The sequence below is a fragment of the Rutidosis leptorrhynchoides genome, chromosome 9, assembly GCF_046630445.1.
Source record: "Rutidosis leptorrhynchoides isolate AG116_Rl617_1_P2 chromosome 9, CSIRO_AGI_Rlap_v1, whole genome shotgun sequence".
In the NCBI taxonomy this organism is placed as follows: Eukaryota; Viridiplantae; Streptophyta; class Magnoliopsida; order Asterales; family Asteraceae; genus Rutidosis; species Rutidosis leptorrhynchoides.
In genome coordinates this window covers 322266092-322331300 of record NC_092341.1, presented here as the reverse complement: position 1 = coordinate 322331300, position 65209 = coordinate 322266092, and the positions used below count along the sequence as shown (strand labels likewise).

At 33.8% G+C, this 65209-nt stretch overlaps 5 protein-coding genes and 1 pseudogene across 7 annotated transcripts; 4 read left to right on the top strand and 2 right to left on the bottom strand.

Annotated features, from left to right (window-relative positions):
• The first annotated feature begins 10195 nt into the window (after positions 1 to 10195).
• On the top strand, positions 10196 to 38753 carry LOC139865811 (conserved oligomeric Golgi complex subunit 3-like). 3 transcript variants are annotated; one of them, XM_071853907.1, is made up of 26 exons: positions 10196 to 10299; positions 10431 to 10529; positions 12105 to 12188; positions 12288 to 12395; positions 13477 to 13521; positions 13616 to 13690; positions 13759 to 13854; positions 14287 to 14364; positions 32698 to 32783; positions 33304 to 33370; positions 33485 to 33547; positions 33653 to 33754; positions 33970 to 34074; positions 34189 to 34281; positions 34386 to 34474; positions 34561 to 34780; positions 35366 to 35452; positions 35887 to 36003; positions 36096 to 36128; positions 36255 to 36341; positions 36423 to 36485; positions 36744 to 36860; positions 37023 to 37115; positions 37549 to 37674; positions 37837 to 37937; positions 38320 to 38753. In XM_071853907.1, the coding sequence occupies exons 2-26, from the start codon at positions 10446 to 10448 to the stop codon at positions 38447 to 38449; spliced, it is 2349 nt and encodes a 782-aa protein (XP_071710008.1). In that variant the 5' UTR covers positions 10196 to 10299; positions 10431 to 10445; the 3' UTR covers positions 38450 to 38753. The 3 variants fall into 3 exon arrangements, 2 of the variants coding, with proteins under 2 accessions (XP_071710008.1, XP_071710009.1); XR_011765114.1 differs by lacking the exons at positions 37837 to 37937; positions 38320 to 38753 and having other exon boundaries at positions 36744 to 36859; positions 37021 to 37115; XM_071853908.1 differs by lacking the exons at positions 10196 to 10299; positions 10431 to 10529; positions 12105 to 12188 and having other exon boundaries at positions 12313 to 12395; positions 13496 to 13521.
• A 1468-nt stretch (positions 38754 to 40221) lies between these two features.
• Positions 40222 to 43005, bottom strand: LOC139867091 (3-hydroxy-3-methylglutaryl coenzyme A reductase 1-like). The gene is made up of 4 exons (XM_071855418.1): positions 41953 to 43005; positions 41170 to 41351; positions 40671 to 41017; positions 40222 to 40572 (listed from the first exon to the last, which is right to left on the bottom strand). The coding sequence occupies exons 1-4, from the start codon at positions 42945 to 42947 to the stop codon at positions 40324 to 40326; spliced, it is 1773 nt and encodes a 590-aa protein (XP_071711519.1). The 5' UTR covers positions 42948 to 43005; the 3' UTR covers positions 40222 to 40323.
• A 1649-nt stretch (positions 43006 to 44654) lies between these two features.
• LOC139869030 (probable RNA-binding protein ARP1) lies at positions 44655 to 46769 on the top strand. The gene is made up of 2 exons (XM_071857361.1): positions 44655 to 45331; positions 46629 to 46769. Exons 1-2 carry the CDS (start codon positions 45113 to 45115, stop codon positions 46767 to 46769), a joined length of 360 nt encoding a protein of 119 aa, XP_071713462.1. The 5' UTR covers positions 44655 to 45112.
• A 3357-nt stretch (positions 46770 to 50126) lies between these two features.
• On the top strand, positions 50127 to 50519 carry LOC139869029 (uncharacterized; annotated as a pseudogene).
• Positions 50520 to 57534: 7015 nt separating this feature from the next.
• On the top strand, positions 57535 to 62254 carry LOC139866013 (SWI/SNF complex subunit SWI3B). The gene is made up of 6 exons (XM_071854140.1): positions 57535 to 57826; positions 59120 to 59583; positions 60042 to 60407; positions 60993 to 61131; positions 61595 to 61722; positions 61804 to 62254. The coding sequence occupies exons 1-6, from the start codon at positions 57586 to 57588 to the stop codon at positions 62014 to 62016; spliced, it is 1551 nt and encodes a 516-aa protein (XP_071710241.1). The 5' UTR covers positions 57535 to 57585; the 3' UTR covers positions 62017 to 62254.
• Positions 62255 to 62283: 29 nt separating this feature from the next.
• Positions 62284 to 64659, bottom strand: LOC139866014 (psbP domain-containing protein 3, chloroplastic). The gene is made up of 11 exons (XM_071854141.1): positions 64529 to 64659; positions 64339 to 64405; positions 64030 to 64142; positions 63856 to 63921; positions 63677 to 63757; positions 63509 to 63591; positions 63339 to 63414; positions 62942 to 63060; positions 62806 to 62850; positions 62444 to 62527; positions 62284 to 62359 (listed from the first exon to the last, which is right to left on the bottom strand). Exons 1-10 carry the CDS (start codon positions 64596 to 64598, stop codon positions 62501 to 62503), a joined length of 747 nt encoding a protein of 248 aa, XP_071710242.1. The 5' UTR covers positions 64599 to 64659; the 3' UTR covers positions 62284 to 62359; positions 62444 to 62500.
• Between the last annotated feature and the right edge of the window lie 550 nt (positions 64660 to 65209).

Here is a 65209-nt window from a genome sequence, read left to right as displayed (position 1 = left end):
ATATGGACGGACGTTCAAAGTTTAGTAAATGGAGTAATATTTTTCTTTATGTATAAATACAAAGACACACACCAGTACAAATTTATATATTTTTAGAGGAGTATAAGGGTGCTCCCAATGTATCCGTCCAACCCATCGCCCAGCTGCTAGTCCACGAGGACACCAATGGCAGCACTTAGTCCAGGTGCTAGTCCAGGTGCTAGTCCAGGCCTTCGTTCTCATACTCGTCCATTTCAATCATATTGCTGGACGGATGGATTAAAAAATAGACTTGTACATTGTGTTTTAAAAATTGTACAATACAATAATTAATTAATTTAGTGAGTTTAATTTATTTGAGGAAGGAGTGTCATGGTTGGGAGTGTTTAGTCCCGGGGTTAGTCCTGCGAAGGAAGTGGGAAGAAAGTGATGATGTGGCGCTGATGTGGCGCTGAGGACTTGCCTGGAGACATGTCTCCATTGGGAGCTCTCTAATTATGTTCACCGATCAGTGAGTTCCTCCCAAAAAGTCTAGGTTCAAAGCTCATTGTAATCATATTTTGGAGTGATAAGATAAAAGAGTCGAAAATAGTCACAAGATACTCGTATAAATTGCGTACATCTAACTATCTGAGTAGAAAAATAATCTCCATTTACCCATTTATATACATATGTGACCCATGAACTTACTCTTTCAACTTTACATTTATAAGATCACCGAGATACTGCCCTCTTTAGTTATTAAGAATAATAACCATGTTGTAAATTTAGTAGTTAAATATGGATGGTAATTAGTCAAATATGGATAGTAAAATTTATACTATATATATGTGCATAATGTAAGTTACAAAACACACATATACATTAAATACATCACACCTCTCTTCAACCTCTTTCTCTCCTATATCTTCTACAACACATCTCTCTTTTATTGGTTCTTTCAATTTGAATATATTGAACCAGGCCACTAAAGGTAGTTATAAGCCTACTGAAATATAACACGTTATCAGCACGAAGTGCTCCGTATAATCAAGGTTTATCTAAGCAAGCACACGTCACTAATCAAGTTAAGAAATTATCTAACTTTTATTAACTTCACTAACATTTATATTTATGTTATTTAAGTTATATATGGTCGGTTATACCGCCTGAATTATATTTCTGTAATCTAACTTTTATTAACTTCACTAGCATTTATATTTATGTTATTTAAGTTATATATGGTCGGTTATACCGCCTGAATTATATTTCTGTAATCTAACTTTCATTAACTTCACTAACATTTATATTTATGTTATTTAAGTTATATATGGTCGGTTATACCGCCTGAATTATATTTTCTGTAATCTAACTCTTATTAACTTCACTAACATTTATATTTATGTTAATAAGACCTCATGATTGTACGCAACACGTCATTTGACAAAACGGTACTTTATGTACGCAACACGTCATTTGACAACACGGTACCATGGGTCGAGATTAATTTCGATCAATACGAATACGATGGGGTCTTTATATGTTATCTAACATTTATGATTACTTATGCAATTAATCATTATTTATTTCATGCATACTAATGTTTATTCTTAAAATTAAATCTTAAAAGTTAAAATAAGAAAAAATAGTTTGTATTTTTATTAAAAGTAAATCTTAAAAGTTAAAATAAGAAAAATAGTATGTATTTTTATTAAAAGTAAATCTTAAAAGTTAAAATAAGAAAAAGTAGTTTGTATTTTTATTAAAAGTAAATCTTAAAAGTTAAAATAAGAAAAGGTAGTTTGTATTTTTATTAAAAGTAAATCTTAAAAGTTAAAATAAGAAAAAGTAGTTTGTATTTTTATTAAAATAAGAAAAGTAGTTTGTATTTTTATTAAAAGTAAATCTTAAAAGTTAAAATAAGAAAATGTAGTTTGTATTTTTATTAAAAGTAAATCTTAAAAGTTAAAATAAGAAAAAAAAATCTTGTCCTTTATATTACTCATACGCGTTTTGATATAGTGACTTTATTCGTTAACGTCAACTAACGACGTTACAACGGTCATATATACATAACGGTTGTTAACGTCAACTGACGACGTTACAACAACTATATTTTTCAAATATAAAATAAACATCTCCGTTTTCACATTTTCACAAATCAATCTTCATTTTTCAGATTACTACTCTCAAAAAGTTTTTGTAAAAATTATTCACACAAGGATGATTTTTCCTATTGTATTGGTCATATTAACTATCATCATTGTTGCTAATATACCACCGGGTGAACCTATATTCTATCCTGCCCTTGTGGTTTTATTATTTGTAATCATACCATTATTCTGTTGTTTGCTACTTATGAATTTAAAATGATTCTAATTTCATTTTATTATTTGTCTATGAATAGAAGTTGATTATGATTATGATTTATGTTATTCATCTTTTTGATAATAGAAAATGTCGAATTTGAAAAGGCTTAAATTTGCTCATTTAGAACAAGTGGGAACAACTACTTAACATGGGTTATGAATGTAGAAAAACATCTCGAATCAAACGGTATTTTAGAAACCCTGAATGAAAATAACAATTATTCCGAACAAGAGAAAGCAATAGTAAGTATTTTTCTTAGCAAACATATTGACGAGTTCTTAGAATCTACATATTATATGATCAAAAATCCAAGTGTATTATGGAAAATACTCAAAGATAGATACGATATTAATTATCAAAAAAAATAAAATAATAATAATAATAACGGTGATCCATGAAAGAATAAAATTAAAGATATTAGTAGACGCTCTTATAAGAATTCCGGAGATTCTTATTAATGATCTGGTAACGTGGATCATCAGTCTAGTATTTCTTGAATACATGAATATCTTGTTTAGCTCTACAAATAAGTCCCAAAAGAAAAGAAAACGAGAGTGAATCTGTTGACAAATCTTGATTAAATTAACCCCGAGCTACCTTGAGACTTGAATGGTTTGAATTTTCTAAGATGCCTAGTTTTTTTTTATGTATCACTCATAAATAAATGGTTTTAGACCATAACGCATATGTTTTATTAAGTGTTATCTTTTATGTACTTCAGATTATAACTTGTTTGCAGGTAATATAATTTGATTATCTTGCTGAAATATAACTCATTATTTGCTTATCTTATTTGAAGTTTTAGTATGAATCCTGCAGAAATACAACATCAATTAAATGGTAAAGACCTATGTATTGCAGATAGTAGTAACATACACACTATGATCAAATCTAAGAAATGTTTCATTGATTTAAATCAAATGAAGGAATTATAAATACTATATCAGCTCTTGCAAACTTGATATAAGAAACGAAAAAGGCAAAATTTCATATTACCAAATGGTACGAATTTTTTTGGTAAACAATGTCTTGTTTTCTCCCAAATCAAAGAGAAATTTGTTAAGTTTCTCTGATATATATCATAATGGATATGATTATCAGTCAATGATAATCGAAAATGAGAAATATCTATGTAGCACCGAAAAGCGCATAGGATTAAAAGCGCATATGATAAAAAGCGCATATGATGAAAAGCGCAGCGCATATGATTAAAAGCGCATATGATAAAAAGCGCCTATGATGAAAAGCGCATCGCATATAATTAAAAGCGCATATAATGAAAAGTGCATATGACGAAAAGCGCAGCACATATGATTAAAAGCGCATATGGTGAAAATGATATATGATGAAAAGCACATATGGTGATTAATGAAAATCACATATGGTGATTAATGAAAAGCACATATAGTGATTAATGAAAAGCACATATAGTGATTAACGAAAAACACATATGGTGATTAATGAAAATCACATATGGCGATTAATGAAAAGCACATTGAGAAATAATCACCAATGTTTCTTGAAAGAATTCAAGGGTATATATATGGACCAATTCATCCATCATGTGGACCATTTTTCTAATAGACGCATCTAACGCATGGTCTCATGTTTGTGTGTTATCAAGCCATAATATGGCATTTGCAAAGTTTCTTGCACAAATTATTAAATTAAGAACACATTATTCTGATTACACCATTAAAAGGATGAGACTTGATAATGCTGGTGAGTTAACATCTCAAGCTTTTAATGATTATTATATGTCTACAAGGATTGTTGTTGAACATCCAGTTGCTCATGTGCATACACAAAATTGATTTAGCTGAATCAATAGATAAACGCTTACAGCTAATAACTAGACAATTAGAAATGAGTACAAAACTCTCAATATTTATATGGGGACATGTAAATTTACATGATGTGACATTAATTCGCATTAAATCAAGTGCAAGTTATAAATATTCTCCATTACCAACTTAATTTTGGTGGAGACCAAATATTTTCCATCTTAGAACATTTGGTTGTGCAGTGTATTTTTAATTGAACAACCACAACAAATGGTTCCTCAAAGAAGGATTGAAATATATGTTAGATATGAAACATCTTCAATCATAAGATATATTGAACCCATGACGGGTGATGTTTTTACAGCAAATTTTGTCGATTGTCACTTTAATGAAACATTGTTCCCTATATTAGGGGGAGAAATGAAATATAAATAAAATGATGTTTCATGGTGTGAACATCAATTAAAGAATATTGATCATCGCACAAAAGAATGCGAAAAGAAAGTTCAAATATAATGCATATGCAAGAACTTGCAAATTAATTACTTTATGCATTTAAAGATACAAAAAATAAGTGACTAAATCATATATACCAGCAGTAAATGCTTCAGCTAGAATTGAAATTACAAAAGCTGGCAATAATGTCACTCACGAGTCTTTGCTACGGCAGAAACGTGGGAGACCAATTGGTTCCAAAGATAAAAATCCTCGAAAAAGAAAATCAGCTGATAATGAGGTAAAAGAAAGTGTTCAACAAGAACCACAAATCAATACTCCTTCTGCAGAGGATATTGATAAATGTAAATACATAAATTGCAATAAATTATGCAATATTATGAAACTGAAATGAAATGAAAAATCTTGATGAGATATTTTCATATAATGTTACAATGACATCATGAATAAAGATGATGATCTGAAACCAAAATCTGTCATTGAATATCAAAATAGACGTGATTGAACTCAACGGAAAGGAGCAATACGAGCTGAATTAGAATCGCTCAATAAAAGAAAAGTTTTTGGATCAATCGTTATCACTTTTAAAGATGTGAAACAATGGGATACAAATGAATTTTTATCCGAAAAGAAATGTGTAAATGAAGTTACAAGGCAAAACTAGACTTGTAACTCAAGATTTCTAACAAAGACCAAAAATGAATTAGGAGAAAAACTTATCCTCCGATAATGAATATAATTACTTATTAGATACTTAATCAACCTGGTAGTTATTTAAATGCATCTCATGGATGTTGTTACTACTTATCTGTATGGATCACTTAATAGTGATATATATATATATGAATATACCTGAAGGGTTAAGGTATCATAAGCATCTAATGCAAAACCCAAGGGAATATATTCCATTAAATCACAAAGATTTCTAAATGGGTTTATACAATCGGGACGTATGTGGTATAATCGATTAAATTACTACTTGATAAGAAAAGGGTATACATATAAACTTATTTGCACGTGTGTTTTATAAAAACAATGTTCGGATATGTGATCATAGCTGTTTATATCAATTATCTTAAATAAAGAAATCTATGAAGTCATTCAACTTCTAAAGAAAGATTTTAAAATAAAAAAAAATCAAGTATTACGTTGATTTACATATTGAGCATATAACTAATGACTTACTTATACATCAAACAACTTATACCGAAAAAATTTTAAAATATTTTAATATGGACAAGACAAAAATCATTAAGTACTCATATGGTTGTTAGATCTTAATATTGATACTAATCCATTTCATCCTCTAGAAGATCATGAAGATCTTCTTGGTTCAGAAGTTCCATATTTTAGTGCAATTGGGGCTCTTATGTATCTTACAAATTATACAAGATCTGACATTTCTTTTGTAGTTAATTTGTTGACAAGGTTCAGCTCAGCCCCTACCAAAAGACATTGAAATGGGATCAAACAAATAGTTTGATACCTTCGGGGAACTACTGATTTATAATTATTTTATTCTAACAACTCGAAACAAGATTTGTTTGGTTATACAGATGCAGATTATTTATCTGATCTACATAAAGCTAAATCTCAAACTGGATATGTATTCCTAAATGGAGGCACCGCAATATCATGACGTTCTCAAAACAAACACTTGTTGCAACATCATCAAATCATGCCGAAGTGATTGCATTACATGAAGCTACTCGGGAATGATTTTAGTTAAGATCAATGATACAAATCATTATTGATTCTTGTGGACTAGAACGCTATAAAAACCCAACAACTATCTATGAAGATAATACAGCTTACATAGTACAAATGAAAGAAGAGTATAAAAAATGACAGAACAAAACATAAATGCTGACGAGGCGCTAAAGCTATAAACGGTCTTAACGGTCATAAGTTTGATGGAAAAGAATGGTATATTGGTAAGGCTCAGAAAAAGACTGAAAGGGAATAGGAATTGAAACAACAGTTTGAGCAAACCATGAAGGAGACTGTAGACAAATCACAAGGGTCAAACTTGTACATAAAAGATTTAGATGATACAGTTTCAGATGAAAACCTCAGATTCTTCTCATATACTCAAGATCTCGTAAAAGACAACCAGATTAAAATGAGATACGTTCAATCAACAACTCTGCTGATCTTTATACCAAAGCACTGTCAATCGCTGTTTTCAAAACATACGTTCACAATATTGGCATGAGGCAAGTTCAAAAGATGTGACGACTCAGCGTTGTCTACTTGAGGGGGAGTCAACTTTATGCTGCACTCTTTTTCCCTTAGCTAAAGTTTTATCCCACTGGGTTTTCTTTAACAAGGTTTTTAACGAGGCAGTATTAATTGCACTTTAAAAAAATTACCATCCAAGGGGGAGTGTTGTAAATTTAGTAGTTAAATATGGATGGTAATTAGTCAAATATGGATAGTAAAATTTATACTATATATATGTGCATAATGTAAGTTACAAAACACACATATACATTAAATACATCACACCTCTCTTCAACCTCTTTCTCTCCTATATCTTCTACAACACATCTCTCTTTTATTGGTTCTTTCAATTTGAATATATTGAACCAGGCCACTAAAGGTAGTTATAAGCCTACTGAAATATAACAAACCAAACTATATTATGAATAATATATTTACTACCATTGAGCCTTTGACTCAACGGTACACGTGACCCCAAATTTCATTGGGCCCTACCGAGTGGAAGCAAGTTTGGAAGATACAAAGCGCAAGTTTGAGTCCTTAGAGGCTCAAAGTATTTAATACTCTGTTTTGAAGGGGGTTAGCTCGTTCCTAATGACGATCATTACGGCTATGATTTTTATGGTGAAGTGATTCAATATTTGTTTATGGGTTCTTAAAAGGTCTACAATGGCGGTCCCTCATGCGCGGTTAAAGCTCCGTCGAAAAGAGGAATCTTTCAAAACTTGGCGATTGTTCGGAGGGCACCTCGATCGGTGACGATACTTCTAACATTCTTTCTTTCAAGATTGAAAATTGATCCAACAAAGATATACGACGGAGATCATTGATGGTAAAATGGAAAAAGTGGATCCTTAGTTTAGTTTCCTTATTGCGTTTTGTAGCGGTTTGTTCGTTTCATTTCGATAGTGTTCTAGTTTTATTCCTTATGGTTTAGTTTTGTGCTTGTAAGCATATATGTGGCTCGGTATAGATAGTTTGTAGGTTTGTCACTTTCTAGGTACAAGCCCCATTCGTCCGGTTATGTTTTGTTCTTGTATTTTGTTTCTATGGTTGAAGATGATTTCTTTTCGAAAACGTTAATTTTCGTATTTATAAAAGTTCATGTTATTTATGTCAAAAAAGCTCGTTCGTGACACTCAGTATTGATTCGTGTATATGGTATAGTCAAGCACGATACTATCGGTATGTAGTCGTTGGTTGCATAGCAACACCGGATTAGCGTGTCCCTGCATAATGTATTTAAATTTACTAAGAATAACACGAGTTCATATATAATTTCATATAAACGAATAATATTTTCTTAAGCTATCGGTAAAGATGAGTATTAGTCGGATATATGGAATTTGATCGAGTTTGTGTAATTCTGTAAAATTCTTATATATATTTTAAAAAAGATTAGGTTGGCTATTAAATATGTAGCTACCAAGCAAAAGAAAGTTGGTGCATTCTTAATTGGGTGGCAGGATAATGAGAGACTATCACTGTTCAACATAATCGTCCAAGTCAATGTTGACTGCTCACGGTGTATGTCGATCGCTTCATCATCACTCTTTTATATATATATATATATATATATATATATATATATATATATATATATATATATATATATATATATATATATATATATATATATATATATTAATCACCATAATAAACTTTTATTCTTTTTTTCCCGATAAACATAAACTTAAGTAAAATGAGAACTTTCATTGAACAACGAAAGAAAATTAAACGAATACAAACTCGGAAACGAGCCACCAAATTAAAAACATAACGCACACGACCCAATCAAAGAAAAATTCTAACGACCGCTACAAAGAAACACACACAAAAAAAACCATTTGAAAGAAAGACCTAAACTAAAGTAAACATACATAACAAGCTAAGCGGCCAAAGTCAAGTCCACGAAAGCTAAAACCAAAGCTAAACACTCAAAAGAAGACAAACAATTAAACGAGAATAACAAGCAACAAAACAAGAGCCAACAAAGACCCTTATTTCTTCTGCGAAGATGAATCTACGACTTCGTACTTGTTCATAAAAGCACCAAAATAGTGCGATTAGTTATCCTCAAATATTTATTTTCTTTAAAAGTAATTAGAATTAGAATAAAGTTTTAATGATGGGACTAGAGATTTTGATCTATATATAGTACTTATAACTTTAAATAGAGTAATGTAATATGCAAGCAACTTTTTTTGTTTAATATTATTCAATGTTTTGCTTTTTTAAAACATTGTAATGATGCTTTGAAGACTTTCCCTAATATATTTATATGATTATATCTATATGATTAGGTATAGGTATGTAGAACTATATTTGAAAATAATCATATTTATAACTATTATTAAAAAGAATATTAATATTAATAAAATCTAATGATAATTAGAAAAGTACATCTTGAAAACTAAGTAATAAAATCTGAAGAAAAAATTACATGTGTGAAAAGAAAAGAATAGAAAATAAGATCAAAAGATGAAGTGAGTGAAAAAGAGTGAGAAAAAATCACCGCCTATATAGAGATGAATTTACGAAATGAATATAACACTCATTATGAATGGTAATCTGGAACTATAAAACGACACTTCAACATTTTCTAATTCAAACTACAAATGACAATCAAACCTTGCCTTATTACGGAGTAGTATATAGGGTACTTTCAAGTTAGTATTTCTCTATTATAATTTGTAGGGTATTAATGCTGATAATAATATGTTATTTCTAATCTAGTTATATCTAAATAAATATACATATTTGAATTTGATTTTTTTTAACGACGATATTAACATCGAATGCTCTCATTTGTCACTCATACACGCATTAGGAGGAATCTTCATTCGCAATGATGTTGGCAGTACCATCGAAGGTTGGAAAAACCCCTCAGAGACCTTCCCAAATCGCATTGATGTTAGCGGTACCATTAAAGTTTGGAAACTCTCTACTTGTCGAATCCGGGTTGACAGTACCCAAATTGAATCTCACTCCATACCATTCATCTCAAGCTTCGGTGGTATTTGAATATTAATTATATATAGATATTTCTATTATTTTGCTTGCTTATAGGAATATGAATAGTATGTCGGTATGACATTACGAAAGTGCATTGAATCAGATCATTGTAAACTTTTCATCGTATTTTTAGTGTGTTTAAATTATGAATGTTGAAGTACAAATTTAGTAAATATGTCTTTTTTTTAATCAGAGAATTAATCACATTCGCGATCTTTTGTCACACATGTATCCACTTTCTAGAGAAATTAACCACCGGGCGATCATTTGCAACTATATTTTTTTTTTTTTAAAACTACCTCTAATTAAGATGTACTTTTGTAGTGAACTACAAGGACCGCTTACAAAATACGCGTTAGTTGAAGGACTTTTCGTTACCATTTGTTTAAATTCAATTGAGAGAAATCTCAACACACTGAACTCCTCCAGCAAACGCGAAACTCGATCTTACACAAATCTCAATTCGATTACGATCGATTTGTGCGAAAATTAGGTTAGATATCTAAGATCTCATCTATATCTTAATCATTAGTTTAGAAATTTCAATCACAATTGCTTAATTTCATACGGAGTACATTTCAACTGTTTTTTTTTCTAATTGTTGCTGTTGATAATGATGATCAGTTAATTAATTTGGAAATGAATACTTCTACAACTAGAACAAGTGTTCCGAATTCAGAAGCTGTATCTAGAGGTTATAATTTCGCATCTACGTGGGAACAGGTGTCGATCTTATCAATTTGTTATTTGTAGTTTACTTTTTATTAATTTTTTATTATGATAGATTGATAATATGTTATTTTCCTTATTTTTGTTGAAATTGTTGTATGAATGTTGTGTTAATTTGAAGCTTAGAATTAAGAAGTTGAATATTTGGTTTGAGAAGATGTGAAGGTTAGTGAGATTTGTGATTGTGAGGGGTGAATCTGAGGAAAAATAAATTGCACCATCAATGTTACTACATTGTGTAGTATTTTAAGTGATGTGAGCGTGCAAAATTTAATAATGTAAAACATCATTGATATTTACGTATAAGTAACAGCTGCCAAATGCTAACTTGTAAGTGTCATATTACATAATGATATGATATTGAGAAATTAAGGGAGCTGAGATAAGAAGAATATCAGTCATGCAATTAGAGTTTAAGGGTCTGAACGAATAATGAGGCTGAATAGGAGACATGTATAGAGAATCTAGCTAATGAAAAACATGTGAGTACCACGTGTCTATTGAAGAACATGATATATTAGTGATGGCATGGGGGCAGGAAAGTTAGGGAACTTTGAGAGAGGTTTTTGTTGCAGGCTATATACAGATATATGAAATAACGGAATTTTATTATTGCTATGGGTTCATGCATATGCAAGTAAACTGACTTACCTAGTAATTCAACAAGGATGCACATAATTATAGCGTAAAGAAGGGATATAGTTGCTTATCTATATAACTGTGTAATTTATGTGTTGCTTTGGATAAGGAAGTCAGATCTGTCTCAAATTCTATTTTTTTTAATTTTGCACATGCTTCACATAAGTAAAGTGTTACAATGAGGTGAGTGCTTAGGCATAGGGATGTTCATTGGTTTGGTTGTTTTTTTGTTTTAAGATATAAATAGACGCTAACCATAGACCGAACCGAACCATTATAAAAATGTGAAAAAACCAAACCGAATACCTTAAACCTATACATTGGTTATTGGTTTAACCGTGACACCCGAATTATAATACAATATCGGAGTTCTTTTTATCTACTTATAGACTGAATTATAAGTTACACATCACAATATCATTACAAATTAGATAAAAGAGTATTGAATGCGCCAACAATCTCCATGAAACAAAAACAAATCCAAACCAAGTTTTAGTAGCTCATAATTAATACCAATCCATAAAAGCATAATACTAGTATCCAATCAAAATGCTCATGCAATTATCCCTAAAAACAGAGGAAGGAGGAGAGGCAAATGGTAAAACAATTTAGAAAGAGAAATGAAGAGTTTTTTTTGGAAATCGTAAAATTTTGATATATGCATCTAACATAACATCATTATATGCAAAAGGATAATAGTATGTGCTATACTCAGATTGTTCAGTTTAACCGAATCAACAAAGTTCAAACCAATCACCGAACTGCAAACCATTCATCATATCCGGTTTCGGTTAAAATCTCAAACCATTTTAAGAATCGATTTGGTTTTAAATAGTTTTAGGCTGCGTTCGGTTCTGTTATAGAAGTAAATAGTTTGAAACCAAATATTGCTTACGCGTATTCATGCAATCCATGTTTGTTATTGTACAGAATGCTCCACTGACTGAGCAGCAGCAAGCAGCGATAGTAGCACTCTCTCATGCAGTTGTCGAGCGACCATTTCCTTCCAAATTGGTGAGCTTGCATCTACATAACATTAACATTTACCTTTATATATAAGTCACTTTTATAGTGTAATTGTCAAATAATGTAATCAATTATATGGTTTTACAGTCGCAGGACAATATATCCAGAGAGAATAATGGTTTATCTATTGCTACGAAGCTTGGAACTGTGGAAGAATCCGGGGAAATTGATGGTGTATTGGTCAATACAAACCAGGTATGAAACAGGTCTTCCTCGGGTTGTTTTTCTTTAATTATTAACTGTTCTTAAAATCTGCATACTGTTAGACAAATAAGTTATATTTAGAGCAATGCTACACATACACAATTTTTACAAAATAGAACTCACATAATGATGTGGCATTTGATGTTGACCAATCATGTCAAAATTTCTTTTCTCTTTCCCACTCCTCACTTCGTTTTTTTTGTACAACTCATTGAGGATTAAGTGTGTTATGTAGATACTCATGCTATAGTATACACTTATGATCATGTAGATACTTGGAAATAACATTTTCCAGAATTAATAATTATTATGGATAAATGAGTTGGTGCAGTAGACCTTATACCCATGAACTCTTAGATTGGCAGCAGATATAATGCTTACCTTATATTTGGTATTTTTCAGAAATATCCATATTTTGTAGGAAAATCCATGTTTGTCCCTAATCCTTTCCTGCTTTGAAAACACATTCTAGTGTTATAGGTCCCCTTTGTTTTAAAAAAATGTTAATGCTGTTTTTTCCGTCTCTTGGTTGTGGGTGCTTGCTATATCGTTTAAAAGGACCTTGCGTGTGATACAAGAGTGGCGTGTGGATCCAAGTTAGATTGATGAACATGGTCTTCAGGCTTGTATTCTTTTATTTTCTTAGCCTAGTATTGTTGACTCTTTAAAACATAATAACCTCTCAAATGATTAAAGTAACCGGTGGTAGCTGAAACGACTTACTTTGGTGGTCTCAAAGATATGCACTTCTTGAAGTTAAGAATGGTCACATTAGGACAAACTCCCAGCTTTTTTAAGACCTAAGTCTATCTGAGTTACAATGATGTTCAATTTCCAAGTTCCCTTTTTTCCCTTTTGTTGTGCTTTACGTTGGCCCACATATCAAACAATCAAAACTTAGCTGGATATTACAAGTAAATATGTTGGAAGAGTAGTGTGAGTATTCATTGCTAGTGTTCATAATTTTTATTCTGAAGTATAGCAAGTTAGCAGATGCTATATATATGTAAACTGAATTTTAGGGTACTTTATTGAAGACTTAATAAATGGCTCATTATTGACCTTGATACAGTTTTACAAATGGTTTACAGATCTCGAAGCAGCAATGAAATCAGAGGTTAGTAGCATTATCTATTTGCCTTGTTGTTTTCTTGTTTATCTCTAGCAATCACTTGATGTCCCATGTAGTCTGATATGTGTTAATTTTGTAGACAGAAGAAAAGTATCAGCAATATGTTAACACCTTAACTGAGAAGATACAAACATGTGATGGTATTCTTCAGCAGGTATATTTCTATCATTATACATGTAAGATAACATGGCTGAATGTGAACTTAAACTCCACACTTTTCAGGTCGATGAAACCCTTGATTTGTTCAACGAATTACAAATGCAACATCAAGTAGTTGCAACGAAGACCAAGACCCTTCATGATGCATGTGACCGAATGGTGGGTCCTGTTTCATCTTTCTTTAATGCAAAGTTGTACAAATTATGTTGTTGATATCAACTTTCCCCCCTTTGGTTCAAGGCTAAATTTGTATAGATATGGGATATCTTAATCTAGTAAGTAATATATCACTCACTTCTGTTATGATGAGAACCCTTCAAATACATCTTAAACTTCCATGTCTGTGCACATGGTTTGTTGTTTGATGTGCAATTTGTTTTTTTCTTCCTTTTTGGCTACATTCGTAAATTGAGGGTGTAGAACAAACAACCTTTCACCGCAGGATCATTTCCTCCTATATATTTAGTGAGATTGTCTTAGTTAATACAGATCTGGGGTCTAAATATCTAGTTTTATAATTAATGATACTGCTGACTGCTGATATATATATATTTTATCATGTTTGGGTAATTGGTTTGTTCAATATTGCAGGTGATAGAGAAGCAAAGGTTAATCGAGTTTGCAGATTCCCTTCGCAGCAAACTTAATTATTTTGACGAATTAGAAAATGTAAGTCAGAGTTCTATGAAGATCTGTTTGCTTCTTGTTTTGGTATTTTCTAAAATTGTTTTATATATGATCTTGTACATAGGAGTGGCTAGCACCTAGAAGATGCTATTTGTGATAGTTAGTTATGAGATTAAGTTTACGAGGATTTATGAAGTGAATAGGATACCTAATACCAATCACTTGAACACAAGTACATTACTGGCAAACTGGACATAAATAGCATCTGGGCGGAGAATGTAGTGTTTGCTAATAAATCCTGTAGGTTGAATCGTTTATTCTTTATAGGTTTAACATTACTGAAATTTTATTTATTAGCTTATGTCAACTAGTTCCTAAAGGCTTTGTTGAGGTGAGTCATTGATGTTTTAGCAGAGTAGTATATAAAATAGCTTATATTTTTGCAGGAAAATACTATTAAATACGATACAATTTTACACAAGATATTTATTTATTTAGAGAACGGATATACTTAAACCTTGCTACAACATTTATAGGCAGTGTACCTAATCGTACAGTAGTGTAGTTTTTAGTAAGTCCGGTTCGTTCCACAGGGAATCTTTTTAAACAAAGCTTAACGCTATATTAGTTTACTTTTATAAAAATACAAATATATATATATAAGTAATATTATTATTATAAAGGGGGGTTTTTACCGTTTAATGACCGGTTTGTCGATTTTAAAACTTTAGTCGCAGTTAAAACCAAATGTAAAATATTAAAAATAAATACAAGACTTAAATTAAAGCATAAAGTAAATAACGATAATGAAATTGCAATAAATAAAAGCGCGATAAAATAAAATTGCGATAATTAAAAAGTACGATAATTAAAAGTGCGATTAAATAACAATAAATAAAAGTGCGATAATTAGAAGTGCAATTAAATATAAAATAAAGGAAATTAAATATGAAATAAAAGAATTATGCTTATTTAAACTTCCGTAATCATGATGTTTGACGTGTTGATTTTAGTTTTATGCCCATGGGTTAATTGTCCTTTGTCCTGGATTATTTAATATGTCCATACGGATTTGTCCATAATAGTCCATCAGTCATAAATATAAAGAGCGAAAGCCTTCGTCAAATTATTCTTATTCCCGAAGTCAAATATTCCAACTAATTGGGGATTCGAATTGTGACAAGGTTTTAATACTTTGTTTAATGAATACACCAGGTTATCGACTGCGTGTAAACCAAGGTTTTACTACTTTGTTAACAATTACACCAATTACCCTTGAATGTAATTCACCCCTGTTTCAACAAGTTTATTAACTATTAATCCAGTTCCGTATCCGGTAAAATGAATAATTATTGGTATTTATAGATATCCCGCCCACCGTACCCAGTCAAGCGTATGTGGTTATATATAAATACGTCAAATTATAAGTTTGTATATTAAATTAACAAGGTATTGTTTAGTTAATATAAAACCCATTAATAGCCCATAGTCTAATTTCCACAAGTGTCGTTCTTTTGTCCAAACCCCAATTATGGTACAAAGCCCAATTACCCAATTTTAGTAATTAGCCCAACATCATGATTACTTCGTCTTAAATAAGCATAATAATAACTTAGCTACGAGACATTAAATTAAAAAGGTTGAACATAACTTACAATGATTAAAAATAGCGTAGCGTTACACGGACAGAATTTCGACTTACACCCTTACAACATTCGCTAACATACCCTTATTATTAGAATTATAATTAAAATTAAAATATAAATTATAAATATATATATATATTTTACGTATGAATGAGAGAAGAAGAAAAAGATGATGAAAAATGCTCAGAATTCGGTTGGCTTTATAGGCAGTTTCTCATTTTGGGGGTCCGCGACTCGCGGCCAATTTTGCCTTCAAACTCCGCAAGTCGCGGAGTTTGAAATTACAGCTCAGAGGAGTTTGGCTCTTTGTTTACCGACGGTTTTAAATAAATATAATATATTAAATAATTATAAGAATTATTTAAATATTATATTATATTTATGTGCATAGTTAACTTGTAATTTTTAGTCCGTTGCGTCGAGCGTTGAGAGTTGACTCTGGTCCCGGTTCCGGATTTTCGAACGTCCTTGCGTACAATTTAATATCTTGTACTTTGCGTTTTGAATCTTGTACTCTTGTAATTTCGAGACGTTTCTTATCAATAATTGGAACCTCTTTGATTGTCTTTTGTACTTTTGAGCTTTTTGGTCGTTTGCGTCTTCAATTCGTCGAATCTGTCTTTTGTCTTCACCTTTTATTATTTAAACGAATATCACTTGTAAATAGAACAATTGCAACTAAAAGCTTGTCTTTCTTGAGGAATAATGCTATGAAATATATGTTCGTTTTTAGCATTATCAAATATTCCCACACTTGAGCGTTGCTTGTCCTCAAGCAATATCGTCTTGAAATACTAGAATCACTTCTTTATTCTTCACACTTTGTACATCAGTGATTTCTATACGGTGGTATAAACAATGGTAGTAACGATATGGTTTACAGTCCCACATGACTATAAAAATTTAGATCCATTAAGGAAATTGGATCTTTATGAAAACATTTGATCTTTTGAAAATTAAATCTAGTTTTTACCCTAGATAAGTTTTCCGGAATAACCCTTTACCGGTGTTTGCAAAATACTTTTGTGGGTTTGGTGGGTTTCAGATTTGAAAATTTTAGCTCAAAACTTATGGTTTTGTGTCACCCACTTGCTAACCTTGTATTTGGAAAGCAACACGTCCAGTTCACTTGTCCCGTATATTACCTTTCGGTAAACTACCGTCCGGTTGTAAAGGAAAGCGTTGAACAAGCAACTGTTAAGGCAATGTCCCCTGACATGCTTTTAATTATGGTCTATAACGTGTCGGACGCAATTACTATCCTTGGTAGGAGCAATAGTAAAGCTCACCCTTATAATTTTTCGGTATGGCACAAGGTCCTGTCTTTGACCACTATGCAACCACCGTTCTTACGGTTGACACCCGATTTGGTTCAGGTGACCTAATGAATTCCAGGTGAATTCCTAGGATTTTACGTTCAATGGTAATGAACGCATTGAAAATAGGGTTTTCAGAAAACAAATCGGTTTGTAATTTTTGATCAAAATATTTTCTCGTTCAAGCTCGAGTTTAGATATCATTGAATTCCATGAGTTTGTAATTCTCAATCTTTAAGGTCAATCTCAAGGATTGAGTAATATCAGTCTTAAAAGCTGATTTTTAATCTTTTAAGGAGATTATCCTTTCTGGGGATCTGATTCATTAGTCTTATCAAGCTAATTTGCATGGTGCCCCCCCATTTTACAAGATAAATCCTTCTCATGGTTAGGATAAATCTGACCACTTGGCGACCCTGTTTAATGCTGAGGTACGTGGATTTCCTGCTGATTTTAGTGATGACTTTTCTAGATTTTTCGTCAACCTACAGCTGGTTTGGACGACAACTTCATGACCTAAATCAAGAAGCGCGTTTCTTTTTCGGAAGACTTTACTTCCTTTTAATGATGGAATTGATTCATCGTGTAGATCCATCTTTTCTTTTCTTTCATCGGGTAAAACAGTTTAGTTTAGTCCAAAGCAAAAGTATTTTCAGTTATTTGTTATAGAAATATGTGATATATGTTTTGAATAACTTGGAGAATTTTCCCACACTTGGCTTTTATTTTCATTTTTATCGTCCTCTATTCCATTTTAAATGAATTTTAACATTTTGGTTTGTTTCTCAATTTATGTCCTTTCCGAGGTTACAATAATTTCGGTGTTAAAACCTAGTTTTATCGTTCATAAATATGTATAAACATGATTTTGAGTTCATTTAATTGAAAATTTTGAAAATTTTTACTAGAATTGGGTAGTCAGTATATAAGACTAGGGCTGTTCTTTATTATCAGAGAGCACTAGATTCTAATACAACTACTGCTTTACTAGTATTTTTAATGGTAACCAAGTGTTTAAGATAAAAATTTTAAAATCCGAAAGAATTTAACCCCTTCCCACACTTAAGATCTTGCAATGCCCTCATTTGCAAGAAATCAGTAACAATTTAAATTATTGAGGGTGATTTGTGTGAAAATGATTAAATTTTTACCAAAGTTTCCAAATATATTGGCGTTTGTTTGCTGAATGATAAATGGTGCACATCATTTGTTCATTCCGTCTTGTTGTTATTTCACATATATTTTGCATCTTGTCGTCAAAATTAGTTGCTTTTGCTGAACTTAATGCCAGTCTTTGAAAATGCGTTGTTTTACCCTGTTGTGTACATAAGATAAACTACAAACATATATACATATTTTTGAAGTTTGGTATATTACCCCACATTCAAAAATTATTAAAATCTAAGAATAAAAGTTAGACAATTATAAAAACTATTACAATATTAACAAAAGTATTAAACGTATCAATCATTACAAATTACAAAAAAAAAAAAAAAATATAATAAGTAAACTAGGGATGATATTGATACCAATAGGGGTTCCAGGCATAACCATAGGTGCTATAGAATGCTTCGGCAGGGTTATACGTAGGATACGGTGGCTGCATCTCTATAGACCAGGGAGGGAAGATGGGTTTCGGTGTAGGAATATAGTTTCTACCTATATGTTGGCAATGAGCTATGATTTGGTTCTGATGAACTTGCCAATCTTCAAATGCTCTCTGTCTAGCATTTTCGTACTCCTGAGAAGCTATAAACCTTTGCATTTCTTGCATCTCATTCCCCCCTCCTACATTACCTTGCTGTTGGTTTCTCTCGACCTGTGGATGTCTACCATGGTATGGTACTGCGGCGTTATTTCGCCTCTTCAAAACTTTCGCACCATGGTATACATTTAAACCTATAGTATCGCGGGGTTCTGGTTCTTCCACTAATAATCCCCCCCGACTTATATCCACACCGAGATATTCAGCAATCAAAGTAATAAAAATACCACCTCCTATTATGCTATGCGGTCTCATCCCCCGAACCATAGCTGATAAATAATAACCCACACAATACGGTATACTTACAGCGCTTTGTGGGTCTCGAATACACATATGGTAAAACAAATCCTGTTCATTTACTTTTTCCTTGTTCTTACCCCTTTGTGTAATCGAATTAGCTAAAAACCTATGAATTACTCTTAATTCGGCTCTATCTATATCCAAATAAGAGTAATTTCCCCCTTTGAAACGGTGATGGCTTGTCATTTGACTCCACACACCGTGTGTATCAAAATTTTCTTCTATCTTTCTACCGTTTAGTATCAACCCTCTACAATCAGCAGATGCTAACTCCTCAGGCGTATATATACGTAAAGCCTGAGCCATGTCTAGTAAAGACATGTGGCGCATCGAACCGCCTAACAAAAATCTAATAAAAGAACGATCGGTTAAACTAGCTACCCGATCATTCAACTCTATACTACATAACAATTCTTCACACCATACTTTATATACAGGTCTATGCATGGTGAATAAACGTACCCAGTCATTAAAAGTAGAATTACCATACCTCTGTACAAGTAATTCCCTAATTGGCCCGGCCAATTCTACAGCTTCTAAGGGTCCCCATTCTATGACCCTCGGTACCTCAACAACCTTAGAATGAAGAGTATGCAAACCCCTTCGGTATTTTGGATAATCTATCCAAAGTCTGTCAAATCTCAGGTTCGGGTGCAACTCTTCCAAGTGCATATCAGAAAATGTCATGACTGGATGAGGTATATCCTGCTTGTAGTAGTTATCCACCTCCTGTTGTTCCGCATTCTCAGCAGGAGCATTGCGAGCTTGGGATGAAGATTCACCCCTTTCAGTCTGCAAAACACATCAAACACAATTTTTGTGCATCCAAATATGCATTAGTGTCATCAAAATCATCAATCAAAATAATTACAATGACATGATCAATTTATATCAAACTTAAGCTTATTTTCATATTTTCATCAAATCTACACTTTTTCAAATAAGCATATACGAAAATGTTCGCCAAGTTCATAAGCATTCAATTCAAATAACATGTCAAAATAATTATTACTAGCAATTAAACAAGTTTCAAATGGCATTTATCTCTCAAAAATCAAGTTCATGAATTTTTAGACTTGAAAAAGTCCACTTTAATTCTCAAAATCATGTTTAGGCTCAAAGTTTGGATCATTTAACTACCTAAACATGTTACACTACTTAATTTAGCAACAATTCATGACAAAAATCGGCCATAACCTGTTTATATCAAAAAGCCCCAAATTTGCTCAAGAACACAAACCCTAGATTACTCAAAATTTGAAGTTTAAGACTTCTAATCATGTTAAACAGCATCAATCTAGGTTATACAAACATAATACATAAACAATTTAAGCTTAATTACACTAAAAAGCATCAAAATCAAATTGGGAAAAAAATTGTTCAAGAACACTAATTTCGGATTAAATGGTGTTTAGGTGTAGAAATTTACCGTTTTTCTTGAGTAATTCCTAGATAGCATCCTTCTCAACATGATTTTAGTAAAAAATTTGGTGATTAACGGTTAAAAATTGTGAATTTGGGGTGTATTTTTCGGGTTTTTGTGGAGTATGTTCGCAGTTTTTTTTTCCGTGGGTTTTGTGTGGACTGAGCTGTTTCAGCTCTTATTTTTTTCTGTAATCCGATCCTCCCGCGACTCGCGGCATTTAAGCCTTCAAACTCCGCGAGTCGCGGAGTTTGGTATATATTTTTTTTTTTTTTTTTTTTTTTTTTATATAATCTTTAACTTATAAAACAATTAAGTAAATAATTTTTAAAATTTTGTTTTCCTTATTATTGAGGACGAGGTCGTTTCGGATCGATGTCCTAATCCGTCCTTCGACAAAATTTTAAAATTTGTCTTTTTGTAGCGATTGTTTTAAAAGCTAAGATTTTTGGGTTTTTTAATGTTTTTGGCATACTTTAATTCAATAAGATTAAAAATAATGATAATAAAAGTTCTCGTCCCTCCCTCGGGTAAAGCAATTTCGGTTCAAAGACCTAGTCTTCAACTTACGACGAATTTTAAAAATCATATTTTTAACTTAATGAGATAAAGTAAATTTTTGTTTTTAAATTCACACAACTTAAATATAAAATTCAAAATTAATATTAAAAATTCACACCAAACTTAAAATTTGAAATGCATAAAATTAAAATTTCATATTTTAAAAATTAAAAATTCACACCAAACTTAATTTAAAAATTCATATTATAAATTCACACCAAACTTATATTAATTTTTCAAATATTTACAATTTTAAATATATTGTTTTTACAAAGTTTACAATATTAATTTAAGATTTAAATATTAATTTTAAAAACATGGTAAAAATAAAATTAAAAATCTTTTTGGCTTTTTATCCCACTTTAATCAATCAAATATTATCAAAAATATGCGCCTCTCTTTTCGGTAAAGTAATTTCGGTTCCAAGACCTAATTTAACTCATGACGAATTTTTGAAATATTTTGGGTTGATTGATTAAAGATATTTATACCTTAAGAATAAACGTTAAATTTCGCAGTGATGTAATAAATTTTTGAATGATATCAATAATTTCGGTCGCCAAACCTAATTTTATTTAATACCAATTTAATACTTTATAGCGAACAAATTAGCGTTTATCATCAAAAGGTTTAAAAATAAAAATAAATAAAAACTGTACAAACATACCTGTGAAATAGATTTCTTAGTTATATGATCTATCCCATTCATAAGATAGTCGGTTTAATTGGTTTTCCATAGCTACATAGGCGTAACCTCGAGCATTCAGTGTCTTTTCTTCTAAACATATGAACGGTCCGTCTCTGCATAAAGTAACAAATTCGGTATTTGAATAGGTTTGATTATTTGAACATTTACCTCCATGTGACCATTTTCCGCATTTGTGACATCTTTCTAGGTGTCGTGCTCTTCTTTTTGCTGCGGATTTTGATTTTCCTTTACCAAATTGTAACTTATTATCTTCGCATCTGGATTCTTTTCTAACTCCGTCCATTCTTTCTCTGATTACTGATACTAATTCACTCGGGAGTATGTCATTATTACGTTTAGTGATCAAAGCGTGTAGCATTAGACCATGGTTTAGTTCACAGGCAGTCTTCATTTCGTAAAAACCTAAAAAAATAAAAATTCAGAATGGGGGGAGAAGACTAGTTCTTTAGGGTCTGCTAGGGAAAGACCATTCGGGTTCCATTTTCGAGAACTACACGAAAACAGACACTCTGACTCTAACAGAAATACATATTATCCTTTAAAGACTTGATTCTCCCCACACTTAGTTAGCTGTGGTGTCGAAATTGTGATTAACATTATTTTCAATTGAATCATCAACAACTTGTATATCTTTGACTTTTACTTCAATCCATTTGTTGATTTTCTCCGTAACTTTCACAAATTCAACTAACATTGCCTTTTCTTTTGACGATAAATTGGATATTAATCGGTTATATAACTTAAAGTTTCCTTTAATCTTAGCATCGTGAATCCGTTTATAAAGTTTCTTCGTTGAACTGTTAAAAATGGATTCATCTAATTTCGTATCATCAACGGCATTCTTTGTGATTGGATCATCATTAAGTGTTTCTTCATCTTCCCCACACTTATGCATTTTTATTGGTCTAACAGTTTTGGTTTGTGGAGATCTAAACTTTCGGTTCACAAAGGTGATCGATGTATCACCATCCCTAAGTGTTATTCTACCTTCTCTTACATCAATGAATGCCTTGGTGGTTGCTAAAAATGGGCGACCTAGAATTAGAGGAATATCAAGGTTTTCCTCCATATTAATCACTATGAAGTTTGCAACAAAGGTCAAACTTCCCACTTTAACAAGTAAATTATCTGCTATTCCAACCGGGTGTTTAATGGTTTGGTCAAATGATTGAACACCTATTTTGGTTGGTTTTAATTTACCCATGCCTAATCTTTTGTATAAGGAAAGAGGCATAATATTTGCACTTGCTCCTAAATCTGCGAGTCCATTATATACAGCACCATCATTAAGTAAGCAAGAAATGATAAATTCACCCGGGTCTCCTGCTTTAGTAAGTCGAGTTGGTTTGTAAACCTTTTTCGGGTGTTCTTTCCTTGGTTCTTTCATTTCTAGTTGAATTTCTTGTTCACATTTTTCTTCGTTTCTTGGAATAGGAGGTTTGTATAGGAATTCTTCTTCATCACTCAAATTTGAATCCTCCCTATATTCCAGTTTTGATTTTTCATATGTTGTTGATAACATATTTATGTTTTCATTTTGAAGGTTTTCTTGGGTGGTGAAATTATGATTAACTTCATTGTCAACTTCCATCGGACCATGTATGTAATGTTTAACTCTGTGACCATTAACTTTAAATTCAATCCCATTTGAATTTATTAATTCTATTGTTCCGTATGGGAAAACTCTTTTGACTATGAATGGTCCAGACCATCTTGATTTCAATTTTCCAGGAAATAGCTTGAATCGTGAATTGAAAAGAAGAACTCTGTCTCCTTCCTTAAATTCTTTTGAACTTCTGATTCTTTTATCATGCCATTTCTTCGTTTTTTCTTTATAGATTAACGAATTTTCGTATGCTTCATGTCTTAATTCTTCTAATTCGTTTAGTTGACTTAATCGTAGACGTCCGGCTTCATGTAAATTAAGATTACATGTCTTTAAAGCCCAAAATGCTTTGTGTTCAATTTCTACTGGAAGATGACATGCTTTTCCATAAACAAGTCTAAAAGGTGTGGTTCCAATTGGAGTTTTGTAGGCTGTTCTAAAAGCCCAGAGTGCATCCTCCAATTTAATGGACCATTCCTTCGGATTTGATCCTACGGTTTCTCTAGAATACGTTTTAAAGCTCGGTTGGTATTTTCAACTTGTCCACTTGTTTGTGGATGATATGCGGTGGAGATTTTATGAGTTACTCCATATCTTTTAAGAACTTTCTCAAGTTGATTATTACAGAAATGAGTACCCCGATCACTTATTAAAGCTTTCGGTGTTCCAAACCTTGCAAAAAGACGTTTTAAAAAGTTGACTACAACTCGTGCATCGTTAGTTGGGAGAGCTTGTGCTTCCGCCCATTTAGATACATAATCAATGGCTACGAGTATATATAGATTATTATGAGATTTTGGAAATGGACCCATAAAGTCAATACCCCAAATGTCAAATACTTCACATACTTGGATGACATTTTGTGGCATTTCATCACGTTGACTTATTTTTCCGGCCCTTTGACAAGCATCACAGGATTTGCAAAGAAGGTGTGCGTCTTTGTAAATTGTAGGCCAATAGAATCCAGCATCATAAACTTTTCTTGCTGTTAGTTGAGGCCCACAATGCCCTCCTGTTGGTCCTGTGTGACAATGGTTTAAAATTTTACTAGCTTCATCTCCAAATACACATCGGCGTATTATTCCATCTGGACAACTTTTAAACAGATGTGGATCTTCCCAAAAATAGTGTTTTATATCACTGAAGAATTTCTTTCGTCTTTGGTACGATAATCCTTTTTCAAGGAATCCACATACTAAATAGTTTGCATAGTCTGCAAACCATGGAATTTCTTTATAATCTATCTTCAATAGATATTCATCAGGAAAGTTGTCTTGTATGGCCGATTCATTTAGAACTTCTAATTCGGGATTTTCAAGACGAGAAAGATGATCAGCGGCGAGATTTTCTGCTCCTCTTTTATCTCGGATTTCAATATCAAATTCTTGTAAGAGTAAGATCCAACGGATTAATCTTGGTTTAGCATCTTGTTTTGAAAATAAGTATCTAAGAGCAGAATGGTCGGTATAAACCACCGTTTTTGCTAGAACGAGATATGATCGAAATTTGTCAAAAGCAAAGACAATAGCAAGGAGTTCTTTTTCAGTAGTTGTATAGTTCGTTTGTGCTCCTTGTAACGTCTTACTAGCATAATATATAGGTTGAAATCGTTTTTCAATCCTTTGTCCTAAAACGGCTCCCATTGCAAAATCACTTGCATCGCACATTAGTTCAAATGGTAGATTCCAATTTGGTGTGATCATGATCGGCGCATTAGTGAGTTTTTCTTTAAGAATATTAAAAGATTTGATACACTCATCTGAAAAGATGAATGGAGCATCCTTTTCTAGGAGTTTATTCATAGGAGTGGCAATTTTTGAAAAATCTTTTATGAAACGTCGGTAAAAATCGGCATGCCCTAGAAAACTCCTAACTCCTCTAACATTGGTGGGATGTGGAAGTTTAGCAATTACATCTACTTTAGCTCTATCCACTTCAATTCCTTCTTTTGAAATTTTATGTCCAAGAACGATGCCTTCTTTAACCATGAAATGGCATTTCTCCCAATTAAGTACTAGATTTGATTGTTCGCATCTAAGAAGCATTCGTTCCAGATTAACTAGACATGATTCAAATGTATCACCGAAGACTGAAAAGTCATCCATGAATACTTCCATGCATTCTTCTATCATGTCATGAAAAATCGCCATCATACACCTTTGAAAGGTTGCAGGGGCGTTACAAAGTCCAAATGGCATGCGTTTGTAAGCAAAAGTACCATAAGGGCACGTGAATGTGGTTTTCTCTTGATCTTCGGGTGCTATTGGAATTTGAAAATATCCGGAAAATTCATCTAGAAAACAATAGTAACTATTTCCGGCTAATCTTTCCAACATTTGATCAATGAAAGGTAAGGGAAAGTGATCTTTTCTGGTGGCGTCATTTAATTTTCTATAATCAATACATACACGCCATCCTGTTACAGTCCTAGTAGGAATAAGCTCATTTTTTCTCATTTGTAATGACAGTCATGCCACCCTTCTTAGGCACGCATTGAACTGGGCTTACCCATGGACTATCAGAGATTGGATAAATTAGACCTGCATCTAGCAGTTTAATAATCTCTTTCTTAACTACATCTTGCATATTTGGATTTAGTCTTCGTTGGCGTTGCACATACGTTTTATGACCTTCTTCCATAAGGATTTTATGTGTGCAATACAAAGGACTTATTCCTTTAATATCATGAATCTTCCATGCAATGGCTGGTTTATGAGCTTTCAACACAGAAATGAGTTGTGATTTCTCATTTTTAGTAAGAGAAGACGATATTATTACAGGTAATTCAGATTCACCATGTAAATAAGCGTATTCCAAATGGTTTGGAAGTGGCTTTAACTCTAATTTCGGAGGTTCTTCTATCGATGATTTGTATCGATATCTGTCTTCTTCTTTTAGCATTTGAATTTCTTCTGTTGTTGGTTCATATCCATTAGCTATTAGTGTAGCTAACATTTCAGCTTCATCAATTGGTTCATTACCTTCTCCTAAAGAACATTCTCCTGTTCCTTGTAATTCTGGAAATTCTTCTAACAATTCTGCATGTGCATCTATAGTTTGAATATAATAACATGTATCATCTGCAGATTGTGGTTGTTGCATTGCTCTATCAACTGAAAAGGTAACACTCTCATCCTCTATACTTAGGGTCAATTTCTTACCGAACACGTCTATCATTGCTTTAGCCGTGTTTAAGAATGGTCTTCCTAATATGAGAGGAACTTGAGAATCTTCTTCCATGTCCAAAACAACAAAATCTACTGGAAATACTAAAGTACCAACTTTAACTAGCATGTTCTCCATTATCCCTCTAGGATATTTTATTGATCTATCGGCTAGTTGTATGCTTATTCTGGTTGGTTTCAATTCTCCAAGGTCTAGTTTAGCGTATAGTGAATACGGCATTAAATTTATACTAGCACCTAAGTCTGCCAATGCTTCTATTGAACTAAGACTACCCAGAAAACATGGAATTGTGAAACTTCCTGGATCGGATAGTTTTTCTGGTATCTTATTCAACAGCACTGCTGAACAATTAGCATTCATAGTAACAGCCGAGAGTTCTTCCATTTTCTTTCTATTTGAGATTAGATCTTTCAAGAATTTAGCATATCTAGGCATTCCTGAAATCACATCAATGAAAGGAAGATTTACATTTATTTGTTTAAACATATCCAAGAATTTGGATTGCTCGGCTTCAAGTTTCTCTTTCTTCATTTTACTCGGGTAAGGAAGTGGTGGTTGGTATGGTTTAACATAAGGTTTATCCTTAACTGTGTTATCTTCATTAACCTTTTCAACTACCGGTTTTTTTTCCTTATCTTGATCAGGTTGTGGTTCTTGTGGAGTAGGAATAGCTTCATCAGAAGTTACAGGTATTTCCGGTGGTTTAAGCGTTGTACCACTTCTTGTGGTAATAGCTTTAGCTGTTTCATTCCGGGGGTTAGCATTTGTATCACTAGGTAGACTTCCCGGTTTTCTTTCACCTATTAACCTTGCTAGGTTACTTACTTCTTGTTCCAGATTTTGAATAGAAGCTTGTTGATTTCTAAATGCTTGAGCATTTTGTTCATTGGTTTGTTTTTGAGATGTGAAAAACTGCGTTTGAGTTTCAACTAGCTTCGTCATCATATCTTCTAAATTCGGCTTTTTATCATCGGTTTGTTGTGGTGGTTTGTTTTGAAAATTAGGTCTTTGCTGATTGTAAGTATTATTGGATACTTGTTGATTGCTAGGACCTTGTTGGTTGTTGTATGGAATATTTCGGTTATAATTCTGGTTTTGATTGTAAATTGGTCTTGGCGGTTGATAATTATTCTGATAATTATTTCCAGGCCTTTGGTTTATGTATGAAATATTCTCTCTTTGTTCCATTGTTAATTCAATATTGAGACAATCTTTTGTCAAATGTGGTCCTCCACACTGCTCACAACTAATTCGTATTGAGTGAATATCTTTAGTCATCTTTTCCATCCGTCTCTCCACAGCATCTATCTTTGCAGAAATGGAATCTAAGTCATGGCTAGAATCGGCTCTAGCTGCTTTAGATGACCTAACGATATCTTTTTCTTGGTGCCACTCATGTGAGTGGGAAGCAGTGTTATCAATAATTTTGTAAGCATCAGTTTCGGTTTTCTTCATAATAGAACCACCAGCTGCTATATCTATGTCTTTCCTTGTAGTGATGTCGCATCCTTGGTAGAATATTTGTACTATTTGACAGGTATCTAAACCATGTTGCGGACATCCTCTTAATAACTTTCCATATCTAGTCCACGCCTCATATAGAGTTTCATTTGGTTTCTGTGTGAACGTAACAATTTCTGCTTGAAGTCTTACGGCTTTAGATGCAGGAAAGAATTGTTTAAGAAATTTGTCAACTAAAACGTCCCATGTATCAATCGCCCCTTCAGGTAACGATTCCAACCAATCTTTGGCTTCTCCCTTTAAAGTCCAGGGAAATAACATGAGATATATCTGTTCATCCTCCACTTCTCGAATTTTAAATAGTGTGCAGATCCTATTAAAGGTACGTAGATGTTCATTTGGATCTTCCTTCGGCGTACCACTAAATTGGCATTGATTAGTCACCATGTGTAGAATTTGTCCTTTGATTTCATAATCTGGCGCATTAATGTCTGGATGAGTAATTGCGTGACCTTGGCCAGTGCGTTTAGCTCTCATTCGGTCTTCCATACTTAAAGGTTCCAGATTCTCCATAATTGAATTTGTTGAATCGGAATCACTAGAGGATTCTGATTTAATGGTTCGTTCCTCAACAATCTCTGTTTGAATGATTGGTGGTTCCGGAGGAAAGTTTAGGGGTTCAGGATCTACAAACCGTTCCTGAATATTCTCCGGATTCTCAATTGTGAGGTCGGGTTCAAAAAATGGATTATCGGAAATTTGAACTGAAGTACTGGGTTGACTGGATGACGATTCTAAAGAAAAATCAACGGCGGTAATATTTGCTAAATGTCTTGATCTAGTTACAGGTGGTGAACGTACAAAAGGTGGTGAACGTCTTGCTCGGTGCATTCACTGAATATCCTATTAGTTTTTTTTTTAAAAGGAAAGAAAAATTATAATAAGTTATCCAATCAATAGACTTTTCTGATTTTGCCCACGTTTCGAATAGCCAAAAGATGCAGCAGAGGGGCAGGATTCGTTTGGTCTCAATATAATTGAGGACTGTTTGGCTCCAATAACCCGGTCCACGTACAAATCCAACTATTACTACGAACCAGAAAATTTTTATGTCTATCAATTTAACCACTTAAAATAAATTTTCGTAATTTTAAGAAATTTAGATAAGAAGTAGAATAAAAATCTATGTCCTAAAAACTAGAATAGCGAGAAATAAGAAAGAAAAAGAGTTCGTCGGAAAAAGATTGAAAAAGAAAAATGGTTGAAAAATAAAAGGTGACGGAAAAATAAAAGAAACTTATAAAACTTAAAAATACTTGACTAACCTAACCTTATTACTACAACTAACTTAAAATTATAATCGCAAATTGAGATTACTAATTGGAATGATAATTGATACATAGGTAAAAGTCGTCTAAAAATATTAAAGCTTACAGGGAAAACTAAATCCCAAATGGAAATAACTTAAAAAGAAACTAAAACTTAAAAAGGCGTCGCAAAATTCTAAAGTACCTAAATCTTAGTCTAAAGAAAAAGCACTTGAGGAATTCTACGGCAAAGACTAAAAATCTAGGAGTAAAAATAACTATGGCAAAATCTAAGTTTAAAACTAAATATGAGCTAAAAATACAAATATTACGCTAAAACAATTAAAAAGGGACAAAATATAAAAATATACAAAAAGTTGTAAAAATTACAATTTTTATAAAAATATTATTTTTATATTATTTATTTTATAAAACTATTAATTTTATAATTTAATTAAACTAATTTACTAAATAAAACAAATTAAATAAAAAGTAAAACTTAAAATAAAACTAATTATAATAATAATAATAATTAGGGTTAAATAATAATAATAATAATTAATTACCCGTAATTAATGCAGAATTAGGGTTCTGTCGCGTGTCAGGTACCCTCCGCGAGTTGCGGTATTCAAGGCATCAAACCCCGCGAGTCGCGGGGTTCCAGTTTTCAACTGACAGGTTATTTAAATTCGACGCGTTTTTCTTTATTTAATTTTTTTTTTCTGTTTTTAATTTTTCTGTTTATATATTTAAAAAAATATATGTGTATAATAAAAACTTATATTTTAAAAACTTAAATAAAATAGAACTACTTTATAATTTTAATAAATAAAATGCTTAAAACTAGATTTATATATATATTTTTTTTATGTTTTTAAATAAAAACAAAATACTTAAATAAAACTTATGTTTTTATAAAATAAAAATAAAGAAACTTTATAAAACTTAAATATTTAACAAAATCTTAAAATTATTATTATTTTTTTTTTATATTAGCATTGCGCTTCCGGCGTTTAAGAGACTCCCCGGCAGCGGCGCCAAAAATACTTGATGTTTTAGCAGAGTAGTATATAAAATAGCTTATATTTTTGCAGGAAAATACTATTAAATACGATACAATTTTACACAAGATATTTATTTATTTAGAGAACAGATATACTTAAACCTTGCTACAACACTTATAGGCAGTGTACCTAATCGTACAGTAGTGTAGTTTTTAGTAAGTCCGGTTCGTTCCACAGGGAATCTTTTTAAACAAAGCTTAACGCTATATTAGTTTACTTTTATAAAAATACAAATATATATATATAAGTAATATTATTATTATAAAGGGGGGTTTTTACCGTTTAATGACCGGTTTGTCGATTTTAAAACTTTAGTCGCAGTTAAAACCAAATGTAAAATATTAAAAATAAATACAAGACTTAAATTAAAGCATAAAGTAAATAACGATAATGAAATTGCAATAAATAAAAGTGCGATAAAATAAAATTGCGATAATTAAAAAGTACGATAATTAAAAGTGCGATTAAATAACAATAAATAAAAGTGCGATAATTAGAAGTGCAATTAAATATAAAATAAAGGAAATTAAATATGAAATAAAAGAATTATGCTTATTTAAACTTCCGTAATCATGATGTTTGACGTGTTGATTTTAGTTTTATGCCCATGGGTTAATTGTCCTTTGTCCTGGATTATTTAATATGTCCATACGGATTTGTCCATAATAGTCCATCAGTCATAAATATAAAGAGCGAAAGCCTTCGTCAAATTATTCTTATTCCCGAAGTCAAATATTCCAACTAATTGGGGATTCGAATTGTAACAAGGTTTTAATACTTTGTTTAATGAATACACCAGGTTATCGACTGCGTGTAAACCAAGGTTTTACTACTTTGTTAACAATTACACCAATTACCCTTGAATGTAATTCACCCCTGTTTCAACAAGTTTATTAACTATTAATCCAGTTCCGTATCCGGTAAAATGAATAATTATTGGTATTTATAGATATCCCGCCCACCGTACCCAGTCAAGCGTATGTGGTTATATATAAATACGTCAAATTATAAGTTTGTATATTAAATTAACAAGGTATTGTTTAGTTAATATAAAACCCATTAATAGCCCATAGTCTAATTTCCACAAGTGTCGTTCTTTTGTCCAAACCCCAATTATGGTACAAAGCCCAATTACCCAATTTTAGTAATTAGCCCAACATCATGATTACTTCGTCTTAAATAAGCATAATAATAACTTAGCTACGAGACATTAAATTAAAAAGGTTGAACATAACTTACAATGATTAAAAATAGCGTAGCGTTACACGGACAGAATTTCGACTTACACCCTTACAACATTCGCTAACATACCCTTATTATTAGAATTATAATTAAAATTAAAATATAAATTATAAATATATATATATATTTTACGTATGAATGAGAGAAGAAGAAAAAGATGATGAAAAATGCTCAGAATTCGGTTGGCTTTATAGGCAGTTTCTCATTTTGGGGGTCCGCGACTCGCGGCCAATTTTGCCTTCAAACTCCGCGAGTCGCGGAGTTTGAAATTACAGCTCAGAGGAGTTTGGCTCTTTGTTTACCGACGGTTTTAAATAAATATAATATATTAAATAATTATAAGAATTATTTAAATATTATATTATATTTATGTGCATAGTTAACTTGTAATTTTTAGTCCGTTGCGTCGAGCGTTGAGAGTTGACTCTGGTCCCGGTTCCGGATTTTCGAACGTCCTTGCGTACAATTTAATATCTTGTACTTTGCGTTTTGAATCTTGTACTCTTGTAATTTCGAGACGTTTCTTATCAATAATTGGAACCTCTTTGATTGTCTTTTGTACTTTTGAGCTTTTTGGTCGTTTGCGTCTTCAATTCGTCGAATCTGTCTTTTGTCTTCACCTTTTATTATTTAAACGAATATCACTTGTAAATAGAACAATTGCAACTAAAAGCTTGTCTTTCTTGAGGAATAATGCTATGAAATATATGTTCGTTTTTAGCATTATCAGTCATCATCCATTTTGTGGCTGTTTGTACGTTTGCTGATTATTGTCCGTGTGTTACACAGGTTGCTACCAGCTTTCATTCTTCAAATACAAACGTTGCAAGTGATAATTTCCTTCCACAGCTTAAGAAGCTTGATGAGTGCATCTCGTAAGTAAATTGCTCATGATCTTATGTATAAACTGGTTTAACTTGTTTCCATGAAAACTTAAGTTTTTTGTTTAGGTAAAAACACAGTTCTACTGAAAATTAAAACTCTAACTTATGCATCCTTTTGAACATTGAACTTGCCTCCAATCACATGCATCAAAGTTTTTTCTTTTGGACATCAGTTTGGGATCACCCAGGGGACTTAACCACCCACGCATTCATCACCTTTAGTTGCATAACCCGCCCCCAACTACTGCCTTGGAGGAAACTCGGACCAATCCGAGACTGCCCCCGCACGAAGCGAAAGGCGACCTGGGTGGGCACTTCAGGAGGTCAAGGGATAACATTGAGTGCAATGTTGCACCCCAGCGGAGTCGAACTCCTGACCTCTCGCTAAGATAGGCAGGCCATTACCAGCTGAACTACAACTCAATGTTCACATGCATCATAGTTGGTTCACAATTAGTGTTAATCTTATGTATATTATTATATTAATGCATCAGTGTTACGGATAATTCAGGTACTTGGAAAACAATCCTCAGTATGCCGAGTCCAATGTTTATCTTTTCAAGTTTCGTCAGCTTCAAGTATGTAACTCGTCTTTCCTTCAAATAACAAACTTCTTAGTTCCCCTTATCAAAGTGCATTATGGTTTTACACTGTTGAGATTATAGTGAGTTAATGTAATTAGTTAATTACAGTCTCGAGCCCTAGGGATGATACGCACTCATGTTCTTTCTGTTCTCAAAAGTAGTACGTCTCAGGTAAACCACCTAATTATGTTAATGCACTTTTACTTTACATATAAATAAATACTTACAAAGTTTATTTCCTTCTACTTTAATTTATTTTCTCCACTTGTTGGAAAGGTCCAAACAGCCCTTCGGGGTAATGGTGGAAGCAAAGCTGCTGTTTCAGAGGGTGTTGAGGCATCTATCGTTTATGTTCGTTTCAAGGCAGCTGCAAGTGAGGTAATAGCCTACTTTTTATACGATCCATTTTTTAACAGTTCAAGAATTTGTCAACTTAGGAAGCATATTAGTTGCTTATGCGTCTAAAAGAATAGGATTGTTAAATCTTCTCAAATCTTTTAATGTGTTGCATATACATGTGATGGTTGGTACTTGGAAGGATAATAAGAACATGTGTAAACTATCAATGAATCTAATACTAGTCACATATGCAGCTTAAGCCTCTGCTAGAGGAAATCGAGAGAAGATCATCAAGAAAAGAGTACGCTCAGATTCTTTCAGAATGTCACAGAATATACTGTGAACAGCGTCTATCTTTGGTTAGTTGATTTATGTTCATCGCATCATCTCAATTATCTATTATATTGGTCAGTTTATGATTTTATTTTCTTCAGAGGCATTTACAGGTTATTTCTTTGTTTAATGTGATCTAGGTAAAAGGTATAGTATCACAAAGGATTTCAGAATATTCCAAAAAAGAGTCGTTACCTTCATTAACCAGATCTGGTTGTGCATACTTGATGCAGGTAATTATGGATATAATAACAATGGAGTAACATTAGTCCCTTGACTCATCTAAACAATTTTCTAATGTGATACCAAATTCTCTGTTTGTAATCATTTTTGACAGGTTTGCCAGCTGGAGCACCAACTGTTTGACCACTTCTTCCCATCAACTTCAGAGGATATCTCAAGTTTAGCTCCTTTGGTAGATCCATTGTAAGTTCCATTGTTAACTTCCATTGTAACATGCTTGTTTTTTAAAGATTGTATTGTTCTTTAAAGTTTCAATAACTGCTTTGCAGATGTACTTACTTGTATGATACGCTGCGACCAAAACTTATTCATGAAACAAATTTGGATGTTCTTTGTGAACTTGTGGATATTCTAAAGATAGAAGTCATAGGAGAACAACTCAGCAGACGAAGTGAATCTTTAGCTGGAATACGTCCTACATTAGACAGAATTTTGGCTGATATTCATGAAAGGTTAACCTTCCGTGCACGAACACATATTCGTGATGAGGTATATCTTATGTCTCTAACCTGCTTAATACAACATACGTTGGTGGATGATTCTTTGAATTCATCTTTAAGCTTTTCTGCTTTTGTTGATCTCTAACTTGCTTGATACATTCTACATATATATATATATATATATATATATATATATTTCATTAACAGTATTAAACCAAGAAACAGAAAAGAACCATATCTTACTACCCGTTCTTGTTTTAAACAATAAAGATTGGTAGTTATGTGAACATTGGTGGGTTTTTTCTAGAAAATAGGTTGATGAATCTTCTAGTGACTAAGCTAAGCAATTGTACCATACAAACCACCCTGTGGAAGATCATTAAAAGTCTTCATCACAAAAATCAATATATTGTAGCTGATACACCCCTTCACTTTCAACAAATGTCAAAAAAAGGCCTAGCTTTTAACCCAATGATAAACTGCTTGTTATATATCTCAGATGGGCCAAACCTTGAAAGTTACACAATAGTTGTTACTGCACTGGCAGTTACTTGTAATATAAGTTTAAGGCAGGATCTTGATATGATTGGATGAGTAATTCTACTGTTTGAATTCTCTTGCATGTTCATCTCAGATAGCAAATTATCTCCCTGTGGATGAAGATCTAGATTACCCTGGAAAGTTGGAACAATCAGCTGAGACCAACTCCGAATCCAATCCTGTAAGTTCCCAAATCACTTTAATAAGCTATTGCAGACTACATTTTTTTTTTTTTTTACTGTGTTTAATTTCCTTTGCTCCCGTTAGTTCTTGATATAGGTTCCTATTCTATATGTTGCAATATAGATTATATGGTTCATCTTTGACTTGCTATTTTCTCATAATTGTATTTTGCTCTCATTGGTTGAACTGCTAAATAGGGCACATAGCTACAGAACCAAACAGTTTAGGTACTGTCAAATCGTAGTTATCGTTTCTTCACAGGGCCGTATATAATTTTAGTTCATATGAAGAAGGTCTTATACTTCGTATGAATGGAACCATCTCCATCTTATTTCATGACATTAGGTTTATGTTCAATATAGGTGCTATATTTCTTGCATAATACATCAATATGCAACTTGTAATTTCCTCTTTGTATTATCACTTTTGCAGCTCGACCAGAGTTCGGATGTTTTCAAGACATGGTACCCTCCACTAGAGAAAACTGTATCATGTCTTTCTAAATTATATAATTGTCTGGAGCAAGCAGTCTTTACCGGCTTGGCACAGGTATTTAATTATCTCTTCATACTGTCGATTTTCACCTTCCGTAAATATTGTGTTGGAGGTAATATAATTGCATTTGTTTTTCCATCCTTCAGGAAGCAGTTGAGTTTTGCTCTGTATCCATTCAAGTAAGTGAACTGAATTGTATGCTATTAGACAACAATTAAGATTATTATTAGCCTTAGGACCGTGTTTACTGATGGTTATGTAAATTTACCATTGTTTGAATGATATTATGATGTTATTTGCTGCAGAAAGCAAGCAAGCTTGTTGCAAAAAGATCGTCACAAATGGATGGGCAGCTATTTCTTATTAAGCATCTTCTTATCTTAAGAGAACAGGTCTTGACCCATCACTCTTTGTCCATCTTTCGTGTGTTAGTTCATATCACTTATCACTAAGCTTTAGGTATCCTTTTTTAGATTGCGCCTTTTGACATTGAATTCTCAGTCACGCACAAGGAACTGGATTTCTCCCATTTGTTGGTTAGTTATTCTTTACCTTTTTATTGTATAATAGCCAAAATTGAATTATTTTGTAATTAAGTATAAGTTTTTTGGTCTCGTGAGAGAACTTTGTGGTAAAAATAAGGCTATAATGTCTTAATAATTTAATAGTAGGTTTCCAACAGTGCAAAGTTGCCTATTAACCTGGATGCCTATCATATCATTTGTAGCTATTATATTGCTTTGTATGTACTTCAAGAAAAATCTGAAAGCTTTTGCCTAATAATTTATACACAGGAGCACCTGAGACGAATTCTTAGAGGTCAGACCTCGTTATTTGATTGGTCAAGATCAACTTCTTTGGCACGGACCTTGTCCCCTCGTGTTTTGGAAAGTCAAATTGATGCAAAAAAGGTACATAGTTACCTTTTAGTACATTATTACAACTTTCCTTATTAACAGTATCATTTATGATATACATGCTTGTAACTTTGTAAGAAGGTATAGGACTATATTGCTCTATGCAGATCTTTATATATCTGTGTTGAAGGCTCAAAGTATTTTCTTTTAATGCAGGAACTCGAGAAAAACCTTAAAACCACATGCGAGGAGTTCATCATGTCAGTCACTAAATCAGTAGTAGATCCAATGCTTTCTTTTGTTACAAAGGTTAGTTGTCTTTCTTTTTTGACAAAATATCAAGAATGGTCCATGTGGTTTGTATCAGAACTCACCGGTGGTCCCTGAACTTCTTTTTCGTCAAGGATGGTCCCCGTTGTTTGCATTTTGAATCACCTATGGTCCCTATGATGCATATCTTAGGGACCATCTTTGACGAAAAAATGCAAACCACAAGGACCATCGGTGATCCAAAATGCAAACCACGGGAACCATCAGTGATTCAAATGCAAATCACAGGGACCATCTTTAACGAAAAAAAGTTCAAGGACCACCCCACAGGGACTATTCTTTATATTTTGTCTTCTTCTTTTAACGCTGTTCAGTAGGGATAAAAAAATATACAGTCAGCTTGCAAACTTGGTTAACTAATTAAGAGTATGACCTCATGTAACAACATTCACCGATTAATTTGTCCTTGTAGGTGACAGCAGTTAGAGTTGCATTGTCATCAGGTGCTCAAAATCAAAAGTTAGAGTCAGCTATGGGAAAACCTCTTAAGGATCAAGCTTTTGCTTCCCCCGATAAGGTTGCGGAAATTGTCCAAAAGGTATGAATATAACTTTAATTGTTATCTCAAATGCCTATAAATAGGGCCTCTAGTTAATACAAAGTTGCGTTGATACAACTTTAGATGCCAGTTTTTATTTTTGTTAAACCTACTATAAGATGCAGGTCGATATGGTTTGATTCTTCTACCCTGTTAATACAGGTAAATGCAACTATGCAAAATGAGTTGCCAAGAGTGATGGAAAAAATGAAGCTATATCTGCAAAATCCATCGACACGTACAATACTGTTCAAACCTATTAAGTAAGATCTTTATTTTTATTCTTTTAAATTTCTTTAATAGGCATATTGTATGTTGCAGGAAGTCGATATAACATCATAAACTTTGTAAGATATTATTCCTAAAGTTGATACTTTGACCTGTTTAACTACAAATCAGTCGGAACTCTCCTTATGCGTGTTTAAAGGCTTACAACATTTTAATCCAATTTTTTCAGTTACGTGTGGGGTTTAAACATGTCATTGCAACCCTTATCCGTGCTCTAACTTTTTTAAAAGATTTCAAGTTAACTTTGCCTGTATGTCTATTATTGTAACTACAAACAAATGAATGCATTTTATTTGGATCTGCGAGATTATTTATGTGATTCAAATAATTGATGCTATATTGTGTGTGATGGTGCAGGACGAATATAATAGAAGCCCATGAACAAGTACTGTCACTGCTTAAAAAGGAGTACACTCAAGAGGAGATTAGTAACATTAATATGGTATCTATTCAAGATCTTCAAGCACAGCTCGATAATCTCGTATAAAGTTTGATAGTTACTGCGAATGTTATGATAGAATGCGAAAGTATCAAGGCCATGAAACTGGTTAAAACATTTTAGGTTGTTACAAGTTCATTCTAAGGTTTTGTGAATCATCATATTTTCGTGTATGAGGTGTTCAGTAGGTTGTTTGGTTACGCAGACTGGAGTATATTTTGTGGTAACTGTGGACAACGTCCAGAACCTTAGCTATGTTTATTATGTTGATACTTGATTGTGGATGATGCATGGCTAAAGATACAAAGTTATATTTGATAAAGTTATATTTGATATAAAATACTACCGTTTTTCGTAACCATGGGGTTCGACTGTTGGCTGACCGACTGACCGTAAACTATTACAAGTTTTATGGCATTGTTGAGACAAATGAACCTCAACAATGAGACTTACTATGATTTGTTTCTATCAACTTTTGTTTTAATCAGATTCTTATGACCATTATTCTTACTCTTGGTTAAGATTGAGTGTTTCAAATTCGATGGTTGTATTGGCATCTGTAGAGATGTAACTATCGATATGTTTATATAAACCTGCAAAATGTCAATATCTATCGCCAGTTCAAAACATGACTTCTTGTCTGATTGAAGATCCACCGATCTTATGAATCTACCATTGAACTAGATCCTAATTTACAACCAATACACAATACACCAATAACTTTTGACTAAACTATTACAACCAAATATACACATAATCTATTGAACTAAAACAAGACCAATGAACGTGAACACGTGAAACTCTCAAATCAAGATCCCATCTGACACCAAAGTCGACATCAAGACCTCAAAGAAGACTCCAACACAAGCGATTGTAACCCACTGCAAACCAAATCAACACACCGGAAAAGGAATCCCCATCTAAACCCAATCAACCACAACCCATCACGTGCAAGTCCATAACAGACATACGGATGCTAAAACATCCTTAAAAACCTGATGCCCCTGCACTATCTGAAAAGCCAACAGTCGTGAAGAGCAGGAGGGAAGTAGAAGCTAGGTCAGATCAGCAGTGGCGCGGGGAAAAAAGTCGTTGACGAAGGAATTTGACGAGGAGAACCGACAAGGTAAAGAGAACAACCGGGAACCCGACAAAAACACCGATGAACCACCGTTGAAACATGCTCTGGAAACCAAGAGGTTGTCGGAATCTACACCACGAGCCGTCAAAAAAGACCAGATCCAACAACCCAAGCGAGCACCATACCTTCGTGTACAAATCAGTGCTCAAACCAAGGGCCAAAAAAGCGAGAAAAAATATGGTGATGGATGCGTAAAAAATCCGGTAAGACCACCGGAAAATCAAAGAAACGAAAAAGAAAAAAGGGTCGGAGAATAAAACGGAGTTAAACCCACCACCATCCAAAACCACCACCATTTTTAGAATACTGATGAGCACCGGTATTCGCTGCCAGAAACACAAGCGGCAGTTGACAGTAGAAAGTTTAAAAACCGCCAAATCGCCGGTCAAACAAAAAGGAGAACGGCCAAACGAACAGAAGTAAAAAAACGGAAAGAAGGAAAGGCAACGGAGATACGGGCCACCGGCAAGATGCCTGTGGCGGGACTCGGGAGATGAGGAAAGCAGGCGGAAGGGGGTTGTTTTTGAATTATGGGGAGGAGTGCAAAAGGGTGAGGAAAAGGTGTAAAGGGGAGAGAAGTAACAAATGTTCTAAGGAGAGATGTTCTGAGTAATTAACAAGAGCAGACAGCTTTATTTATGTTGTAGAAAAAAGAATTTTTGATTCAAAAAATACCAACTTACACTCACAACCCATCCACCATTTGAATTTATACATACACTGAATACACACAAATACAATATAATATAATACAAACAAATAAAGAAAATTTGCAAAAGCCTCAAACTGTTGATGCAATTGATGCCATGTCCCTGTTTGATCTGTTGTATTTCATGTGGCTTTTAACCAGCTGTCCTGCTGATATGGCAGACATCAATGACAGCTCCCCAGCCAACACCGAGCCAGCTACTATTCTGGCCAACAGCCTCGCGTTTGATCCCGGCGACTCCATGCACGCACCCTTCACTCCAAGCAGGTTCAAGCACGCTGCTTGTGACGCTAGTTGTGTCCCTCCTCCAACCGTACCAACCTATAACAAATAAATTAAAAAATAAATTAAAAAAATAATCCAAACACCCCTTACAAGAAACGAAACAAGTGCTATCAATACAGATGAATGATGAATACCTCGATTGAAGGCATAGTAACAGAAATGTGCAGGTCTTTCCCATTATTGATGGCTTCCATCATAGTTATGCAGTGAGAGCTCTCGATGTTTTGGGCAGGATCCTGACCAGTGGCTATAAAGATGGCAGAGACGATATTCGAAGCATGGGCATTAAATCCACCAAGAGAACCAGCAATAGCTGAACCAGTAAGATTCTTAAGCATGTTAAGTTCTACAAGGGCAGACACTGTTGTTTTAAGCACCTTTTTCACAACATGTTCAGTAATAACTGCCTCACATACAATAGATTTACCACGCCCTTCTATCCAATTAACCGCAGCAGGTTTTTTATCCGAGCAGAAGTTCCCTATTTAAGCGTACCAAGATTGTATTATAATCCTTAACACACTTAATTTATAAAACAAACTTTGCCAAATGGGCATGCATTGGAGGATTATTGGTTCCTAGCTACCAAACTATGAATTGCATTGAATATTTAAGAAAAGTTGAAAACTTTACCTGATATACCAATCACATCCATGTCTGGGAAATCATTTTGAAGAAAATCTAATACATTTTGGACACCCTTTGACACCATATTCATTCCCATAGCATCACCCGTGCTGCAAGTGAATCGGATATATAGATTTTTCCCAGCAATTGAACATTGAATGTTTTGGAGCCTAGCAAATCTGCTCGATCTGTTTATACCAAAGCATAATAGTATCAATTAAAGATCACAAATCATGAAAATTGTACATGGTGACCAACCCACGTCAGCTTTGACAATCACATGTTAATTAAAAGGATCTTTACAAACGGACAAGAAACAAAGTAAACATCACCCCATAGGCCGTATCCCATCATCCAATCGTCATTTGACATATCTAAAGAAAGAAAAACTTCAATGAAAAGATAACAAATCCGCACATAGTCAGAATATACGCGTCAAGAATAGCTATCAATATCCGCTTCGCACGAAGCAGATCTTAATATAACATCTTACATAGCAAGGAAATTGTACATCTTTAAGGTTTTAAATGCATACACATCATGTCATTACGTCATGGCAATAGATGCTAAACATATAAAAGAGACAAGAAAGATAAATGTCATTCATAAACATATAGTGCAAAAAAAGTTAAGCTTGAGCTCACCTAACAGCCACTCCAATAAACTTATATTTGTTCAAAAAAGTTACCATATATCAAAACCATTTAAGGCATTGTTTGTAGTAAAATTGGGAAAACTAAATCAATTTTTAAAGTCGCGTACCAATATAAAACAAGTAAATGACCTTACTTATTAAAAATGATGCTCAGTGTCTCAAAATTGATAGCATCTTCCAAATAGAATTTAAGTTGTGACGCCCTCTCCGCCGTAGCAAACCTAACAACAGGTGCTCTAGTCATCCCATCTTTCAACAAAACCGCCGTAGCACCACCACACGCATAAATCGCCTTACAACCTCTATTCGTACTCGCCACCAAACATCCTTCCGTAGTGGCCATCGGCACCATATACTCACAACCATTCATCAACAACGGTCCAGCAATTCCTACAGGTACTTGAACATATCCAACTGGCATTTCACAACACTGACCTAAAATCGATTCGTAGTCAAATTGTTCAAAACCTAACCCTAACAACGACCTCCCCGTCGTCCTTTCCAACGCTCGCCGTCGAATCGAAGCAGCTCGATAACAATCTCCTAACTTCGATTCGAGAGCGTAGGACTGAACCGATCCACTAATCACTGATTCAATAATCTCATTGTCATCTTTCGACATGCAATACACATCAGGTGCAGACAACACTGTATTTGTATTTTTCACTGTATCTATAATTCTAGGTTTAGATATGATAGATTCAGTAGAGTTATGATTATGATTAATATTATCATCGTCTAATTCTAATTCATTTTCATCACGTGAAGTGCTAATAAAAGATTGAACGAAATCGATACCAAAAAACCCTAGGAGGTAAATAAATGATGCAATGAGCGATAAAATAGCGGCGAGTTCCGATAAGGTGACGACGTGAAGCGGCGTAGAGGAACGAATCTTATCGCGCCACCTGTGAAGAAGATAATAAGAAACACAAAAAAATAGAGTGAAGAAAATGCCGTTAGTTAGGTATAGCGGAAGAGGTAATGCATCTGATGCTTTTGGTACAGGAGATGGAGAACGATTGACGGAATTTGTACGGTTGTTGTTGTGTTCGGAGGTGATAGATTTGTGGTGGTGGTTGACGGTGGTGGACGGAGGTTTCGGAGGAAGTTTACGGCGGAGATCCATCAGTGAGTGGTGGTGGTTGAATTGCGTAGTTTCGGAGGGAGGGGTGAGTGGGTTGTTATTGTCGTGATTTAACATTTTTTTTAAACTCCTTCTAATTATAATTTATATAAATATAATTTATAATTTATAAGTAAGAATTAGATAGATTTATTAAAGCTAGGTGATATTTACAAACACGTTTTTTATAGATACACACACTTTTCAATAATGTTCCTACAATAAATTGTAGTAAAAAACTTGTGTACTATATCATTAAAGGGCAGTTTAGTAAATCTATGTGAATTTATCAAAAATGTGTTTGAAAATATCAGTTCCTTCATGAAATATTCGTTAATTGGATGACGTCGCTATCCGGTGCTAATAAACTTCACGTGGTTGTGCACTCCACCCACACACCTATGTTCCCTTTCAAAATTGTTAACTGTTGATACTTTTTATGTCACAAAATCCTAATATGTTCAAACATGAATTATCACGTATACCTAACTAAATTTCTAGCTGGTAGTAACACAATTAAAAAGCAAAGGAAAGTGGATGACCCTTTGATAATGAAGCATCTTATCATGTATTTGATGAGGTGTCATGTTTTTAAAACATGGTTGGTGTTGTAGTGAAGCATGTTATCGTATATTTGATGAGTTGTCAAGACATGATTAGTGTTGTAGTGAAATGCCCTTTCGAAAAAAATAGAGAATTAATTGAATATTTTCATGTTTCAATTAAAAACAATTATGAAATATATTGGTAAATCATTACTTTAACCTTATATGATAATCGGACTCTATTTCTCTATTCAATGTGGGACGAGTTGTTACGAACTGTTCTATTTATATTTTTGACGTCCTCATCGGGCGGAAAATACCCATGGACTATATCCTAAGAGATACACAAGCAATGTATCTGTCATACCCTTATACCCTTATAGGCAAATGTAATTATAATATGAGTACATGTAACATTAATAGATTATTCTTTCTAGAGCTTTATTTTATATTAAAAAACACGAGTAAGTTTTATCCAAAAATGATTGGTTACAAGTTTGTAAACAATGAAGGGGGGAACAAGAAGAATCCAAAGTCCACAAATTAGAAAAGGAAACTCATTTTCACATGAAAAGGCGAAAAGCTACTAATTCCAAACCACAAATACATCACCAACATGTACCTTGTGCATTAGAAGTTATAAATTAACCACCACATAGTACTCGGATCATTTTTCACCTCTAATAATGAATGGAGATGATTCTCACACACACTTTTTTAATTCTCATACATCAATTGAGTTTTATTAGAAGAGTAAAAAGTTAAAATAGGTGTGTGAGGATCAAAAAAGTGTGTGTGAGAATATCTTCATCATGAAAGGATAAAAAGAAATCAGTTTTTATTTTATTTTTTCTCTTTTGACTGAGTTTCTTGATTGTGATCAAATCGTCCTTTTTGCCAGCTCATCCTAGTTCCACTTTTCTCCTCCTTTGCTGTCACAACTAGTTCACTGTGTCTATGTGTACTTGTATATATATATATTTATGATTAAATTTCGAGAGATATTCTAACACACCTTTTTTATCCTCACACACCTATTTTAACCTTTTACTTTTCTAATAATACTCCATTTCTTTAAATTGGTGTGTGAGGATCAAAAAGTGTACGTGAGAATATCCCTTAATTTTACAACCTATTTATAAATTTTTGCTTATGAAAAGTCTTGATCAATCCTGACCTTTGTTCAGCTTCAACTATTTTATGAAAAAAATGTTACTTTTTTCATTTCATTTTTTTAAATAATGGGCGTTGTAATTCTGTGATAAAGTTTGTATCTTTTGTTCAACCCAAATTGACTTCAGAAGGAAAATCGAAAAGGGTGTTGTCATTTTGTGTAAAAATGTTACCTTTTCTAAAACCAGCTTGATTGAAGTTAAAAGAAAGAAAGGGGTGTTGTTAGTTTGTGTAAAAACTCTACTGTCTTTCTTGAAACCCAATTTAACTTGAGAAGAAAGAAAGAAAAGGGTGGTGTTGTTATTTGAAAATTTGTATCCTGTGTTCAAAGTAAATTGATTTAAGAAGAAAGAAAGAAAAGGGTGTTCTTGTTTTGTAAAAAGATTGTGTCTTTTTTGTTACCCAATTTGATTTGATTAAACAGAAAGATTAAAAAAAAGGTATTGTTTCATGGCTTCAATTCCTGGAGGTTTGAGTTCAGGATCAAGTTCAAGTTCTGGGTTTCAATCCCCTTTTGGTGATACAACTTTTACTAAAGTGTTTGTTGGTGGGCTTGCTTGGGAGACTCATAGTGAAACCATGCGCCTATATTTTGAGCAATTTGGGGAGATTCTTGAAGCAGTTGTCATCACTGATAAGAACACTGGCAGATCAAAGGGTTATGGTTTTGTGAGTTTTATCTTGTTTTTAACCTTTTTATTAGGACCATAATATAACAAAATAAATTATAAATATATATAATATAAAAAAATAATTGGTCGGTATCCAGTTATACAGTCCATTTATTTTATTTTATTCATAATTATCGTGTTATTAGACCATTCCTTATGCTAATAATGACGCCCGTAAAAGCTGATTAGGCGTATAACGACGCTCAAAACATCCCTTATGGGGAGTCGATTTTAGTCGTTTCGAGTGGCGTTGTGCACTTTTATAACGGGATAAATAACAGCCAATCAGATTTTAACACATCACTTTTATACTGTTATATTATATTATATTATATTTCATTCAGTTACTAATTATATTTTACCATTTTACCCAGTCACTCAAAACTTTTCAACAATACTTCCCACAATATTCAACCATAACAACCTTCCAGAAAATGACACGTAATAGTCATCCCATTTAAAATGCCTCCACATCATAATCAATATAATGGATGATGGGTTGGTATTAAAGATAATATAGAAAACAATTGTATCCGAAGTGAGTGGCGACTTGACTATCATTTAGAGTCTAAATTGAATTTCAGAATGGAAATCTGATTCTACCATTCTCGTGGCGTCATGTTTTTTTTTTCTTTTTTTAAGGCCGGAGGTCCTCACGGAAGCAATCTCTCTACCCTGGAGTAGAGAGAGGAATGATTTTCCCTTTCTGTGGGTGGAGAATTTTTTTTTCTCGACAAGTGGTTAGAGAAACAACTTCTTTTCCAACGCTAGGATAGAGGAAAGATTGTCTACATCTCACTTCCCCATACTTCGCAATTGCGGGATTGGGTTTTGTTGTTATTTTAATTGTTTCCAAAGTATTTTGTAATTCGGATACTTTGAGGAAATGGTGTTGTTATCATATGGATTTACTTCACTGTCACTAGTCTAATTCTAATGCTACTTAGGATACAAATTATAATTATTAAAGATGTAAAAATCTATTTCAAAACTCACATTTACCCCCCTCCATAAGTTACATAAGTTTTGAGGTGTTTATTGTTATCAAGTGTTTATTGAGGACAAAATATTTTCTTGCTATATCTTCCATTGTTAGATGCTATTATAGTTTGATTATTGATTTATTGTGGAGTTCAAGTCTCAAGTTTAAATAGAATAACGTAATCACGGGTCATTATAGCTATCAAGATGCTGCAACATAGCATAGCTATCATATATGTTATCATAGTTTTGGACAACGTATCATATAGTCGAGTGACATGTTTTGCATGGTGGTAATTTCATGGAGAATTTAGGTGACGTTTCGTGATCCCGAATCTGCTGAAAAAGCATGCATTGATCCAGCTCCGATCATTGATGGTAGACGGGCAAATTGTAATTTAGCTTCACTTGGACGTCCTCGTCCTGTTTTGTCTTTTGGTAAGAAGTTGTTATAAGAAAACTGATTATCGAAATAAATGTTGAATTACCAAACTAACCCAAAACACATCGATTAGTTAAACGAGAGCTAAATCGATTAATTATTTTTACATAACAATCTAATTGTGTACAAAACGAGTTTAGAAGGTTGTATGTATTAAAATTACACTTGGGCAACATCTGACCTGTTTGATTCGGAGGCTTGTTTCCGCTTTAGTTAATCTATGTTATTTGATCCATTCAATCTGTTTGATATAAATATAACCCAAATTGACCCATGCATAGTAAATCATAAATGGGTCAGTATTTCCACCTTCAAAGAATATGTTGTCCTTTTGTAAGATTTGTATGATAATAATATATGGTGAGATGTATTCTACAGGTATCTATAGATTGCAGCGGGACTATGAATGAAAGTACTGCTACTTGAGCGGCACACTTCTAGCCTTGCAAATTACTGGTTTTGCATTCTTGAGGTACGCATTAGGTTTAATTTGTTCGGAGGGTTAACTTAAACCCTTAAAAATCTACTAAGCAAATGCGCGTTGGTAAATAATAAAGAACATAACTGTATAACATGATTGTATCGGTATGATCATGCTTAATTCACGAACGAACTAGAGAAAATATCTTATTAAACCGCCTCATGAAAATAACTTATTATAACTACATAGAGTTCTATACAGATAGTTGAAATTAGTAAACGTGATGCATAATTTGTCATTGTACTGCCATTCCCTAAATTTGATGTCATATTAGTCGTCCACTCATATGGGGCCGAATTTGACAAGACGAAGTCGTTCATATATGCTTATCGTTTAGTCTCAACCTTACAACGAGCTTGTATACTTATTGCTATGAGATATTTTCCACGATATTTGAAGAGAACACGTGAGTTTGCTTTATAAAACCAAGAATAGGCAAGTGTTGGTGACACTTATAACTTTATGAAGGTTTTTTTAGGTGGTGTTTTGGGTACGTGTATCAAAATGGACTTCGAATGCTGTAAGTTGTGACTTTAATGAAGATAATTACTTCATAAATCTTCATGATCAATTTAACCAATTATTTCTCAACAATTAGTTTCATTGTTGGAGATAATCGGTTAAGGAAATGCAACATAGTCTCACATCGAAAATTGATAGAAAGAAATGTATGTATATAAGCTTATGGGAACCTCCCTCTATCACCAATTGGTTTTAGAGTACTGTGGAACTCATGAGCTTATATGTTGTACCATAAACAATCCTACACGTGGTATTAGAGCCGGGGACGTATTTGTCTATGTAAAAAGATAAGTAAAGAGTAAGGGGTAAAGTAGATAAAAAGTACAATGTGATGATGATATTTCTAAAACTGTGTTTTTTTTCTGTGTACAATTAAATTGGGATGGAGGGAGTATTATATAATGCCTACTGACCAGGTTGTAAAAGCCACTAGTCGGGAATAGGCGGTCGTGACCTTGTAGGGACTAATTGGGAACGTTGACCAACTTTGACTGTATTTGACCTGCTTTGACCGAATAAATCCGACTTTGACCGGTTTGACAACTTTGACTGAATAAATGGGTCAAGTCGGAGACTACTCAGACTACCTCATAAACAAGCCTTGTCGGGGGACTTTTACAACAATGCCTATTAAAAGATTTTGAGTTAGAGACAATAAAATATTGAATAACAGATAGATTAGGTACTTTTGTGACCTTTACAGTATTACTAATGGTGGGAGACACTACTTGTTCAGTTGTTTATAGTTTTTTCACATGGGCTAGGGACCAACTTCCATAATAAAAATTAAAAACAGACTTTTTGTTCATATGAGTGACAAAAGTACCAGGGGCGGATTTGGACATGTTCTAAGTGTGCCGTCGCACAAGGCCCCTAATCCATAAGGGCCCAAGAATCACCCAACATATATATTGTAAACAAATTGAAATATGCTAGTACCCATGATATTATTATTGTTACTGAATTTATTATTATACATATGAAAATTTTTGTTATTTAAAAGGCCTTCTTTGTATTTTTTGAACAGGGCCCATAATTTTAACGGGACGGCCCACAAAACAATATTGAATAGTACGTGCTAACAATATTGAAATGTCGCTGAATAACTACTTGCATAAAGAATTAATATGAATGTATGTTATTTTAGTAAAATGACTTTGGTTGATGTTTTATGGTATGCAGGTCATATTGACCAAAGAGATCATGGATTGGGAAATCCAAATTAGTGAAAAGACTCATTTGGCCCTCTAATGCTCTGACAGCGTCACGAGGGTCAAGGAAATCGGCACCCGAAGCTGGAATAGGTTTCTGGCATGCATTTGCATACACCAATCGTGTGAAACAAACAAAGCGTGTCGTTTTGTGTATATGCATTGGTTACCTTCTACTATGACATGTATTGATGTCGTTTGTATCGTAGTTAATGTTTCGTTTGTTCGTGTCAATTGTATTTAAAACTTCTGGGACCTGATTTTCAGGGGTGGAAATTCAAGATCATGATAGTTAAAATATTCGTCAATTGTATAATGTAACATAACGCGCGCCTAAGATTGGCTCACGCATTGCTGCAGAAAATAATTTAGCTCAATACCTTAAAAATTGTTCTAGTAGTAGATATGAACCGTGTCTTTCACAATAATAAATGGTTCCGCTGTATACAGTGATACTTTTTTAATAGTTTATAATTATAATACACAAATCGAAATTTGTTCGAACTTTTTATTGCTGTAAATAACAGAAAGAAAAAACTAAATAAATTAAAGAAAAGTTAAGAAACAAATTTAATTAAAAGACAAACTTAAAAAAACTAAATAATAAAATAAGTTATTAAAAAAACCTACATGTTTGAATAACATTCGAACCATGTAGCATTATCCTTAAGTGAAACAACATGCTAAATAAATGGGAGTTGATCCGTACACCACCTTGTTTTTGTCATACACCACCAAAACAATTATTTAGACAGTTTTACCCTTCCGTTGATAAGTTAAGGGGAGTTGGTGGTGAACAAAAGGAAGGGTAAAAATGTCCAAAAAATTTATTTAGTGGTGTATGAAAAAATAGAGGTGGTGTACGGATCACCTCCCTAAATAAAAATTTTGCATCAATTTTTCATGCCATTTAATATTTTAACATATATGTACAATTCATCCAAATATTTAAACGGTGAGAAGAAACACATTCTCCACCTTGTCAACACGTACAATTCCATGTGTCACTCCTTAACCAATGACATCTTTCATGTCTTCCAAGTTCCAACATCTTGATCCAAAAATTGGATCTCCTTCTATAAATCCTCATGATAAAATAGAACACAAATGACACAAACAAACTCAACTATAACCAAAAATAAAATAAAAAAATAAAATGAGTAATTCAGACATGGTGGTACACTACGGTGGATGCCACTGCAAACGTGTAAGATGGCAAGTCAGATCACCACCAAACGTAGTTGCATGGGACTGCAACTGCTCAGATTGTTCAATGAGACGAAACACTCATTTCGTTGTTCCATTTCAACAGTTTAAGCTTTTGGGTGATTCTAAAGATTTCATTACGACTTACACTTTTGGGACTAATTCAGCAAAACATACATTTTGTAAAGTTTGTGGGATCACATCATTTTATACACCAAGGTCTAATAGTGGTGTTGCCATGACGTATACTTGTGTTGATCCTGGGACTCTGAGTCATGTTGAAGTCAAGCATTATGATGGCGTGAATTGGGAAAGGTCACGTGCTATTCCACATATGAATTAAACTAGTTTACTAGGTTTGCGTTTCATCGCGAAGCGCGTAAATTTTTGTTTGTAATATCAAATTGTTTACGCGATTTAGAATAGCGTATGCAATTTCAAATTGTCAATTATGACAATGCAATTTTAATATGTAATGTTTAATAACGATTATTATTAATAATAATAATATTACAATAATAATATATTTACATTTTTACCAATGCTGTTTTTGTTGGTTAACATTTTTGATTTCTAAAAAATATATCAAATGGTCACTTTTAGTCCCTATAGACCAAAAAGATATATATATATAAAAAAAATAAAAAATTTGTGAGTCAGGTCAGATTGAAAAACGATTTGTACAGTAAGTTAGCCCATTAGATGGACCAATAATATTCGTTTTTTTTTGTTAAAATCGGTAGAGAACTTAAATTGGTAGAGAACTCAGGATTTCGAAAAAAAATTAAGGTGGACGAACATTTTCAGCCTTGTTTGAACATAAATTTTTTAGTATACAACTGATCTGATTTTGAAGCAAAGTTGAATCACATTTAGAATGATCATTTATTAAAAGCAAAAGAGTTATTGAAACATAAATTTTTTAGTATACAACTGATTTGATTTTGAAGCAAAGTTGAATCACATTTAGAATGATCATTCATTAAAACCAAAAGAGTTATTGAAAACTGAAAATATACTATGTAAGATAGGATACACTTTCGAAAAAATGATATGAAAGAATAAATTTTACTTCTATCCGTCTCAAATATATTATTTGTTAATTGTTTTTACTGTATTAGATTTATGATATACTGTAATGTAATTAATAAATCTTTGTTTTTTTTCCCTATATTTAAGATAAGATAAGTTTGATTACATAAATTTTAATTAAATAACTGGAACTAATAAAGAAGAGTTGAAAGAGAAATGTGGAGTAATATTTATTAATTACTTTTTGCAAATGAGTAATCATTTTTTTTAACGACGATTTTTTGACATCAGTAAATCATTTATTTCAACGACCCTCATCATTTGAACGTAACACACGCGCTCGGCGGAAACCCGAACTCGATCGACGGTACCCAGGAACATGAAAGTTTCCAGCCTACAATCTAGAAGCTCACCTTCTAGATGTTCAAAGTAGCCTTCTTTGAACACCATGTAGAAGAAGCAAAGATGAACACGATGACGGCCGCCCACCATCTCCGTTCACACCCTTCCACCGCCATAGAATTTTTACTATAAATAGAGGTGCAAACCTCAATTGTAAATCATCCCAAATCATTCAGAGAAGTGTAATCACAACCTAGAGAGTGTGTGTGAGCTTGAGAGTTTTTTTTGTAAGAGTTTTGTAATACTCTGTAAATCTATTCTTGTGAGTAATAGAGTTGTTTTTCTCTCAAATTTATATCTCCCAACGTCCAGGCGATCCCCTCTTCGTAACAAGTGGTATCAAGAGCTTGGTTAGAGACGTTGGTTGAGTTTTTGGGTTTTCTGAAGTTTTCTCAAAATCCAATTTTGAGTGTACCATTGGATTCGTCTCGTCGAACCGAGTCCAACGCAAAAAACGGCGACTTAAACGGAGTTATAACGAGCCCAGAAAATGCGGTCAAAATTTGGTCAACTCGCCGGAATCTCGCCGGAGAAGACGACCGGCGCCGGAATTTTCGCCGGAGAAGACGATCACTGTAGCAATTCACTGTAGCAGCTGGCGGCACTGTAGCAAGTCACTGTAGCGGTACTGTAGCAATTCTGAAATTTTAAAATTTGGTCCCTGAAATTTTCAGAATTTCATTTTTTTGGTCCCTGAAGTTTATAAAAATTATAATTTTGCCCCGTAAGTGGAATTTAAGCCGCGAAGTGTCTATTCTACCATTTTCAACCGTTCCGGACGTAACGGTGATCTCTGTTTTCTACAATTCAACCCCGTTTGTGTTGAAAAATTATTTTTAAGGTGATAATGTCCACAGAAGAGTCAACATCATCTTCCGGAGCTATGATTATGCTCACAGCAACAAACTACACGCTGTGGAAACCTCGGATGGAATATCTCCTCAGCTGTAAGGATTTGTTCGATCCTATTGAATTGAAGGGTATAAACCCTGATTCTGCCAAAGAGAAAGAGTGGAAGAAATCAAACCGAAAAACTATTGGTCAGATCCGTCAATGGATTGATCATAATGTCTTCCACCATGTTGCACAAGAGACAGACGCATATGTCCTCTGTAAAAAGTTGGAGGACATGTATCAGGCCAAGACTGCTCGGAATAAAGCCCTGCTGATGAGGCGTTTAGTCAACATGAAGCTCAAAAGTGGAATTTCAGTTGCCGAGCATACCAGTGAGTTTCAGAACTTGATCAACCAGTTATCGTCTGTAGAGATGCCGCTTGGCGATGAAGTTCAGGCGCTACTGCTACTTAGTTCCCTTCCCGATAGTTGGGAAACGCTGGTAGTAACACTCAGCAACTCAGCCCCGAATGGCAAACTTACCATGTCAATGGTCAAGGACGCCCTATTCAGTGAAGAGGCAAGGAGAAAGGACATGGGCACAGATCAGACCCATGCCTTTGTCACAGAGAATCGGGGGAGACAGCGAATGAGTAGCAAAAATAAATGTAGAGGCAGAAGCAAGAGCAGGGGCAGGTCAGCTGATGGCAGAAAACCAACATATAAATGCCATCATTGTGGATTAGAGGGAAATATGAAGAAGAACTGCTATAGATTGAAAGAGGAACAAGGTCAAAGTAGTTCACAGCCGAAGAATAAGGGTGGAGAAACATTAGTGACTATCCCTGGTGATGTAGCTTATTGTTCAACCCATGATGAGACATGCCTTCACGTCTCACGAGAAGATACAGAATGGGTGGTAGATACTTCAGCTTCCTACCACGTGACTCCATACAAGGAATACTTCACAACATACAAAGCTGGAGACTTTGGAGCTGTGAAGATGGGAAATTCCAGTTCCGCTGAGATTGTCGGAATTGGTGATGTCAAGATAAAGACAAGTTCCGGGAGCACAATCACTCTGAAGGATGTCCGCCATGTGCCAGATCTTCGGCTGAATCTACTTTCCGGAGTAGCTCTCGATAAACAGGGCTATGATAGTCATTTCAGTAGAGGCACATGGAAATTGTCAAGAGGCGCTATGATAGTCGCTCGAGGACACATTTGTGGCACACTGTACAAGACTCATGTGAAGATCTGCACATACAGCATTAATGTTGCAGAAAAGGAGGCTTCACAAAATTTATGCACCAGAGACTCGGTCACATGAGTGAGAAAGGGTTGTCTACCCTAATAAAGAAGGAGCTTATCAATGTAGACAAGGACGCTGCACTAGATCCTTGCAATCATTGTCTGTTTGGTAAGCAACATAGAGTCTCGTTTAATTCCTCTTCAACGAGAAGATCAGAGTTACTCAGTCTGGTACACTCTGATGTTTGCGGTCCCTTAGAGGTTGAATCAATTGGCGGCAACTGATACTTTCTAACGTTTATCGATGATGCTTCTAGAAAGGTGTGGGTATATTTCTTGCGGACGAAGGACCAGGTGTTCGATTACTTCAAACAGTTCCATGTCATGGTAGAACGTGAGACAGGAAAGAAGTTAAAGTGTCTTCGATCCGACAACGGCGGTGAATACTCTTCCAGGCAGTTCGATGCCTATTGCAGATCATATGGCATCCGACATGAGAAGATGGTCCCACGTAACCCTCAACATAATGGTATAGCAGAAAGAATGAACCGAACAATCATGGAACGTGTTCGGAGCATGCTCAGTATGGCTAAGCTGCCAAAGCCATTATGGGGAGAAGCAGTCAGAGCCGCTTGTTATTTGATCAACCGATCTCCATCAGTACCACTGAATTTTGAAGTTCCGGAGAAACTTTGGTCTGGAAAGGATCCATCATACTCTCACTTAAGAGTATTTGGATGTTTGGCGTACGCACATGTATCCAAGGAGCTCAGGCAGAAGCTGGATGCAAGGACCACTCCATGCATATTCATAGGCTATGGAGATGAAGAATTTGGATACAGATTATGGGATCCAAAGGAGAAAAAGGTGATCAGAAGTAGGGACGTGGTGTTCCATGAAAGCCAGACAATAGAAGATATTGAAAAGCCCACAATATCTCAGAAGTCAAATGTTGCTGCTCAGGTGCCAGAGGCAACAACAGAATCATTCATGAGAAATGAATTTTCAGTGCAAGAAGAAATGTCAGAAGTAGAAGATAATGAGGAAAATGACGGTGCTGAGCAGGGGGAGCCACAACCCCATCTGCCAGACGTTCCAGCACCATCACAAGGTCAAGATGATGGTGGATCTCCTCAGAATGTTCCAGAAGTTCGTAGATCTGAACGAGGTCGGATTCCATCGAGTAGATATCCAGAATCCGAGTACCTTCTACTTACTGAAGATGGAGAACCGGAGAGTTTTCATGAAGCAGTAACTCATAAGGATAAAGAAAAATGGTTGCTCGCAATGCAGGATGAGATGGATTCTCTGCAGAAAAATCAAACTTATGAGATTGTAGAACTTCCACGCGGGAAGAAGGCACTGAAAAATAAATGGGTGTTCAAGCTGAAAAAGGATGGTAGTGGAAAAGTGGTGAAATACAAAGCACGACTTGTAGTCAAAGGATTCCAACAGAAGAAAGGGATTGATTTTGACGAGATATTTTCACCAGTAGTCAAGATGACTTCAATTAGAGTCATACTTGGATTGGTCGCAAGTATGAACTTGGAGCTTGAACAGATGGATGTAAAGACAGCTTTTCTTCATGGAGATTTACATGAAGAAATTTACATGGAGCAGCCAGAAGGTTTTGAGGTTTCAGGAGATAATCTAGTATGCAAGCTGAAGAAAAGTTTGTACGGTTTAAAGCAGGCACCTAGGCAGTGGTACAAGAAGTTTGACTCGTGCATGGTGAGTCACGGGTACAAGAAAAATGCAGCAGATGAGTGTGTCTACATTCAGAAGTTTTCTGAAGGAGATTTCGTTGCTCTTCTACTTTATGTAGACGATATTTTGATCTTAGGGAAAGACGTAACGAAGATCAACCAGCTGAAGAAGGAACTCTCTAAGTCTTTTGACATGAAAGACTTAGGACAGGCTCAACAGATTTTGGGAATGCAGATAACCCGGGAAAGAGCATTGGGATGCAGTAAAATGGATTCTCAGATATCTTAAAGGTACAAAGAATCTATGTCTTTGTTACGGGGGAGCTGATCCAATATTGGAAGGCTATACAGATGCGGATATGGCCGGAGATCCTGATAGTAGGAAATCTACTTCAGGATTCATTTACACTTTTGCAGGGGGAGCTGTTTCATGGCAGTCAAGACTACAGAGGTGTGTTGCATTATCCACAACTGAAGCAGAGTATATTGCTGCCGCAGAAGCTGGAAAAGAAATGTTGTGGTTAAAGCGTTATCTCCAAGAATTTGGAATCAAGCAAAAGGAGTACAAGGTACATTGTGACAGTCAGAGTGCTCTAGATTTGAGCAAGAACTCCATGTACCATTCCCGTACAAAACATATTGATATTCGCTATCATTGGATACGCGAGGTAATTAATCGACAACTGTTTAGACTAGTGAAGATCCATACAAAGGAGAATCCTGCGGATATGTTAACAAAGGTGGTGACTCAAGAGAAGTTGGAGTTATGCAGAGACATAACTGGAATGTTCGTGGATTCGGCTGGAGGGGGAGAATTGAAAGTTTCCAGCCTACAATCTAGAAGCTCACCTTCTAGATGTTCAAAGTAGCCTTCTTTGAACACCATGTAGAAGAAGCAAAGATGAACACGATGACGGCCGCCCACCATCTCCGTTCACACCCTTCCACCGCCATAGAATTTTTACTATAAATAGAGGTGCAAACCTCAATTGTAAATCATCCCAAATCATTCAGAGAAGTGTAATCACAACCTAGAGAGTGTGTGTGAGCTTGAGAGTTTTTTTTGTAAGAGTTTTGTAATACTCTGTAAATCTATTCTTGTGAGTAATAGAGTTGTTTTTCTCTCAAATTTATATCTCCCAACGTCCAGGCGATCCCCTCTTCGTAACAGAACACACCCATTCGGGCAGTGGTCCGGGTAGAGATCTGTGAACGAATTCGGTAAAACATCCCTATATGATAATATATACCACCATTATTCGTGTTCATTAGTTTAAAGAAAATCATGTCATCCATAAGGATCGAACTCATAACCTCTCCCTAACACAAGACAAAAAGTACATGGAAGAATCGTTGGGCTTTGCCCGCAAGTTCAATATATTCATTTGATTCTAATGAATAATAAAGTGGAGAATTGTTCTTTATCAATAGGTTTTGGATTGCAACATTGCTAAGAGGTTTTGGATTGCAACATTGCTAAGGTACAATTCTATTCCAAAATTCATCCTCATTGTCAATGTTTACACTCTTCAAAGTGAGTATGATAAGCTCTTTGTATGAAATCATATTTGTACAATGTCCAATCAATGGTCGTGGCCCATTTGTATTAGATGGGTCATACCGAAGTCTATTTTAGACTTTTCGGTCGATTGGTTTTATGGAATGGGAATTGGTGACAAGAAACTGCGGAGGTTGATGGGCCGACGACTCTTTGGGCCATTTGGTGAGCAAGAAATGACTTCATCTTCAACGAAAATTTCACTTGCCGGGCTTCAATAGTTCGTCAAATCAAGCTCAAGATGTTTTTGTGAGCAACATCTTATAAGTTATGTCGCGGTCATCGATTTTATGTATGTGTTAACAATCTCGGTCTTTTGTGTCATTCGACCTAAGTAATTGCTGTAGAATTGTTTGTATCTAAGCCGAGTGACTTCCTTCTCGTATCTTGCATTTATGGTTCTAAAAAAAAAAAATTGATATGACTCTCTTTTCGCCGAAATAAAAAAAGAAAGAATAGTCTATTTTCCAATTTATAGACATATTTACTTTTCGTTGGTTTCTTTAAAAAAGTGAAAATAAACAAACAGTATATAACTTTAAACTACGCCGTTTTAAACCGTTAAAACAAAAACAATCTGCAACCGCTCCCCAAAATCTCCTCCGTTCGCCGGTAGTTGAATATCAATGGCTACAAATTCCGGTGGTGGTGTCGATGCTCCGCTGAAACCCCAACCCCAACCTCACAAACCCACACCCACACCCGAACCAACAACAACAACAACAACCAAAACCCTAGATTCGTCCCCAAATCCAACTCCCATTCCCAATTCCAAACCCCCAAACACTCCCGCCGCCGTCAATTTCGGCCCACGTGAATCCAATTCATCACCTGAATCAGATATTATTCACGTTCCTAGTTATTCCAGTAAGCCTTCACACTATTCTTTCCATTAAAATTTCTTTTTACTGTAATTATGATCATGATAATGTTTGTAGGTATTTTGTTAAGCCTAGGGTTTATATTTTAATGGTTTAGTGGTGCTTGTTAATTTGAATTTGATTCAAATTAAACTTAGGGCTAGGTTTTCAAGCTAGTTCAGCTTTTATGAGCTTGGTCAATCGAGTTTGAGCTTGAGATATGTAACAAGCTGAGCTAGGCTTGAGCTATTATCAAGCTTATAAGCTTATAAGTAGTATGCAAGTGCATATATATATATATATATATATATATATATATATATATATATATATATATATATATATATATATATATATATATATATATATATATATATATATATATATATATATATATATATATATATAACTTAGAACTTGCAATGATGTTATCATTTAATTTATTATTAATAAGACTATTTTAGAGGCATTTAACCTAGGATTATGTTATGTTATAATTTGTTTTGAAATTTTTGTATCAATTTTTCGAGAGCTGGAGGTTAGACTAGATTACGACAGATCTTGATTACTAGCGAGGTAGTTAAAGTTCGAATTTGGGTTGTTTTCACAGAAGAGTAGGGATTATGTTGGTGTGAAAACCATTAATTATTAACCAAGCTTCATTACTGTTTAATTTAGGTCACTCAGATTTTACCAGTTATGGAACAATATTCAAACTTGTGGTGGCATTTGTGTTTAAAGAATATGTAATGTAATTGTAATCATTAACATAATAATGTTGCTATTTGGGATTTCGTATGCGAATGCTTTTTGTGGTGTTTGTTAATTTGTATTTCATTACTAGAATGCTGCTTAATTCTATAGGCTTACATGTTTCCAGGGTTGAACTTATCACTCTGTTTAAGGTAAAAAAAAATACGGAGTACATGCATTTTGGTCTGTACATATGAATTAAAATATCACACAATTTTTAGAATATGGCAGACTTGATACAGAAAAGGTGTATTTGACTTGTGGCTTCATATCATATAGGCTATATAACTTCAAGTTCGATGCAAAATACAAGTCTTGTATGCATCATAAATAGACTTCACTCAACTCTTAGCCCTTTCCCTTTCTAGCTGAATTATTCAACCTGAGCAGTTTGACATAATACAGAACCCAAACGGATCCATTCATAAGCAAATGGGTCAAAGTTGCCACCTCTCGCTCAAATGCCACTATGCCAGAACATTTCTTAGGATATATGATGACTATGATTAGTATGTTTATTTTACTTACATGGGTTATCTTTGTTTAGGGTGGTTCTCTTGGAACAATATTCATGAATGCGAGGTGCGAATTCTCCCCGAATTTTTCGATGGCAAATCACCATCTAAAACTCCAAAGGTTTATAAATACTACCGGAACACAATAGTTAAAATATTCAGAGACAGTATTAAACAAAACCGTCCATCTAAAGAAAACCCTACACCAAAAATCACGTTCACCGAGGCTCGAAAAACAATTGTTGGAGACGTGGGGTCCGTACGAAAGGTTTTCGATTTTTTGGAAGCATGGGGTTTAATCAATTACTTTGGTTCGCCTATTACAAAGGCTCAGTTGAAATGGGAAGATAAAGAAAGTAAGAACGTTTCTGCAACTCCACAGCAGAATAATGATCCTAATGGAGCTAATTCGACTGGCGAAGTTATTGTTTCAAAGAAGAAATTTTGCAGTAGTTGTCATACACTTTGCACGATTGCCTGTTTCTCTAACCTTAAGGTATATTAAAATTTTGGATTATGTAATCCATGATTATCTGATTATTACAATTCCATACAACAGAAGCCGATCTAATCATACTGGTTTTGAAACATATCTAGACACCCTCTAAGTATTATTGTCCAGACTCATTTTTAGAGGTGTTTGAATGTGACTTTAAACCAATTTTGGATGTGGACCATGTTTGACTTGACCAATTTTCTAAAGTAATCACGAGTTTTGGCCGAGCTTTGACCTATTATCCCAGTAAAGTTTGACTGAGTACTTGCCGAGTAATTATGAGTTCTGCAACACTGGAGGTGTTTGGATGTGACTTTAAATCAATTATTGCAATTCGAAACCACATCGATCAATTTCTGACTCTTTTGGTGAATTGAAAACGAATATAATTAAGTTCAACATTGTCAAAAGAATTTTATCTCTTCAAATTTTATTTTATCTTTATCTTTATTGTACAGAAAGATACAACATTTTGTGCAAGGTGCTATGTTCGTGCTGGAGTTAATACTGCAGATTTTAAACGAGTGGAGATCAGTGAAGACGTAAAGACAGATTGGACCGAGAAAGAAACGTTACACCTTCTAGAAGCGGTTATGCATTACGGTGATGACTGGAAAAAGGTGTCTGAACATGTTGTTGGTAGAAGTGAAAAAGAATGTGTAGACCGTTTTATTAAACTTCCGTTCGGAGAACAATATACTGGACCTCCAGATTCAGTTGATCCTGAGGAAAAAGCTACAGATCAGATTGATACGGAATCAAGTCCCAGCAAAAAGATGCGTCCTACACCATTTGATGATGCAAGCAACCCCATTGTGGCTCAGGTATAGATTATATTACTATAAATATGTAAATAGACATAAATACATATAATAGAAATATAAAAGTTCAAGCTTTTTGATTCTTGCAAATGTCCTATTTGGTTGATTGGTATTAAGGGGTGGTTTAAATTTGATTTTCAGAAAAGGGTTTTGCTAACGACGGACCTTGGGGCTGTCGTAAACACGCTTTAAATAGTTTTACATAATCGCCACTAATAAATTAATAATTAATAAGTAACCTCTAATCCTCTATGTACAACTGTTTAAAGACCGTTAACGACTAGGGCTGTCGTTAGCAAAATTCTTTTAACTACTCCGCAGTTTTTGTTTCAAAATACAGACATAAGTAAACCTTACGAAAAAACGAGTTACCAACCCACAAACACTATCAAAAATGATTATTACAAACTTCAAACAAATGAAGCACATCCAACACTATATTTTGCGCCACATTTCATTCTTAGTGGTTATCCAATTGTGTAGCTCTTTAGACTTGTATATTACCATAATCACCTTCAAAACACACATTCTCTTCCATTTCCATCCTCGTACGATACACTTTGAGTTTTTGAACATCAATATTTTCAGGCTGCATTCCTTTCAACATTGGTTGGCGTAGAAGTTGCGGAAAGAGCTGCTTCTGCAGCTGTAAAGGCTTTAACCGAAGTCAGTAACGAAACAAGTAACGAGTTCCTTGAATCCACTTTAGGCGATACGAGAGATCACGGTAATATTTTAATCTGACTCACTTTTACTTTCTAGCAATACATTTTCTCCACATATATTTATTGCCTAATGTGCCATTAAACCTTTTGATGCTTTTTTAGAAATATATTGCAATTATCTTGAACGGCACTTGTAGTCCAATTCGACCATGTGAAAATAATGCAAGTATTTGTGGCCGAAGGATTATATCTAGGATCCAAGTTGATATGATGTTGTATATTAATAAATTTATGTTTTAATATGTAAGATCCCAAAAATGTATTTTTTACAACTTTTGGTGTAAAGTTATATTATATATACTTGGGGTATTTTAGATAAAATTTGTTCTATACGTTTTATCACATTATAATCATATCCTTATTTCTCCTTTTATTGTATGATGGGTCACCTATTTGGCATGATGTATAGTTTTTATTACAACTGCAAATGAGTCGTTAATCGTTGTTATGATGATGTTTGTGCAGATTCTGTAACTACAAATGGTAAGAGCAACACAAACTCATTGAAAGAAGCTTATCTCGAGGCGAAAACGCAGCTTGAGAAAGAAGAACGCGAGTTGGAGACAACAATTTCCGACATTGTTGAAGTGAAGGTATTATAGTGCCACAATCAGTTACTTTAAACTTCTGGAATGGAATTATTTATTTAAATAATTTAAATTTGGTTTTTGTAGGCCAAGGATATACATGATAAGATTGTTCGTTTTGAGGAGCTCGAACTACAAATGGAGAGAGAATGGCAACAACTACGTCAAATGCAAAGTTCACTGTTTGCAGATCAGTTAACGCTTCTGTTTAACAAAAGCGGTGGAACTAGTAGAAAAGAACATACGGAACAGAAACTGAAAACCGAATCGTCTCGACTTCAAATGTCTGAAACCCTGTAATCGTGCTATTTTATTCTCCTACAATTTGTGATTAGGGTTTAGAAATCGAGATATGGCTTCATTTAGCTTAAGTAAAACGCGACATAGTTTTGAGATATAAGAAACTTTGCTGTAGAAATCATTCAGACGCGCAAAATACGAAATTTGTTGTTCTTATCATGTGACTAGTATTTCAGAAACATAAATAGGATTTGTGTTATTCTTGCAAAAGAAAATTATTTCCTATTCATATACTGTATTAATAAAAAAATTACAAAAATAATGTTTCATGGTATGCTCGTGCGTACCCTGAACACTTATATATCCGCCTATGCTGCTGATATGGGTTGCATATGGCGAGTCCCTGCAAAAGCGACTAAATTAGCTGGTGAACATGTCCAGAAAATAGCAGGATGATAACAAAATAGAAGGATAACAAGCAACGCACCTGGTTCGTGGATGACCGTAGTTATTTTGCGTAAACCGATGCTTGTAGCTATACTTGTCACACTAACTTGAACGACGCAACCGCCTGAAAGTTAGCGCCCAAGTCACTTAACTTTTTAAATCATAAACAAGATCTATATACTTCTGTTCTAGAAAAGAATTATGTTGACTTTCAAGGTCAAACATGATCAACCCATTGGAATGAATTGACCCTAAATATATGTGACATCAATCAAGAAAGGATTAAAAAACATGAATCAGACCAACAATTTGCACATTTGACAGAGAACAAGATCAGTACTGTAGATGACTTCCCATACATATAGTTTGAGCCGGCGACAATAAAGAAAAATTTCAGCATACCTTTTCAATCTTGGAACGATATTTCTCTGATTCATCATCCATGTACTGCAAACATACGAGAAACCAGTGTTCAAACTTTCATAACAAACGAACGCACCCTAAATTATACACTAATCTTTAAAAGTGCAACACTAACCTGTCCTGTGAGAGTGTACAATCTATTGTACCACCCGTTGTTAGCTATGCCCAAAACAGAAACTAAATGCCTTTCAATTTCACCCGGATTCTTAAGTGTGTACTCTATGTAGTACATACCTGGTCAATTACAAAAAACATATCACTAATAGTTGAACAAGTGATTAGTTGAACTCAATGATTTCAAGGTAAAGTTGTCATGTAACAATGAACTAGGACTACGAGGGCAATCATATCATTTCAGTTTAAAAGTTTGCCAAGAAATGAACTTTTCTGCTTTTTTTAAATAATGATGACTTGCACATATTCTTTTTGCTTGTTTAGATCATAAAGATGCTATCGTTCTGTTTAAACACTACTTTTATTCTAAGAACAAAGTAAAAGTAATATCTAATTACCTTTTGTGGATTTACTGTCGATGAGCTTAGCTGAAACACCAGGTGGTCTCTGCCAACTTCTGTCCAATCCGCTAACCTGTTAATACTCGTTTTTCAGTTGTTTTTATTTTAAAAAATATATATATTCGACGCCTAATTTTTTAATTAGAGTGTAAAGGTTACAAACTTACCAGGTTTTCGGCAAAAGAATCAACCTTTCCAAAAGATTCCAACTTAGTGAAATCCGCACCAAGCCCCGTGATCACTAGACTGACTGGAAGATACATACGAAAAATTGATGATTTTTTTTTTACAGAATTTGAACTAAACTGATGACTAGTGAAAGAATAACTATTTACCGTTTGAATTAGAAGCTTCCGAAGGGTAGAATGCTGTAACTGACTTGAATCCGTTGCCTTCGCCTGCTCCTACTAGCCAATCTAAAATATGAAAAATACTTGTTACCATTTCATCTTATATTAATGAGCAAATTTTACTCATTTTAGATGGTTAAAAACTCGGTACGATTTAAATTCACCTTGAGGAATCGTGATCTTGAACTTGTTCACTTCATCAGTGTAAATTCGGAAACCCTCCGGCACACCTAGTAATACCACATTTTGCAATATAATTTTATTGGTAAAACAATATTATGCTTCTAACAAAAAAAGAAAAAAATGAAAAATTTATTGCATATTCAATGAGAGGTTACCTTCTTCAGCAAATGCAAGTGGAACCATTGCAGGTACAAACAATGAGCCAAATACAGTGTGCAACAAAAGATCTCTTCTATGAACTTTCAAAGATTTATCTTCAATATTTAAGCTGAATTCATCAATTCAATGACCCCCCACAACAATAATTAAATCACATTCTAATGAAAAGCATAGAAATTTTATTATTGAATGTAGGATTTGATCAAACACATGAAATATTAGTCAATGTTCATATCAAAAACTGGGATAATTAGATAAAGATATTCAAGAAAAAATTAGAGGTGAAGTGAAATTAGTCATATTACCTTAAATCTTGATCTTGTTGATGGGTTTTGCAAAAGATAACATTTTGATAATTGGGTGTCTTTAATTCTGAAGAATTGGAAGGGGAAAATCATGAAAAGTTCACACACACATAGATAATTAACAAGAAATAGTGAGTAATATGAAGTTTAAAGATAGCATATATACAAGGATCAATGAATTAAATATTACTTGTTGTAAAGTGAAAGGAATTAATGTGAAGATGAAGGGACTGAGAATGCAGAGATGAAAGGGGAGCCATGGCTGACTAATAACTCAAGATATTGGACTGAAATTTTATGTCCAGTAATCAACTAAACTCCTTTCTGCAAGTGGATATTAGCTATTTACACGTGGATTTCCCCGTATTTATTTTTATTATTTTTATTATTATTATTATTATTATTATTATTATTATTATTATTATTATTATTATTATTATTATTAGTGAAATGGCCCGTGGAATCACGAATTTATTTAAACGAAATAGTTTAATGACGGGTTTGTTTTAGTTATTAAGTGAATGTAAATGTTAAAGTCATTTAGTTTAATGACCCGTGTAATCACGGATTTCAACTAAAAAACTTGTCATTTTTTTACAAACATATTGATGTACTTAAAATGGTCAGAATAAATGAACTACATTCATACTCTCACCACCATCTTCCAATTTTCATCAAAATTACTGTTTTTCTTGTCATAAAAATCTACATTACAACCTTTTATTGAGACATGTAGTTCGGATACATATGTAACGTAATTAATCCCGTAAAGAGAACCCTTATTTGAATGATAATAACAATAATATAATAATTATAATAATAAATACTAATAATAAAGTTTGCTTAAAAATTGAGTATTTATATTTTAATA

Coding starts and splice junctions, on each gene's coding strand:
- LOC139869030 (XM_071857361.1), top strand. CDS start 45,113: ATGGCTTCAATTCCTGGAGGTTTGAGTTCAGGATCAAGTTCAAGTTCT. Junction 45,332..46,628: donor GATCAAAGGGTTATGGTTTT/GTGAGTTTTATC, acceptor TGGAGAATTTAG/GTGACGTTTCGTGATCCCGA.
- LOC139867091 (XM_071855418.1), bottom strand. CDS start 42,947: ATGGATCTCCGCCGTAAACTTCCTCCGAAACCTCCGTCCACCACCGTC. Junction 41,018..41,169: donor GGATGTGATTGGTATATCAG/GTAAAGTTTTCA, acceptor ACGCTTAAATAG/GGAACTTCTGCTCGGATAAA. Junction 40,573..40,670: donor TTACTATGCCTTCAATCGAG/GTATTCATCATT, acceptor TATTTGTTATAG/GTTGGTACGGTTGGAGGAGG.
- LOC139865811 (XM_071853907.1), top strand. CDS start 10,446: ATGAATACTTCTACAACTAGAACAAGTGTTCCGAATTCAGAAGCTGTA. Junction 34,075..34,188: donor GTGAACAGCGTCTATCTTTG/GTTAGTTGATTT, acceptor AATGTGATCTAG/GTAAAAGGTATAGTATCACA. Junction 36,486..36,743: donor TGGATTTCTCCCATTTGTTG/GTTAGTTATTCT, acceptor ATTTATACACAG/GAGCACCTGAGACGAATTCT.
- LOC139866014 (XM_071854141.1), bottom strand. CDS start 64,598: ATGGCTCCCCTTTCATCTCTGCATTCTCAGTCCCTTCATCTTCACATT. Junction 63,592..63,676: donor GGAAGCTTCTAATTCAAACG/GTAAATAGTTAT, acceptor TGTATCTTCCAG/TCAGTCTAGTGATCACGGGG. Junction 63,415..63,508: donor ATTCTTTTGCCGAAAACCTG/GTAAGTTTGTAA, acceptor GAGTATTAACAG/GTTAGCGGATTGGACAGAAG.
- LOC139866013 (XM_071854140.1), top strand. CDS start 57,586: ATGGCTACAAATTCCGGTGGTGGTGTCGATGCTCCGCTGAAACCCCAA. Junction 57,827..59,119: donor TCACGTTCCTAGTTATTCCA/GTAAGCCTTCAC, acceptor ATCTTTGTTTAG/GGTGGTTCTCTTGGAACAAT. Junction 61,132..61,594: donor AGGCGATACGAGAGATCACG/GTAATATTTTAA, acceptor ATGTTTGTGCAG/ATTCTGTAACTACAAATGGT.